Raw genomic sequence first — 72,089 nt, 5'->3', positions numbered from 1 at the left:
ACTTCTTATAAACACCATTATGCAAACAATATCTTAACTTTTTAATGAAATACTCATCCTCTTATCCCAATTGGGGAACAAAAGAGAAAACTCTTTCCTTTTACATGAGCTTTAAACTCTCTCTCCAAGATGCCTAAAGATATTAAACATATGAATATGAGTCTATTGCTATTCAATTGATTGATTTTTAAATTATAATTATTATAAAGCTGTAACAAGACCAGGAATTTCTCAATGTTTAAAACAAGATTTTTTCCATCTCCTATGCTGTTTTCCTATCTCAAACGTGAAAAAAGAAGAGTGGTTGCCTTAGCTTTAATAATCAGAAAACCTTTGATTGTCACTGATTATTAATGAGCCATTAGAATACCTGAAAACCACTGAATTAAGAAAGAAAAAACAGATTTGGGAAACCAAGATGGTGACATAGGTAAACACCTGAACTTACTGCCTCGCACAAACACTTCAAAACTACAACTAAAAGATAAAACAGGTATCATCCAGAACCACAGGAAGGCTGCCTGAGTGGAAATTATACAACTAGAAGGAAAGAGAAAAGCACACTGAGACTTGGAGGAGGTGCGGAGGTGCAGAAATGAAGTCCAGAGGTACGGAGGCACGCAGAAAGGGCTGGCAACAGAGTACACTGTTGTTTTTTTTCAATCGGGAGGGAGATACAAGCTCCCGACTGCTCTGAACTCCAATTCCAGGTGAGACTCTGGGGACCCAGACTCATATGGGGAGAAACTGGACTGTCTGGCATGGGGCGGAACTCGAGGGTGGCTTTCTCTCAGAGTTACTTGCAGGGATCAATTTTCCTGCACCATGCTGCGGGATACAGAGACACGGGACCTCTTCGGGGCAGGGCTGATGGTCAGCCATTGCTGTTTGTTCCACCCTGGTGATTCTCTGAGACCCCGCCCCACCCAGTTTACAACTTCACCCAAGCTGTGCGCAGAGGCTTTTGCATATGAATGGCCTGGCCCTTTGCAATCTGAAACCTAATGTATTGCAGCTGGGTCAAAGAGCCCCAGAGCCTCCAAAAGAAGACCCAAGGCTCGACAGCTTGCATTGCTTCACAGCTGGGCCTCTTCTGGGCACCTCCAAACCCCAAACAAAGAGAAGGAATCTGCATATCTCTCTGTAGCTCCTCCTGGGTGGCCTCTCTCCTTGGAGATCCAAGAGCCAGTGTACCCAGTGGTCAGAGAGAGAACATCCAGACTACAACTCTTCAGATCCATAAGAGACACACTCAGAGGGCAGACTGAGTGAGTGCCAAAGTCCCACTGAAGCAAGTCTTGCCCCATAAGGGTGTCTCCAGCACAGAAGTTCTCCCATCATAGATACAACTGATCCTCACAGCCAATTGGCCTGGAGATCAATTCCTCCCAGTGATACCAACAACAATCAAGGCTTAACTACAACAAGACTGTGCACACAGCCCACAAACAGGTGCACCAAGAGTGTCCACCTCAGGTAATTGGGGAGGCTGAGCCACTGGGCCCTATAGGACACCTAGCACACAAAGCCATGCTATCAACACAGGGAAGCAGCCAAAATGCGGAGACAAAGAAACAGGTCACAAATGAAAGAAATGGAGGAAAGCAAACTACTGGATATAGAGTTCAAAACCACGGTTATAAGGTTTTTCAAGAATTTCATAAAAACTGCCAATAAATTTAGTGAGACCCTCAAGGATATGAAAAAGGACCAACTAGAAATTAAGCATACACTGACTGAAATAAAGAATAATATACAGAGATCCAACATTAGATTAGAGGATCCCAAGAATCAAGTCAAAGATTTGAAATAATAAGAAGCAAAAAAACACTCAACTGGAAAAGCAAAAAGAAAAAAGAATCCAAAAATATGAAGATAGTGTAAGGAGCCTCTGGGACAACTTCAAGCATTCCAACATCCGAATTATGTGGGTGCCAGAAGAAGAGAGAGAGCAAGATATTGAAAACCTATTTGAAGAAATAATGACAGAAAACTTCCCCTACCTGGTGAAAGAAATAGACTTACAAGTCCAGGAAGCACAGAGAACCCCAAACAAGAGGAATCCAAAGAGGACCACACCAAGACACATCATAATTAAAATGTCAAGGGCAAAAGACAAAGAGAGAATATTAAAAGCAGCAAGAGAAAAACAGTTGTTACCTACAAGGGAGTACCCATAGGACTGTCAGCTGATTTCTCAACAGAAACTATGTAGAGCAGAAGGGAGTGGCAAGAAATATTCAAAGTGATGAATAGCAAGAACCTACAACCAAGATTACTCTACCCAGCAAAGCTATAATTTAGAATGGAAGGTCAGATAAAGAGCTTCACAGATAAGAAAAAGCTAAAGGAGTTCATCATCACCAAACCAGGATTATATGAAATGTTGAAGGGTATTCTTTAAGAAGAGGAAGAAGAAAAAAGTAAAGATAAAAATTATGAACAACAATGTGACAACAAATACATATCTATCAACAAGTGAATCTAAAAATCAAGTGAATAAAAAGTCTGATGAACAGAATAAACTGGTGAATATAATAGGATCAGGGGCATAGAAAGGAAGTGGACTGACAATTCTCAGGAGGAAAGGGTTATGGGAAGAGACTGGACAAAAATTGTACACCTATGTATAAGTACTGTGCGGGGGGTGGGGTAAGAGCAGAGGGTGGGGTGGGAACCGGGTACAGGGGAGCTGGGGGGCGGGAAGAGAAACAACTGTAATAATCTGAACAATAAAGATTTATTAGGAAAAAAAGGAAGGAAGGAAGGAAGGAAGGAAGGAAGGAAGGAAGGAAGGAAGGAAGGAAGGAAGGAAAGAAGGAAGGAAGGAAGGAAGAAAGGAAGAAAGGAAAAGAAGAAATAAAGGGAGGGACACAAAGTAGGTTGTTTGGGCAATTGCTTGACAGGAATGTTTTACTGCAGACCTGATGGTTTTTGGTAGGCTATGACTGGTCACTGATGACCAAGAGGCTTTGGTCTGGAAAAATCCTATTAATAAAAGGCTAATATGCAAATTGTCCCTACGGACGGGAGTTCGACTGACTGGGAGTTAGATATGCACTGACCACCAGGGGGTGGCACAGAACATGGTAGGTGTCTGCATCGCAGCTGGCAGCAGGTGGCAGTGGAGGCACTGCCTGGCCCTGATGGGCCCCAATGAGAGCGGGACCACAGCGGGATGGTGGAGCAAATGAGCGGGCGGCACCAGGCCAAGGCATGTGTGAAGGGAGGCCCCGGCCAGTGGCCAGCAGCCACTAGGGACTCTACCCATGCATGAATTTCATGCACTGGGCATCTAGTAATGAAATAAAAAATAATTGAGTTCTGCTCTGTTCTCAAATTCATAAAACTCACCTCATTAAGAAAAAAGTAAAGGTTTCAGGAGAGCACAATGCAAAATAGATAAAAATGTAAAATTTATTTAGGGTTAGGACACACCTGTATCCACTGTTTTATTTTTACTTTGCCAAAACATTTGCCTTTGTGTAACTCCCTCGATGATGTTATTATAATATTGGCTGCTAGGAGCATGAAATCTGCTTTTTTGATATTTTGGTGCTATAACCTCAAATGTCCTTGATCATATACCCCTTTAAATTATTGACCACACAGCTAAAATGTATGTTAATTTATTTAGAAGTTATACACATGTGCCATTTTATAATATGTACATTATAAGACTACATAAAATAATTTAAAAATATAAGTTCTAATATTTTTCCTGCATCCTAGTGAATTATTTTGTACCTCATAAGGTACACAGCACCCATACCCTCCTCTTTGCAAACCATTGCTTCAGCAGACTCTCTTTCCACCAGCCCTTTGCTTTTAGCAAATTTCCCTTAATTTCAATGAAAAAAACAAAACAAAACCGACAATATCTGCAATTCTCTAACACTAACTTTCCTTTTCTAAAAATCCAGGTTGCCTCTATTTCATTCTTCCAACTATTATGTACTAGTAAATCTCTGTCACTATGAATACTCTGAATATACCCTTAGTAAAGACTCCCTTATTTCTACACCAAATGGATGGATATATTTCAAACTCTATATTTAACCTTGCAGCAGCACTAAATACTATTAACCACATCTCCTTAAAATGCTTTTTTTCCCTTTATTTCTACCTCAGTCTGGTATCACTAGCTGCTGGAACCCAAAACACTCTGGACCTCTGAGGGGCTGAAACCAGAAAGTGACAACCGCTCACCTAAGTTTCTTTTTCAAGCACCTTATGCCCACTGAATAGCTCTTCACTCCTCTTCTTTAGCACTGCTGGCTATCCTGACCCTGGTTTAACATGGCCTCTGTTCAAAAGTTCAATGTAATGACTAGCATTCTATTACAGTCACACCCATCAGGGAGGGAAAATCTGCTTGATGCAGCTTGAGTCTTATGTCAAGTCCTGGTCTCCAGTCAGCTATGTACATTAGTTTGAGGTCTTCTGAGGGGACAGACTCAGATTGTGGTGGTAGGGTAGGCATGTTCCCTAACATAGCAAAAGGGAGAGCATGGTTTGCCTCTCCAGAATAACTTCTGTGGCTCTCCTCTATTATTATGCTCCCTCTAATGCCTTTCCTTCTTGGATTATTCCATAGGTTTCTCTTCTACCCAGTCCTTAATGAAGATGTTTCCCCATTCTGTCCTGATTCTTTCTCCATTCTATATACTCATTCCAAATGCCTTGTTTCTGTAACCACCCACTTTGATTAATTTATAACTCAAGGTACACAGCATCCCTACCCTCCACATCTGTGTCTCCAGCTCTGCAATCTGTCCTGAGCTAGAGCCACTCTCAGTGCCTACCTGCTGCCCCTCTACCTGATGCCTTGCAATCAACTCAAGCCAAGCATCTCCAGACTGAGCTCACCACCTTCATCCCCACCACTGATGTTCCCGCATATCCCACCCCTAACACCGCTACCCAAACTGAGCGGCATTCTAATTAGACTCTTGCTTTTGTCTAGATTATATATTGGCTCTCACTTGATATTTCTGTTGAAATGCACATTTCTATTGCTTTAAACTACATGCTAAAGCATCACAGTATTCAAAATTATTCTGCTTTAGTAACAGAGTGAGTTAATATGGACAAACTCATCATAAATGAATTTAGCATATATTTTCCCAAATAAATCTCTATGGGCAGTGCTGCCAGAGAATGCCCTGGAGAGTAGTGGTATATTATCATTTATTATTCACCCCAATATAGAATGTAAGTATTATTAATATCCCCATTTTACAGGTAAAGGAATATATTGCTATATAGAAAGTTTGAGTAACGTACAATATTACACATCTAGTAAAAGGCTGATGCAGAATATTAACCCATATTCCAGAGCCCAAGCTCCAAATGATGACAATATGCTCCCTCCTTCGATGTTATTAAATTTGGCATATGGTTCAGAATACAGGCTTCAAAGTCAAACAGAATTGGTATGAGTTACTACTTGACTGCTTGGACCAGTTACAGAATCTCTCAGTGTTTCCTCATTTGTAAAAGGGGATAATAGAGAACTAATGTGACTTAATAGAGTAAACTAGAGGCCCGGTGCATGAAATTTGTGCACAGGGGTGTGTGTCCCTCAGCCCAGGCTACACCCTCTCTAATCTGGGACCCCTTGAGGGATGTCTGCCTGCTCATTTAGGCCTGATCTCGGTAGGATTGGGCCTAAACAGGCAGTCTGACATCCCTCTCACAATCCAGGACTGCTGGCTCCCAACTGCTCGCCTGCCTGCCTTCCTGATTGACCCTAACGACTTCTGCTTGCCAGCCTGATCACCCCCTAACCACTCCCCTACCAGCCTGATTGCCCCTAATTGCCCTTCTTTGTAGGCCTGGTCACCCTTAACTGCTCTCCCCTGAAGGCCTGGGTCCCCCCCCCAACTACCCTCCCCTGCTTACCTGATCACTCACAACTGCCCTCCCCTGCTGGCCTGATCCTTTCCAACTGCCCTCCCCTGCTGGCCATCTTGTGGTAGCCATCTTGGGTCCACATGGGGGCAGCCATCTTGTATGTTGGAGTGATGTCAATTTGCATACTACTCTTTTATTAGATAGGATAGAGGCCTGGTGCATGGGTGGGGGCCAGCTGGTTTGCCCTGAAAGGTGTCCTGGATCAAAGTGAGTGTTCCCTTGGGGCATAGGACGGCCTGGGCAAGGGGCCTGTGGTGGTTTGCAGGCCAGCCATGCCCTCCGGCAACCCAAGTGGAGGCCATGGTATCTGGGATTTACTTATCTTCTATAATTGAAACTTTGTAGCCTTCAGCAGAGGCCAGGGCAGGCCAGGAACTTGGCTTCCTCCATTGCCAGGGAAACTCAAGCCTCCTGTTCACTCCGTGGCCATGGCCATTTTTGTTGGGATTTATTTATTTTCTATAATTGAAACTTTGTAGCCTTCAGTGGAGGCCTGGGCCAACCAGGGTGTGCAGGAAGCTTGGCTTCCTCCATCGCCAGGGAAACCCAAGCCTCCTATTCTCTCTGTGGCCTCAGCCTTCTTGGTTGGGGTAATTTTCATACTTGCTCCTGATTGGCTGGTGGGCGTGGCTTGTGGGTGTGGTGGAGGTATGGTAAATTTGCATATTACTCTTTTATTAGATAGGATAAGCATGATAGATGTGAACTGGAGAACACGGGGGCTGGCACATGGTTATTGTTCAACAAATGACACCTATTAGCCTAAATGAAGCCATGTGGTTGGAATGGGCTCAGATATTAGTACTTTGGGTTACCTTGGACAAAGTGCTTTAACCCCCCAAGTAGCTACCTTCTAAAGGAAATTTCTTATCAAATGAAATAAGGTCTCTAGTGGTAAAATGCTAGTCAATGTGTTAGACAGAAGGGCCTTAGACCTGACATGAGCCACAACAGACACTGATGAATGGTATTTTCTTTACATTTTCAGGTGGTAGAACAGTAGAACTTGGTCAATAGTGTGATAAGGAGATCCAAAACTTTAACTGGATAAAATGTGGAACTGCATGTATTTCATAACTGCATTATTGCTAAAAATTGATGAAATGACACTGAACCAGCCAGGAATACCAAGGTTCAGGCTTCCCAGTCCAAACTGTCCAGGTCAGGCTACAAAGTGGTGATTGTCCACTGCAATTTAATAGAAAGCTCTCTGGCTCTTTGTGGTTAATTTAGAATTCCAGGATAGTGACAGCTTTCTTGGTACTCAAACCTGGAAAACTACGTCAGAAGAATACTAGAATGCAGCGGTCCATCCTCCATCTCTCCAGTTCTGGAGATTGAGTCCCCTGATATTGCACACCCATCCTGACTGTCCCATATTCTTACTCCTGTGCCTTATCCCAGAAGATGAGAAATTGTAGTCCATCTAACTTTGAGATCAGGGTGGTATAGCACAGCTTAAGTTACCTACGTGGATTCTTTTTTTTTTTTCTTAGCAAGTTTGATGTTGCTAATATTGTATACTGTGCATTAGATCTCCAGGATTTATTTATCTACTGGTTACAGGTTTGTGTCCTTAAACAATCTCTCTTATTCTCTCACCTCCCAAACTCTGGTAACCACTATTCTACTCTCTGTTTTTACAAGTTTGGCTTTTTTTAGATTTCACATATATAAGTGGTATCATACAGTACTTGCCTTTCTCTCTCTGACTTAGCTCATTTAACATAATGTCTTTAAGGTCTGTCCATGTTTCACAGATGGCAGGATTTGCTTATTTCTTGTGGCTGGATAATATTCCAGTGTGTGTGTGTGTGTGTGTGTGTGTGTGTGTGTGTGTGTTTGACATCTTCATTATCCATATATCCACCAACAGACCCTTAGATTCTTTCCTTATCTTGCCCAAAAATAAGAAATGTTGTTGCAATGAACATGGGGGTGTCTATATCTTTTTAAATGAGTGCTTTTGTTTTCTTCAGATAAATACCCAGAACTGCAATGGCTGGATGATATGGTAGTTCTATTTTTAATATTTGAGGAACCTCTGTACTATTTCCTATAGTGGCTGCACCAATTTATATCCTCACCAATAGTGCATAGGGTTTGCTTTTCTTCACATCTTCACCAATACTTGTCTCTTGTCTTCTTGGTGATAGCCATTCTAACTGGTGTGAGGTGATATATCATTGTTTACATTTATTCCTAGGTATTATATTGTTTTTGATGCTGTTGTGAATCACATGATTTTATTTTTTCAGATATTATATTGTAAGTGAATAAAAGTGCAACTGATTTCTGTACATTTATTTTTATATCCTGCAACTTTATTTAATTTATTGATTAGTTTCAACAGGTTTTTATTAAGTGCTTGGGATTTTCTATATATAGGATCATATCATCTGCAAACAATTTTACTTCTTTCCAATTTGAATGCCTTTCATTCTTTATCTTATGTAATTGCTCTGGCTATTACCTCCAGTACTATACCAAGTAAGAGTGCTGAGAAAAAGCACTATTGTCTTGTACCTGATGATAGAGGAAAAACTTGCTTTTTCTCCATTGAGTACAATGTTAGCTGTGGGTTTGTCAGATACAACCTTTATTTTGAGCTATGTTCCTTCTCTACACATTATGTTGAAGGATTTTATTATGAAAAGATGTTATATTTTTTGTCAAATTCTTTTCCTGCATCTATTGAGATAATTATATTATTTTATCTTTCATTCTATTAATGTGGTATATTATAGTTATAAATGTTTGTATGTTGAACCATCCTTGCACCTCAAGGATAAATCCCTCTTGGTCATGGTATATAATGGTTTTAATGACTTATTAAATTTGGTTTGCTCACATTTTATAGAGAACTTCTAAAGCTATATTCATCAGGGATATCAATCTATAGTTTTCTTGAAGTATCATTATCTGACTCTGATATCAGGGTAATGCTTGCCTTGTGGAATAAGTTTAGAAGTGTTTCTTCTTCTTCAGTTCTTTAGAAGATTTGAAAAAGACTGGCATTTATTCTTTAAATGTTTGATAGAATTCACCAATGAAACCATCTGGTTCTGGGGTTTTCTGTTTTGGGAGATTTTTTATTACTGATTTAATTTCTTTAATTGTCATTGATCTGTTCAGAATTTCTATTTCTTTTTTATTCAGTCTTCGTATGTTGTATGTTCCTAGAAATGTATCCATTTCTCTAGGTTATCTCATTTTTAAAATATTTTTATTGGTTTCAGAGAGGAAGGGAGAGGGAGAGATAGAAACATCAATGATGAGAAAGAATCATCGATCGGCTGCTTACTGCGTACCCCCCACTGGGGACCAAGCCTGCAACCCAGTCATGTGCCCCTGACTGGAATCTAACCTGGGACCCCTCAGTCCTCAGGCCAATGCTCTATCCGCTGAGCCAAACCAGCCAGGGCTAGGTTATCTAATTTGTTGGCATATATAATTGTTCATAGTAGTCTCTTTTGACCCTATACATTTCTGTAGTATCAGTTATACTGTCTCTTCTTTTATTTTTTTATTTTATTTCAGTCCTCTCTCTTTTTTTATTTAGGTAAAATTTTGTCAACTTTTTTTTATCTTTTAAAAAACCTTGCTCTTAATTTTGTTGATTTTTCCTGTTGCTTTCCTGGTTTCTATTTCATTTATTTCTACTCAGATCTTTTGTTATTTCCTTGATCTGCTAACTTTGATAAATGGATTCTGGTGAGTACTGAATAATCAACCTTTCTGAAGTGATATGTCCAGGATGAATTCTCATTTTTATGGGAATTTCTAGTTGAGATTCTCCTGGATGGGAGAAAAAGAGAATATACTTGCAAAACTCTTGCCTGGAATATAGTAAAACATTGTGTCACTGAACCCTTTAATCACTACATTTAAAACATTCTGTACTTAAACATTTTTATTGTCTGGTCTTTGTCTATGCTACCCAAATAATAAGTCATTTTACAAATGCAGTGCAGCATGAGTGACCACCCTTTAGCCAGAACACAGACTTTCTATCCAAAAGCCAAAACTGTCGGGATCTATACTTGAAGACATTTGTGGCAGGGACTGCTAAACACCAACCTATTATCCATTTTTCCCATCTTCCTCACAAATATAACCCTGATTTTATTCTAAGTGGCATTGTGCGTGGCTTAAGAAAATGGCATTTCTTGGCCTCCCTTGAAGCCAGGGATGGAAGAGGTATAAAGTGGATCTCTGAAAATCTTCTTAAAGGAGCACTGGCTCAGCTAGAAGAAAGAACTTCTTGCCCTTCTTTATTTCCCCCTTCTTTCTTGTTATTACCTGGAATTCAGATGTAATCATTGGTGCTTCAGCAGCCATCTTATACCAGAAGGAAATCCAGAAAGTTTGTGTCTTAATTAACTCAAGCTGCCATAACAAAACACCACAGACTGGGTGGCTTAAACTACAGACAGTTATTTTCTCACAGTTCTGGAGACTGGGAAGTCTAAGATGGGGTTTTCAGCATGGTCAATTTCTAATTAGACCTCTCTTCTAGGTTTGTAAGAGCCTGCCATCCTGCTGCATTCTCACGTGACCTCTTCTTTGTTTACAGGGAGCACATGGTGGGGGGAGGGTAAAGAAGGAGGAGTATGCTGGTATTTCTTTTTATAAAGACACTAGTCCTATCATATGATGTCTCTTCTCTTATGACCTCAGTTAACCTTAATTATATTCTTACTAGAGGACCAGTGCACGAATTCATGTACAGGTGGGATCCAGCCAGCCCATCCCAGTCAGGGCTGGTCGGGGCCAGACAGTTGGGGGGAGGGGCTGCAGGAGGTTGGCCAGCTGGCTCCACCCCCAATCGGAGTGGGGGTGGCTGATCAGGGGCTGGACCAGTGCAGGGGAAGGGCCAAGAGAGGTTGACTGGCCGGCCCCACCCCCATCGGGCCGGTTGGCCAGCAACAGTGTGCATGATAGTGACCAGTCATTCCAGTCATTCTGGTCTCTTGGCATATATATATATATATATATATATATATATATATATATATATGGTCCCCATGTCTAAATACAGACACATTGGGGTTAGGGCTTCAACATATTATTTGGCAGGAGAGGACACAGCTCAGTTCCCAGCAGATATGTAGCAGATTTAATAGTCTCTTGTGACACTGATGCCAACATGAAGCCATCACACAGCCTTAGACTGCCTGTTCAAAAATTTCCTTCATATGATGCCAAAGAAAGAATTCACTATCTTGTATGAGTCATATATTTCAAATTTTTATTATGTTGAATCAAACCGAATTCCAAATGATATATTTATCTATTCACTCAATAAAAAATTTTTGAGAATACACTATTTACTTGGGATAACAAGACAAATCAGATAGATTCCCTGCCTCTGATGAAATAAAAAATTAATGAAGCAGACAAACATATAATTCAAATTTTTAGTCTTATGAAAATGTCAATAAAATAGGAAAAGCGAAGAATTCAAAAAAAGCTTAGTTTGGAAGGGTGGGCAAAAACTTCTCAGAAATAAGATTTGAACCAGTCCTTAAAGAATGTGTGGCATTTCAGCAATTTAGAGTTTAGAATATTCTAAACATAGAAAAATAGTAAGAGCCAAAGAATGGAAACATGAAAGAGCATGGAACGGTTATTGGACATTGGGCAGTTTTCTATGATTAACGAAAGGGAAAGTGGGGAAAGTAGGAGAAAAAGGTGGAAAAGAAATAGGGGGCAAGTGCCCTGTATACAATACTTAGATATTTTGAATTAACATCATGGTAATGGGACACACTAAAGGATTTTAAAACAGTGATATACTAGTAATTAGATTTACATTTTAGAAAGATTACTGTGGAGATGGACTGGAAGCAGGAAGACTGGGTAAATGACCATTACAATAATACTAATAAAAGATATTGAGGGTATAAATAGGGCTAAGGAACAACATGTTAACTCCCATCCACTTTAGTTTCAATCCAGCTTGTCAAATGAACTGCTAACTATCTGCAGATTAGCCTACATGGACCAACAGACTCTAACCCAGCACTAGAGCAAAGCTTTTTTTTTTTTTTTTTTAATATATTTTATTGATTTTTTACAGAGAGGAAGGGAGAGGGAGAGAGAGTTAGAAACATCGATGAGAGAAAAACATCGATTCAGCTGCCTCCTGCACCCCTCCCCCCCCCAGCCACTGAGGATGTGCCCGCAACCAAGGCACATGTCCTTGACCAGAATCGAACCTGGGACCCTCCAGTCTGCAGGCCGATGCTCTATCCACTGAGCCAGACCATTTAGGGCTAGAGCAAAACGTCTTAATCCATTCAATAGTATTCCTTGAAAAATGATCTTGACTACTGTCATTAGGCATATGTAAAAGACATTTGATGAAGTTTGGTGGCAAGCCTTCAGACCATTGCTGTGGCCAGGGCAGGTCTTCTACTTCATACTTACAAATCTTTGGGTTTTCTTATACTGACATCTCCCTACTTGGATGAGAGACCCCCCAGAAGTTTGCTTTGTACCCTGGCCTGCTAACTTGGATGTACTCTCCTACCTCCTGTCTGCTCATCACGCTCCCTTATTTTCAAATGGATCTCCATAAACTTGATACCACTTGAAAAAATGGTATTGCCATCTGGTTGTCAAATTGCTAAAGCTATGCATGAATTATCCCTTGTTCCCAGAACAAAGCTCTAATTAGATATGGACACCTGTTTGATTCTAAACTGTGAAGAATGTATTATTATGGTTGGCACCTCTCTCGGAGTTCTGTTTCTACTCCTATTTTCCTCTCACCAGCCCTTTCATACTCACATGCCCTCCTCTAGCGTTGGGTGGAAGCATACAAAATCTCCTTTGGGGAAATGAAGCTGATAAATTAGGGCATACCAGATGCAAAAGGAAGATGAGCTGGTGACCAGTCAGTTAGAAAGTCAAAATTGCATGAAAAACACAAAAAAGATTAGCTTTTCTTTGACACCAGCAGTGAAGACATTTTTTATGATATTTCTTTAAAAATCACAAAGAGCGGAGTACAAATATGATGCATTTATAGTTCTTTGCCTTTCCTCACCTACTGATTAAGCAAGCAACATTTTTATTAAACTTAACACTTGTTAGTCATTTTTGGATTACAGATTTATTTTATCTGAACATCTCCAAAATTTCTAAATCCACACGCCAATTACACACACACACACACACACACACACACACACACACACACACAGAACATGTAATTTTATTCAAAATCAGACTATATAAAAAATAAAAGTGGAAAATTCCAAAGAAAATGTGTTTTCTTTCCAAGAAGTCCACTGTGCTTTTATTTCAAATACTGATTTTTTTTTCTGAAAATGTCCTATTGTTTAAATTGTCTACACAACAAGCTAAGTTCTCAGCTGGAACACTCAAAATCAGTACATGTTTCTGCACATATTTTTAAGGTTCATTCACATTTTGATTGAAAGTAACAATAAATCACTTAATGTGAATCATTCTGTAAGTTCATATTCCTCTATAAACCTTCCCTTTGAACATAAAGCATAAGGATATACTTTTGCATTAATTACTTTTACTGTTCCAGTCCTTTTTCTGTTTCAAGATCCAGTGTGTGTTTATTTGCATTGTTGAATTATTTATTTATTTTTATTTTTAAAATACATTTCTTTATTGATTTCAGAGAGGAAGGAAGAGGAGAGAGAGATAGAAATATCAATGATGAGAGAGAATCATTGGTCGGCTGCTTCTTGCACGTCCCTTATTGGGGATCAAGCCTACAACCCGGGCATGTGCCCTTGGCCAGAATCGAACCCAGGACCCTTCAGTCTGCAGGCCAACGCTCTATCCACTGAGCCAAAGAGATTATTTGATTTATTTTTTATTTACTCATTTAACAAACATATATTAGACATCCATGTCGCAGATCCTATGCTTGGAAATGTGGAGACATAAAGATTAATAATTCTCTACAGTTAAATAGCTCTCAGTCTTGAAGAAGAGCTAATAATATCATGCATTTCATAGGAGTTTGTAGTTTACAAAGCATTTTCAAATGCATTCCCACATTCTTCATAACAACCTGATGAACAAGGTAAGGTAGGTGTTCTTAGCCCTGTGTCACAGATGGTGAACTATACCATCTGTCATAAAGACTTACTTCACACTTGACCAGAAAAGTGTGTTGCAACCCAAATGCAATGAAAATCACCTCAGAAGCTAATAAATGACATGTGCCTGCCCACCCTGCTCCAGAGATGAAGATTTTATTGGCCTCAGGTGGGGTCTAGGCATGGACAATTTTTTTAAGTTCATGAGATGATTCTACTGTGCAGCCAAAGGTTGAAAACCATTTCTTTACTCTTTCTAAGCTTCTTGTGGTTCTCCATGGACACCATACTATTTCTCTTCTCTGAGTCTTTCCTCTTTGTTTCTGTACCTTCCACTTTATCTTGAAATCCCCCTCACACACACCCTTAAACTCCATTTTATTAATCTTTTATCTATTTATTTATTTTGTTAATCCTCACTCAAGGATATTTCCATTGGTTTTTTTTTTTGTTTTTTTAGAGAGAGTGGGACAAAGAGAGACATCGATGTGAGAGAGACACATTGATTGGTTGCCTCCTGCATGCCCCTTGACTGGGGCCAGGGATGGAACCTGCAACCCAGGTATGCACCCTTGACTGGAATCAAACCCACAACCCTTTGGTGCACAGGCCAATGCTCTAACCACTTAGCATCACCATCCAGGACACTTTATTCATCTTTTAAGCCCCAGTTTCTAGCATAGGACCTCATGAACAATAGAAACTGAGTGTTTCTTGAACTAACTTCAATTTGACCACAAAATAAGTTCGTTTGTGTTATTGCTTCTACCTCATCATGGTCCCCTCATCAAAGGATGACATCTATTATCTGATTGGGTTAGTTAGTTCATTTTTGTCCCTTTCTTACTAGGGACCTGGGTTAAGTTTCCTGGTAAAGGCAGATGGACAAATTTAGTGGTACTGTGATGTTCTATATTCAAAATTATCCCTCCTCTCTAATTCCTACCTTTTCATGCCCCAACTATTTCTTCCCATGCTACATTTTTCAGAAAAGTAAGGAATATGGCCCTTGACTTCCAGCTGCCCAGTTAATCCAACCAAGTTGCTGTCAGAAACCTCACCAGATCTTCATTAACCCTTTGCACTCGCTTGCTTTTTCTTGATTCCTGCTACCGATGCTAACCGTGTCGAGTCACACTCGACATCCGAGTGCAAAAGGTTAAAGCATGATTTGTCCACTGGCCCTTACAGATATACCCATCTGTGTCAAAAGTCAAGATGCCCCTAGTTTAGGCCATATCTCTGGAATCCACAGCATCCACCTAATACTTAGGACATTTATATCTGATCATTACAATATATTTTTCTAATAGGATCTGTGTTGTTTCTAAGAAATACAAAGCAAATTAAACTATCAGTTTCTTTTTTTTAAATATATTTTATTGATTTTTTACAGAGAGGAAGAGAGAGGGATAGAGAGTTAGAAACATCGATGAGAGAGAAACATCGATCAGCTGCCTCTTGCACACCCCCTACTGGGGATGTGCCCGCAACCAAGGTACATGCCCTTGACCGGAATCGAATCTGGGACCCTGGAGTCCGCAGGCCGATGCTCTATCCACTGAGCCAAACCGGTTTCGGCAAACTATCAGTTTCTTTAAAATAATTTATAAAAGTTAATGCCATTGTGAAAGTAAAATATAAATGCTTTATACTAGTTTCTGGGCTTAAAAGTGACTGCTTATCTGGTAGTAAATATCAACTTTTATAAAATTTCTAATCATTGTGATGGCCAACAACTTTATTTTATTGTTTTTTTATGAAGTTGACAAATCTATCTATAGTAGCACCTCTCTCTCTCTCTCTCTCTCTCTCTCTCTCTCTACCTGAAACCAATACACCTGAAACCAATTGTACAGTTTAGTGGTTAGACAAGTATATACCATACATAGTGTTCCCCTTGATATTTCCAGTACCCAACTGGCACCATACATAGTTATCACAATACTAGAGGCCCGGTGCATGAAATTTGTGCACTGGGAGGGGGGGCATGTCTTTCAGCCCAACCTGCACCCTCTCCAATCTGGGACCCCTTGGGGGATGTCTGACGGCCTGTCTAAACAGGCCGTCAGACATCCCTTTCACAATCCAGGACTGCTGGCTCCCAACTGCTCGCCTGCCTGCCTGATTGCCCCTAACCGCTTCTGCCTGCCAGCCTGATCACCCCCTAACCACTCCCCTGCCAGCCTGATTGATGCCTAACTGCTCTCCTGCCAGCTCAATTGTCCCCAACTGCCCTCCCCTGACAACCCAGTCACCCCCAAATGCCCTCCCCTGCATATTCCCTCTTTATTAGATAGGGTTTTTTTCTTTAACATATCGGACAGCCCTAACTGTTTTGGCTAGGTGGATGGAGTATCAGCCTGCAGACTCAAGGGTCCCAGGTTCAATTCCAGTCAAGGGCATGTACCTTGGTTGGGAGCACATACCCAGTGGGGAGTGTGCAGGAGGCAGCTGATCAATGTTTCTCATAGATGTTTCTAGCTCTCTATTCCTTTCCCTTCCTCTCTGTAAAAAATCAATAAAATATATATTTTTTAAAAGAAACATTTAAGATTCCTCCATATCTGCCTGGCTGGTGTGACTCAGTGGTTGAGACCCCAGGCTGCCACAACTGGGAGGGGATCGCGCCATGGGGGTGCGCACCCCTGCCAGGCTGAGACCCTAGCCTAGGCTGCCGCCATTGGCTGGGGGATAGCGCCCATCCCAGGCTGAGACCCCAGCCCAGGCTGCCGCCACTGGCAGGGGATCGTGCCATGGGGGTGTGCGCCCCTGCCAGGCTGAGACCTCAGCCCAGGCTGCCACCGCTGGCAGGGGATCATGCCGTGGGGAGTGAATTTGTTTTTTATAAAGGGTCAGGAGGGCCTCTGGGCAGCATTCTGCCAGGCCACTTACTCTGCAGGCTCTCAGCAACAGCCCTCCCTGAGACTGGGGGACTTCGGTGGGGCTGAGAGGACTGGGTGCCGCAATCTTGTGGCTATGGGTGCTGCTATTTTTGTTGTGGAGTGATGGTTAATTTGCATATTACTCTTTTATTAGATAGGTTCATTGATTATGTTCCCTATGTTTTACTTTACTTTTGTAAATGGTTCTTTACAGGACATTTATGAAGATTTCTAAGTGCACAGTTTCTGAATAGGAGGTTTGTTCCAGCTTGATATTTTTCAATCTCCCTCCCATAATGATCTTGCTTCTGTGTTTCTCTTGCCTGGAATAGCATTGAATTGCAGGCACTGCATTCATCTTGCTGTGACAAACAGTGGGAGTGAGGCACACTACTGCTTCACAGCTGTCTTCTCCGTCAGCCATTCCCCCATCTCTCCAGTCTGTATCTCTCGATTTCCTGTCCTCTGCTCAATTTGACACAGAAAACATTCAGCAAGTCCTCTGGACATATATCTCACCAGATAATGAGATGCCAGACTCCCATTACAGCTGACTCCCCCGGTCTCTAGAAGTGTTTCTTTTGGATCCCTTGATTTCAGGACCACAGGAAGCACTATTCTACATCCTCCATGGAGAGGAAGGAAAAGTTGCAATTCTATCTTAGACCTCTCAAATTTCTTTAGTCTGCTCACATAGACTGATGGGCAGGGTCCACTGATGTTTGGTGTAAAAGAGCCAGTTTGACCACCTATTAATAAGACATGAAGAGATCTGCCCCCATTAGGATACATTACTTTATTTGAACATTAGGCAGGTAAACCTATTGTTTTCTTCTTGTTCACCTATTTACTCCATTTATTGCACTCTCTAGTTTTATACTTTGATTCTGAGTATACAAATGCTCTCTTGTTAATTAAGTCACCAAGAACTCTACCTTCTGCCATTCAAAATTTTCTCAAAACACCTTGCTTTTCCTAGGCTAAGTAATTAACATTAATGCAAAAATGATTAGCACTAAAGATTTTTCCTGCTGGAAAGAATCATTATAAACTCAGTCAAATTCTTTTCATTGATTGGTAAAAAAAATAGTAGATTTCAAAAGGTGAAATCATTTATCCACAGAATTGAACTAATTAGTGGCAAAGATAAAACCAGAATTTTATTCTCCTGTTTTCTGAGAGAGAAAATTCCCCAATACACCATGACATTTCTCATGTCCAAATCAACCTGACTCAACAACAAAATTCACAATTCTAAAAATGTTCCGATAATTACTAGTACACTTACTGGATGATATAGCCACTGAATACCATGACTTTATTTTTTTATTATTATTTATTTATTTATTTATTTACTAGAGTCCCGTTGCATGAAGAGATTCGTGCAATAGGCCTTCCTACCCTTGGCTTCCAGAACCAGTTTTTCTCTGGCACCTGGGACGCAGGCCTTCGCTCCAGCCAGAGACTTCCATTATCGTCTTTGCTGCAGACTCCGGAGTCTTCAGTCTTGTCTTCGCTGCGGCACTCCCCTCCTGTAGATCCCTTCGCCCCCCCACCCTCCTTCTCATAGCAGGCGTCCTGCCCTGCCTGGCCACTCCGTGCCTGGCGCAGCTGGGCAGCCGCCATCTTTGGCCTTCTAATTTGCATACTCACTCTGATTGGCTGTGGATGTAGCAGAGGTATGGTCAATTTACATGTTTGTCTATTATTAGTTAAGATTTTTCTATGCAAAAGAAGACTATATCACCTTTCAACCTAAACAGTATTTTTATTTTAATATACTGTCTGAATATTCCCACATTCAGGAGTGCAGATAGGGGGAGCAGATAGGTAGCTAGGTAGCAATGGTGAAAGTAATTTTTTTGTTTAGAAACAACTTTGTCAACAACTCAAAATATACTGAAAGGCAAGGCCAAGATTAGCATAGATTCTTTATTTGTGTTTTTTTTTTTTTATCAGTTGGCTAATTATTTTAGAAAGAGTGTTCCAAAAAGTCTCCATAATAATGAACCATACACAATAGACAACTTTAACAAATGTGTCTTTACATTTGATAGGATTCTAAACCAAGATCTATGTGACCCAAGCAAATCAACATTTAGAATGTATCTAAATTCCCAGTTTCAAACTGAATTGGGGAAATGTTTTTCATTATTGTAAATCCTATTAGACCAATATTCTTTGTAAAGTGGAAAATGTCTGACCTTGAGGGCTATGGAGGGTATAATGAATGCAGTTTATTTTATTATTTTTTGAAAATAATTCTTAAGTTTTATTTTTTTATAATATACAAATTAAATCTATTACAAGATTGTAGATACAAAATAGTTAGCCATTTGCATGCTATAAATATTTATATGTCAAGAAAAAATATTTTAAATATAATATTACATGCAATAAATATTAATATTTCAAGAAAAAATATTTTAAATATAATAATATTACCAAAACTGTACTAATATAAGAAATATTAAAAATCTGCAAATAACAGGATTACTTCTATTATATTCTAAAATATTTTTTTTCTTTTCTTTCACTTTTTTTTCTCTTGTTCTACTTTTATTTATCAGTTTATGTTCATTATATTCCATAAATGAGAGGTCATGTGATATGTATCTCTCCTACTGGCTTATTTCACTTAGCATAATGCTCTCCAGGTCCATCTATGCTGTCGCAAATGGTAAGAGTTCCTTCTTTGTTACAGCAGTGTAGTATTCTACTGTGTAGATGTACCACAGCTTTTTAATCCACTCATCAACTGATGGGCACTTAGGCTATTTCCAAATATTAGCTATTGTAAATTGTGCTGCTATGAATATAGGAGGGGTGCATATATCCTTTCAGATTAGTGTTTCTGATTTCTTGGGATATACTAGTATTTCCAGAAGTGGGATTATTGGGTCAAATAAGAGTTCCATTTTTAATTTTTTGAGGAAATTTCATACTGTTTTACACAGTGGCTGCAGCAGTCTGCATTCCCATCAGCAGTGTATGAGGTTCCTTTTTCTCCACATCCTCACCAGCACTTGTCATTTGTTGATTTGTTGATAATAGCCATTCTGACAGGTGTGAGATGGTACCTCACTGTTGTTTTGGTTTGCACCTCTTGATGATTAGTGACTTTGATAATGTTTTCATATGTCTCTTGGCCTTCTGTATGTCCTCTTTTGAAAAATGTCTATTTAGGTTCTTTGCCCATTTTTTGATTGGATTGTTTATCTTCCTTTTGTTAAGTTGTCTGAGTTCCCTGTAAATTTTGGAAATTAAACCCTTATCAGAGATAACATTGGTAAATATGTTCTCTCATACAGGGCTTTCTTGTGTTTTGTTGGTGTTTCTTTTGCTGTGCAGAAGTTTTTGTATTTTGATGTAGTCCCATTTGTTTATTTTCTCCTTAGTTTCCATTGTCCTAGAAGCTGTATCAGTAAAGATATTGCTATGATATATGTCTGCTATTTTGCTGCCTATGGATCCTTCTAAGATTTTTATGTTTTCCCATCTTACTTTTAAGTCCTTTATCCATTTTGAGTATATTTTTGTGTATGATCTAGTTTCATTTTTTTGCATGTATCTGTCCAATTTTTCCAATACCATATATTGAAGAGACTGTCTTGACTCTATTGTATGTTCTTGCCTCCTTTGTCAAATATTAATTGAGCATAATAATGGCTTGTGTCCATTTCTAGGTTCTCTGTTCTGTTCCATTGGTCTGTATGTCTGTTCTTGTGCCAGTAACAGGCAGTTTTGAGAACACTCGTTTTGTAATATAGTATATTTATAACAGTAGTTTTGCAACAGCATAGATGGACCTGGAGAGCATTATGCTAAGTGAAATAAGCCAGTAGGAGAGATACATATCACATGACCTCTCATTTATGGAATATAATGAACATATTACATTGATATCTGGTATTGTGATCCCTTCAACTTTGATTGTCTTTTTTAGTATTGCTGCAGCTATTCGAGGTCTTTTTCTTTCCATATGAATTATTGGAGAGTTTGTTCTAGGTCTGTGAAATATTCTGTTGGCATTTTAATAAGGATTGCATTGAACCTATCAATTGCTTTGGGTAGTGTGATCATTTTAATGATGTTGATTCAACCAATCCATGAACACGGTATATTCTTCCATTTGCTTATGTCTTCCTCTATCTCTTTTTTCAACATCCTGTAATTTTTCAAATACAGGTCATTTACCTCCTTAGTCAAGTTTATTCCTAGGTATCTCGATTTTTTTGTTGCAGTGGTAAATGGAATTTTTGTTTGTTTGTTTGTTTGTTTGTTTGTTTAGTTTCTCTTTCTGTGAGTTCATTATTGGTGTATAAAAAGCCATAGCTTTTTGGGTGTTAATTTTGTATCCTGCTACACTGAGAAATTCATTTTTTAATCCTAGTAGTTTTTTGTTTGAGTCTTTATGGTTTTCTATGTACAATATCATGTCATCTGCGAATAATGACAGTTTTACTTCTTCTTTTCCAATTTGGATGCCTTTTATTTCTTCTTCTTGTCTGATTGCTATGGCTAGCAATCCCAGTACTACATCAAACAGGAGTGGTGAAAGTGGGCATCCCTGTCTTATTTCTGTTCTTAGGGAAAATGATTTTAGTTTTTTCCCATTGAGTATGATGTTGGCTGTAGGTTTGTCATACATGGCCTTTATCATGGTAAATGGGCTCCCTCTATTCCCACTTTGCTGAGTTCTTATCAAAAATGGGTGTTGGATTTTGTTGAATGCTTTCTCTGCATCTATTGTTTTCATCATGTGATTTTTGTCTTTCAATTTGTTTATGTGATGTTTCACACTTATTGATTTGCAAATATTGTACCAGCCTTGCATCTGTGGAGTAAATCTCACTTGATCATGGTGTATTATTTTTTTAATATATTGCTGGATGTGACTTGCTAATATTTTGTTGAGGAATTTAGCATCTATGTTCATCAGGGATATTGGCCTGTAATTTTCTTCTTACTGTCTTTATCTGGTTTTAGAATTAAAATAATGCTGGCCTCATAAAAATAGTTTGTAAGTGTTCCTTCCTCTTAGATTTTCTGAAATAGTTTCATGAGTATAGGTGTCAGCTCTTCTATGAATGTTTGGTAAAACTCCCCTGTGAAGCTATCCAGACCTGGGCTTTTGTTTGGTGGGAGTATTTTGATTACTGCTTCTATTTCATCAGTTGTTATTGGCCTATTCAGGTTGTCTGATTTCTCCTGATTTAGTTTTGGAAGATTATATTTTTTCTAGGAATTTTCTATTTCATCCATATTGTCCAGCTTGTTGGCATATAGTTGTTCATAGTATTTTCTTACAATCCTTTGTATTTCTGTGATGTCAGTGGCTACTTCTCCATCTTCATTTCTAATTTTATTTATTTGTGTCCTCTCTCTTTGTTTCTTGATGAGTCTGGCTAATTGTTTATCATTATCCTTTCAAAGAACCAGCTCTTAGTTTCATTGATTTTTTGTAATGTTTTTGTTTAATCTCTATATTATTTATTTCTACTCTAATCTTTATTATTTCCTTCCTTCTACTTACTCTGGGCTTTTCTTATTGTTCTCTTTCTAGCTCTTTAAGTTATAGTATTAAATAGTTTATTGCTGATTTTTCTTGTTTTTTGAGGTATGCCTGTTGTGCTATGAATTTCCCTCTCAGGACTGCTTTTGCTGTGTCCCAGAGATTTAGGTTGTTATCTGTTCATTTTCATTTGTTTCCAGGAAGTTTTTTATTTCTTTCTTGATCTTATTGGTAACTCATTCATTGTTTAATAACATGCTATTTAGCCTCCATGTGTTTGAATGTTTTGGGGTGTTTTTACTGTAGTTGATTTCTGATTTTATTCCACTGTGATATGAGAAGAGGCTTGATATGATTTCAATCTTCTTGAACTTACAGAGACTTGTTTTATGTCCTAGCATGTGGTCTATTTTGTGAATGATTCATATGCACTTAAGAAGACCATATATTCTGCTGTGTTGGGGTGATATGTTCTACAAATGTCAATTAAATCCATCTGAACCAGTGTGTTCTTTAGAATCTTTGTTTCCTTGTTAAGCTTTTGTCTGGAAGACCTATCCAGTGAAGTAAGAGAGGTATTAAAGTCCCCTACTATGACTGTATTGTTGTCAATCTCTCCTTTAAAGTCCTCTAGAAGATATATATATATATATATATATATATATATATATATATATATATATATATATATATATATACTCCTATATTGGGTGCATATATGTTTACCAGGGTTATATACTCTTATTGGATTGATCCCTTTAGTATTATGTAGTGACCTTGTGATGGCCTTCATTTTAAAGTCTATTAAAGTTTATTCCAGCTTCTTTTTCTTTTCCATTTGCATGGAATTTTTTTTTCCATCCCTTCACTCTCATCCTCTGTGTCTTTTGTTTTTCCATCCCTTCACTCTCATCTTGTGTGTGTCTATTGTTTTTAGATGGGTCTCTTGTAGACAGCATATAGTTGGGTCATGTTTTTATATCCATTCAGCTACCCTATGCCTTCTATTGGAGCATTTAGTCCATTTACATTTAGAGTTATTATTGGTAGATACTTATGTATTGCCATTTTAATTCTGTATGGCTAGGTTTCTCTCTGTGTTTCTTTTTCTCATTACAGCAGTCCCTTTAGCATTTCTTGTATTGCTGGCTTGTTGTTGATGTACTCCTTTAGCTTTTTTTTTATTATTATTTGGTGGCACTGCAGTGGGTGGGCAGGGCCCCCCTCTTCTGGCATCAATCTGGGGGCCTCGCAATCTTTCACTCCACAGAGGGAGGCTCAGGCCACTGGCCAGCAATGCTGTGGCAGGTGTGCAGGGCCGGCCAGCAATCGCCCAGCAGAGGGAGGCCCAGGCCAGCCAAATGATCACACCCCACGCCTGTCACGTGCAGAGGGAGGCAACCGGTGTGTGTGTGGGGGGGGGGGGGCGGGGCAGCACCACACAGATGGAAAAGAGTGGCAGCGGTGGGGGTGGGGCCAGCTGCCAGAAGCCGGAGGAAGGAAAGTCCCAATAGGCCCTGATCGCAGGACAGGCCTAGGAACCCTACTCCTCAGCAGACAGCACCCTGCTGCTTTTCACAGCCAGATGTTATGTGGGTACCCTCCTCAGTTTTGGTGCTCTCTGCTGGGGGTCCAGCTTGGGGATTAGATCTCAGAGTTCTCAGAGGCAACCCCCACAGCTGAGATATCTTCCAGGACTTCAGTTGCTGTCTGTGGGTGCCCGGTCAGCCCTTTCCCACCTCCGCCCTTCCTACCAGTCTCTATGCAGTCTCCACTTTTGGTCTTTGGGTATCAGGGATCTCTCCTGTGAGTTTTCCATTGATTATTCAGGATGTTTTTCTGTATTTTAGTTGTTATTCCAGTTTGTTCCTAGGAGCATGTCTGTACAGCATCCACTTACTCTGCCACTATTTTTAATCCTCTGAGTACCATGACTTTAAAGGGCCTCCCTCTTTGGACCTCCCTCTTTGGGGTGATCAATTGCCAGGCACTGTAATCGATTGCCCGGCAGAGGGAGGCCCCACCCAACTGGTGGGGGCTCCGTGATCGATCGCTCCTCAGAGGGTGGCCTGGGGCTCCCTCTTTGGGATGATTGCAGAGCCCCCCCCCCCCCCCCCCCACCAATCGATTGCCCCACTGGCTGGTGACCTGGGCCTCCCTCTTTGGGGCAATCAATTGTGGGGCAATGGCGGCGCCCCCTGACCAATTGCATCGCACACACCTTGGCTGGTCTGGCAACAGTGTATGTCAGAGTGTGGTCGTTCAGAAGGTCATCTGGATGGTCATTCTGCTGTTCAGTTGTTCAGTCTATTTGCATATTATGCTTTTATTATTATAGATACTATAATGTATAAAAATTCACAAAAGTAATGGCTTTGCATTATTCTTGCTGTATCATCAGATACTAAAATATATAGCAGACACTAAATAAACTTTTGGATAAATGAATAGATAGATGAATGCATGGACGAATTGTGAGTAAATGAATGAATACATGAAGAAAATGGCACAGTGGGGGTACAATGACAAGGAATGACTAATTACACTTAAAAGGAAAACTAAAGATAGGTGGCTTTAAAAAAGAGTAGAAGTTAACAAGACATTAGGTTGGGAGGAGCAATGCTGGCTGAGGAAACTGAGATAGGTGAGAATATGTGTGAATGTTTTAATGAGTGGTTAGAATATAAGGAGAGGATCAGAAGGAACAAAAACTCAGTTTGTTGTACTTAGGCCGTGTATTAAAAGGCTCTTGATGCTTGCTAAATAGTTTGTATTATTTCTGAATCTTTTTTTTAACACACTGTAACTAACATACAGTCCTTATTCTTCACAAATATATGGGAGGGAGAGAGTCTAGGGTCTTAAAGAACCAATAACCTGCCTGGCTAGCATGGATTAGTTGTTTGAGCATCAACCTATGAACCAGGAGGTCAGGTTCCATTCCTGGTCAAGGCATATGCCCGGGTTGCAGGCTCCATCCCCAGTGGGTGGCATGCAGGAGCCAACCTATCAATGATTCTCTCTCATTGATGTTTCTATCTCTCTCTTCCTCTCCCTTTCTCTCTGAAATCTATAAAAATATATTAAAATAATAATAATAAATAAAGAACCAATGACCTAGTCTGATTCTTTAGGAGGGAATAACCAACCATAAACACAGGGTAATATATCAGTTTTACATGAATTATTATCTTGAAATTGTATATGCAGGCTTCATGGCCATGGAAACTCCTTGAATCATTTTTAGGATTTTTTTTTCTCAGCTCATTTGCTACAGGAGTAAAACAATATGGGCTGAGCAATGTTTTGATGCAAAGACCACTAAGTTCAAGCACTGCTGCCATACTATCTTTATCTATGTCCCTTAACCAGGGGATAGGGGGCATGTGCAGAGGAAAAGGAGAAGGACCATGAGAGAAAGGCAGAAAGCTAAACATACAAATTTTGCAAGCTCTTGTCTATAAGAAAGGGACAAAAGCAATATTAGAAAATATTGTCCCCAGTTCCTACAGAATATACCTAAGTTGTCAATTTCTTGGAGGTAAAATACAAGAATCCCAGATCAAGCAAGTGAAATGAGACCTGCTTAAAAACAATAACTGCTCAGTTTAACTACTTGAATCATGTTATTTAACTTCCTGAATCATATAGCATTTGTTCTTGGCATCCTAAGCACTTCTCTTGCATCTCTTAGAAATTCAAGGTATTCAGAATTTCATTTCTTAAGATTTATGACTTTTAATTCTACTTTCATACTCGTGCCCCAGTAAAAATTACCTTTCTTTCAATATAATTGCCATAGATTGGTTGTTAAGAAGAGGTATGGCCCAAACTGGTTAGAAATCCCATTTTGGCACTCCCTAGCTATGTTAATGGCATTGGACAAGATATGTAAACTCTGTAAGACTCATTTTCTTCATCTATATACTGAGAATAATTTATCCATATAGTAAGTTTGTTTTAAGGATTAGATGAGTTACTACAAGAAAGGTCCTTAGTGCCATAGCTGGCACATAAAAGTGTTTTAAAATTTTAATACATTATTTAAAATAATTCAGCTGAATCCTAAGTAATCAGCTTAAAAGTTTAGGGTGTATTGGAGCTGGAGAACTGGAGAGCATTATGCTAAGTGAAATAAGGCAGTCAGAGAAAGATAAATATCACATGATCTCACTGATTGGTGGAATATAATGAACAACATAAACTGATGAACAAAAACAGATCCAGAAACAGAGAAGCATCTATCAGACCGTCAAACCTCAGAGGGAAGGTAGGAGAGGGTGAGGGTAAGGGGGAGAGATCAACCAAAGGACTTGTATGCATGCATATAAGCCTAACCAATAGACACAGACAACAGGGTGGTGAGGGCATGAGTGGGAGTAATGGGGGGGGTGGTAATGGGGGGATAAGGACACATATGTAATACCTTAATCAATAAAGAAATTTAAAAAAATTTAGGGTGTACTATAACTTTGAAATAGAAGTCTACCAGGTATAACCCAATTAGTTTCTTCCTGATGTAGTAAATAATAACAACAAACATATTATATGATTATTATGATTTACCTATAATGTCTTATTTCTTTCATGGCTCTTTGTCCAGATGGATTTGAAGAATGAAGCCATGGACAAAAGGTGGTAGATGAAAAGGGTAGAAATTTACTAGTATTGGAAGCAAATACAGATTCCCATGTAGGGAGGTAACCCATTAAACTTTTTTTGCTAAGGTTTATAAAGGCTGTAGTTCTTCATTTCTTCATACTGCCTTCTAATTGGTCACTCTTTTGCAGAATATCAGCTTCAACCCCATGTGGTGCCCTCCTCTTCCTCGCCCCCTTCAGTGGTAGAATTCTGTCTCCTGTTAAAATCTGTTTTCCTCTTTCTCCCATTTGTCAGCATTTCTCTGTCCTCTGTGAAAGTTTGTTTCCTTTCTCCCCACACCCTGTGGCTTTTTCCTATCTCCTGTGAATGGCTGTCTTCCTCTCTCCTTATACTGTGGCACCTTTTTTTTTTTTTCTTCTTCTGTGAATGTAAGCCTTCTGGCAGCTCCAAGCTCTCTTCTATGCCTTCCTCCCCCATGGACCCTCTTTAGTCCTAAAACTCCCTAAACCTAACTATTTTATCTTTAAAACTTATTTCAGAAACATGCTCTTAACATTTGTTCATAGCACCCCAGAACTCATGTATTTCACTTATAAAGTCAGTGGGCTAGATGAAATCATTTCTGAGGTTCTCTAAAGTTCTATTGCTCTATGATAATTTGAAGAATAGTAACATTCTGGGATCTCTCATAAGGGAAAAAAGAGAAATTTGTAGAAAATGTATTTATGCTACAAATATGTTTTTGTAATTTGTAACAGTGGGGATTTTAAAATAACTGAAGTATCAATAAATAAATGTTTAATAATCTATAATATATGTGTACTACACACTATTAGGTAGCCATTTTTAAAAATATCAGTGGTTATGAAGAGGTTATATAACATAGACGAATACTTGAATTAAAATGTTAAATGATGCAATATATATATATCAAATCATTACATTGTACCTTAAACTTACAAATGTTATATGTCAATTATAACACAATAAAGCTGGAAAAATATATAAAATATTAAACCAGAAAAGAAAAATATAATATTGTACATATAATGTAATCAGTCATAATTTAAAATGCATAGGGAAAATATAGCTGAAAATACACAAACTGTTGCTATTGGTTGACCAACTTAATTGCTATAGAAAATCCAGAGATCACCTCTAATACTCTTCTCTTATCCTGTTGACAATATCATTTTTCAGTGATAAGATTCCTACTTCTGGAATCTGAAATTACTTTTCTGGGTATCACACATCCTTTATGACAGTAAAGACTTCTAAGGTAATTTTTCCCTTCACTATAATTTAGGCTATGTCTTGATTTTTAGCCAATAACACAATCAAAATTCATTAGTGCCACATCTTACTTCTATTAAGCAAACATAAAAAGTAAAGCTTATATACCTTCCCAAAACTTTTTTTCATTCTTAAGAAGTCACTTCTGGCCTCGTGAGAGAAAATCACAAAGATAGAAGAAGCTAAACTTTGTCATCATTCAGACGTTTGAGGAACTTTCAAACAATCGACTTGCAGATCTTGAGAAACACTAATGAATTTCAAAAAAAAAAAAAAAGGTAAAATACCATCCATCATTAATTGGCTCACTTTTGTCAGTCAACTCATTTCACCTTCAACAGAGCAGAAAAAGTGACTCCAAGAGGAATAGAGAGATGTGAATATATAACCTCCGGTCTCAAAACCGCATTCCCTGGCAGCACTGTAGGGTTTGCTTTAAACCCTATGCACCAGCAATCTGTATCTTGGAAAGTCCTGCATAGGCATCAATCAAGCAGCGGGAGATGGTCTCTGTTTGCCTAAGCAGAGCCTTGAGAGAGAAATGAAGGACTTTCACAGCAGACTGCTTCTACCCACATTCGGGGCCTTCTCAGACTTAGTGAAAGCTGTAATCATTTGCCAGGAAAAGCCTTCAGGGTTCAATTAGGAGCAATGAGATGTTGGAAAATACTTTACAAAACCAATCTCCCAAACCAGCATAGAATGTGAAAATTCTGGACACTCTGGGCAATATATTCTGCCAAATTCTTCTGATTATGTTTAGTGTATAATTAGGATTTCTTCACCAGGAAAGTTTGACCCTCTTGTGAAAGAAGAAGGTGTACAAGACTCCTAAGGTCTACCTTAAATAACCCAGGTTATAAAAACAGAATTTTTTTTTTAATACCTACTAAACAATTGTTCTCAAACCCAATTTCTAGAATATCTGCCTTTGGGGTGATTATCTGTTTTTTATTTTCTTTTTTAGAACAAACTTGAGTTAACCAAAGAGTAAACATCTTGAAATCATAGCATATTTGACCCAGAAGCAGTCTTAAATATCATTTAATCCAACCTCCTCGTTTTCTTATAAAGCCACCAAGACCCAGTGAGGTTTAATGGCTGGCCTACAATGATACAGCTCATCAGGGTCAGAGCTATTGAAATAATCCTCACATTCCAATACAATCTGGAGATTATCAAGCATTTTTTTTTTTAATCTAACAGCTCATTTGACTCTCAACTCTCTAAGAGGCATGGTAAAAGAGTGGGTTGGTTCTTTATTTCTGATACCATTTTAAGAAAAATAACATATAACTCGGGAGGAAAAAGACTGAAAAATGTTTCTCTCAATTCAATTTTGTTGGTACACTAACAGTAATGTCGAGAGGTTCTATGTTCTTATTTGTGTTGTGTCTCAGAATCACAATAGGATGGATGACCACCTCTCTGTGAAGTTGGTTAAATAGGAGCGATTCAGGTTTTGAAAGGGAAAATCCTTATAATTTTTATTCATTGAAGAACAGAATAGAATTCTTCCCTCCAGAAAGAGGAGTGTTTAGAGTTGGGCAGACACTCCCCTCTGGGTAAGAGTTGTGTCATCTGTTTTCTGGAGTTGGGGACAAGGCCCATCTTGAGCTTAGATGTCCCTTTCATTCCTGGAAGTTAGACCTCATTGACTTTATTTCCTCCAGTTCATTAGGATAGTCTTTATTTTCAGCCTTAATGCCTCTCAGAAATCTTTTGATTCTGAAATTCAGTAAAGTCTGAATTCACCTAAAGGTTGACTAGTTTAGCTATGATATTATCTATCAAGTGCAAAAATTAAATTGGGCCTAGCCAGAGACTCACTCTAAGCATGATTAATGCGACTTTCCCTCCTTTCCTACTTCCTCTGGGAGGACTGAAGTGGAAAGCAAGACTATATGAATGCCTAAATAAACAGAAACTTTCTTCCTCCATTTCAATTTTTAAACATCATACATTTCATGATGTATTGATTAAAAACATATTTTAATCATACTTAAAGTGATATCTTCAACTTTTCCCCAAATGAAACAATAACATTCTCCAGTACCCGCTTAAGCTCTTTTCTTTCAAAAGGTACTAACTAATAGCCAGACTAGAGTAAACCAACAACTCTGTGCTTTGCATGGACGTACAACCAGAATGTACACTGAGTTAGATTTGAATAACCAGAAAGTATAAGAAAATTAGGTGTTAATGTGGGATTATAAACACTCATGTTTCTCCAATCTGAGATGATGGTATATCTTTCATCTTCTCTAATTTAAGAGGTTTTTCTAGTACCATTCCTTGTTAAATTATGTGAGCTATTATTGGTCCAAGGCACACACCCATATCAGTTGTCTTTTTTGGCCTATGTGTCTTCAAATATACCTCATAATAAAGAGGTAATGATTAAAGGTATATAGGCTGGGGACACTTCATAGAAACTTCACATTTTACATTAGATCACCATTCATGAAAAGCTTTTCAACCTGATTTTATTGTCCAGCAGAAAAACTGAAAATTTTATTTTTTGAGAAAAAATAGACCTTTATTACATATATAAATGATAACATCTGTGCTTTTGTGTAGGCTAAACACCCCACCCCCCTCCCAACCAAAAAACAAAAAAAGACATTAATCCGTAGAAAATACCAAAATTAATTTTCCTCCTCTCAAAATACCCAAACCAAACTGTAAATATTGTACCCAGCAGCAATTTTATCTGGAAAAGAGGCTTTAAAGTATATTAACTGCATTCCCATTTTATCCAGTTGAACTTTACCCAGGCATTTTGAACAATCTAATTGGAAAATATGTTGTAGCAATATCTTTACCAATACAACTTTTAGAACAATGGAAACTAAGGAGAAAATAAACAAATGGGACTCCATCAAAATAAAAAGCTTCTGCACAGCAAAAGAAACCATCAACAAAACAACAAGAAAGCCTAGTGCATGGAAGAACGTATTTGCCAATGTTATCTCTGATAAATGTTTAATCTCCAACATTTACAGGGAACTCATACAGCTTAACAAAAGGAAGATAAACAATCCAATCAAAAAATGGGCAACAGACCTAAATAGATACTTTTCAAAAGAGGACATAAGGAAAGCCAAGAGTCATATGAAAACATGCTCAAAGTCACTAATCATCTGAGAGATGCAAATCAAAATGACAATGAGGTACCATCTCACACCTGTCAGAATGGCTATCATCAGCAAATCAACAAATGACAAGAGCTGGTGAAGATGTGGAGAAAAAGGAACCCACTTGCACTGCTGGTGCGAATGCAGACTGGTGCAGCCACTGTGGAGGACAGTATGGAGTTTCCTCAAAAAACTAAAAATGGAACTCCCATTTCACTCAGTGATCCCATTTCTAGAAATATATCCCAAGAACCTAGAAACACGAATCAGAAAGTATATATGCACCCCTATGTTCATAGCAGGACAATTTACAATAGCTAAGGTTTGGAAACAGCCTAAGTGCCCATCAGCAGATGAGTGGATTAAAAAACTGTGGTAAATCTACACAATGGAATACTATGCTGCTGTAAAAAGGAAGGAACTCCTCCCATTTGCAACAGCATGGATGGACCTGGAGAGCATTATGCTAAGTGAAATAAGACAATCGGAGAAAGATAAATATCACATGATCTCACTCATTTGTGGAATATAATGAACAACATAAACTGATGAACAAAAACAGATCCAGAGAAAGAGAAGCATCTATCAGACCATCAAACCTCAGAGGGAAGGCAGTAGAGGGTGGGGGAAAGGGGGAGAGATCAACCAAAGGACTTATATACATGCATATGAACATAACCAATAGACACAGACACTAGGAGGGTGAGGGCATGAGTGGGGGAGTTGGGGGAGGGAATGGGGGAATAAGGACACATATGTAATACCTTAATCAATAAAGAAAAAAAAGTTGACTACTACTAATAATACATATTGAAGAGAGTGGAAAGATTCTATTTAGATGACTGGGATAAGTAAGAACTCTTATTGTCAACAACTTGAGTAACCGCTTGCTGTTGCTATCATATCTGAACAGAGTGAAAAAAAATTTGTGAGTCTTTAAACTGGCAGGAAGTTGCCCCAAGAAATTATGAATCCATTTTGGATTAAAGACTTAAATGTGCCCTGCCCACTGTAGTTAAGTGGTTAGAGCACGAGCCTGTGCACCAAAGGGTCTCAGGTTCGATCCCTGGTCAAGGGCATGTACCTGTGTTGCAGGTTCGATCCCCAGCTCCTATCAGGGCTCCTGTGGGAGGTAGCCAATTGATGTGCTCTTTCCCATGATGCTTCTCTCTCTCTTCCCCTTCATCCTTCCCTGCCACTCTCTCTCTAAAAAGCAATGGAAAAAATATCCTCTGGTGAGGATTAAAACAAAAAGATTTAAATGTAAGACTTGAAACCACAAAAATTCTAGAAGAAAACACAGGCAATAAAATCTCAGACATTCCTTGTAGCAATGTTTTTTTTCCAATATAACTTCTCAGGCAAAGGAAACAAAAGAAAAAATAAATGGGACTACATCAAACTAAAAAAACTTTGCACAGCAAAGGAACACCATCAGTAGAATGAAAAGACAACCCACTGAATGGGAGAACATATTCGCCAATGATACATCTGATAATATGTTAATATTCAAAATTTATAAAGAACTTATACAACTCTACCCCCACACACACAAACCCCCAAACAATCCAAAATGGGCAAAAGAGCTGAATAGACACTTCTCCAAAGAGGACATACAGATGGACAATAGACTTATGAAAAGATGCTTAATGTCACTAATCATCTGAGAAATGCAAATTAAAATCACAATGAGATAGCACCTCACACCTGTTAAAATGGCTATCATCAATAAATCAAACAACAAGTGTTGATGAGGATTCAGAGAAAAGGAAAACCTTGGGCACTGTTGGTGGGAATGCAGCTACTGTGGAAAACACTACGGAGTTTCCTCAAAACCTTAAAAATGGAACTTCCTTTTGACCCAGTGATCCCACATGTGGGAATGTATCCGAAGAAACCCGAAACACTAATTCAAAAGAATATATGCACCCCTATGTTCATAGCAGTGTTATTTATAATATCTAAGATTTGGAAGCAACCAAAGTGTCCATCAGTAAATGAGTGGATAAAAAAGCTGTTAGTACATTTACACAACAGAATACTATTAGGCTGTAAAACAAAAGAAACTCTTACCCTTTGAGACAGCATGGATGGATTTGGAGGGTATTATGCAAAGTGAAATAAGCCAGTCAGAGAAAGACAAGTATCTTAAGATTTCACTTATACATGGAATCTAATTAACAAAATAAAATAGAAACCGATTCATAGATACAGAGAACAGACTAACAGCCATTGGATTGGTGGGGTGGGGTGCGGGGTGGGGTTCTGGGGCTGGGTGAAAAAGGTGAAGGGATTAAGAAAAAAATAAACTCATAGACACAGACAACAGAATGGTGATTACAAGAAGGAAAGCGGGAGGGGGGAGGAGGTACAAGAGAATAAAGATGATAAATGGTGATGGAAAATGACTTGACTTGGGGTTGTGAACACACAATACAATATACAGATAATGCATTATAGAATTGTACAATCAACCAAAGGACTTGTATGCATGCATATAAGCCTAACCAATGGACACAGACACCAGGGGGGTGAGGGCATGAGTGGAGGGTGGGGGGACAATGGGAGGATAAGGACACATATGTAATACCTTAATCAATAAAGAAAAAAAGAATTTTACACCTGAAACCTATATAATTTTATTATCCAATGTTACCCCAATCAATTCAATAAAAATTGTAAAAATTACGAATCCATTTCAAATAATGAAGCAAAATTTGCCAGATTTCATATTTAAATGCTTGTAAAAATGTTTTTAGGGACACAGAACTAAGAAATTTATAATGGCAACAAGATGGCATTGCTAATAAAAGAAATCATTCACATTTCAATTTTTAAATAGTTAATAATTTTAATTATATAATTGACTTTGATGATAAAAAGAAAATGGCTCTGATGATTAAAACTAAAAGAAAAACTATGCCTTGGCTTTACATAATTGAAAGTGTTGGGTTTGGGAGTTGAGGAAGAGCATTTTGCCAGGGAAGTAACTGCCAAATGCTTGGGATTTGTTTTTATGAAGGAATATGGAGGGAGGTGCTATACTCTTATTCCTAAGGAACCTTCATGGGATTCGGGCCATTATTGTTCCATGTTAAATCTGTTTCTTTTAACCTTCTGTATTAGGCATTTGCTAAACACTGCCTGAAAGAGGAGATTCAGCTATCCCACCTCTGTATTTTCTCCATCCTGGAGAAGATAAAGGCAGACTCTAAAAATGGCTTGGAAATAATTGCATCCTTCATGCTTTGCAATTCAAGAGTAAGGCACTTTCAGCAGCTTAACAGTAAAATCAGGGCACATAGTGGTCGATTTAGAAAATTGCTCAGGAGCAGGGTTACTCCACACATGTGCAGGGAGAGCAATGCTCCTCAGCCATGTTGGAATCAGCCTTCCTTTACTTCTTCCACTAACTCAGCTTAGGTCACTATCCTCTCTGTGTGTATTAAGAATCTTGTATGCATGATACATATATACACAGATGCTGCGTGGAGTAAAACAGAGAAGTAGCCTCCACTCCATCCTGGATTCACTTATTCATTCAGCAAATATTTATTTATTTACTAGAGGCCCGGTGCACGAAATTCGTGCACGGAGGGGGGTTGTCCCTCAGCCCAGCCTGTACCCTCTCCAATATGGGACCCCTCAAGGGATGTCCAACTGCCCGTTTAGGCCCGATCCCACCAAGATCTGGCCTAAACGGGCAGTCGGACATCCCTCTCACAATCCAGGACTGCTGGCTCCCAACTGCTTGCCTGCCTGCCTTCCTGATTGCCCCTAACCGCTTCTGCCTGCCAGCCTGATCACCCCCTAACCACTCTGTTGCCAGCCTGTTTGCCCCCAACTTCCCTCCTCTGCCAGCCTGGTCACCCCTAACTGCCCTCTCCTGCAGGGTTGATCACCTCCAACTGCCCTCCCTTGCAGGCTTGGTCCCTCTCAACTGCCCTCCCTTGCAGGCTTGGTACTTCTCAACTGCCCTCTCCTGCTGGCCATCTTGTGGTGGCCATCCTGTGTCCACATGGGGGAAAGATCTTTGACCACATGGGGGCAGCTATATTGTGTGTTGCAGTGATGATCAATCTGTATATTACTCTTTTATTAGATAGGATAGAGGCCTGGTACACGGGTGGGGGCCAGCTGGTTTTCCCTGAAGGGTGTCCTGGATCAGGTGGGGGTTCCCTTGGGGTGTGGGGCGGCCTGAGTGAGGGGCCTGTGGTGGTTTTCAGGCCGGCCACGCCCCCTGGCAATCCAAGCAGAGGCCCTGGTATCTGGAATTTATTTTCCTTCTACAATTGAAACTTTGTAGCCTGGAGCTAAGCCAAGCCTGGGGCTCCCTCCAAGGCCGGCAGCCATTTGTGTTGGGGTTATAATTGAAACTTTGTTGCCTTAAGCGGGTGGGCCCGGCTAGGGTGTGCAGAAAGCTTTGCTTCCCCTGTTGCCGGTGGCAACCCTGGCCTGCTCTCTCAAGCTCCATTCTGCCACCATTTGTTTGAATTTGTTTACCTTCTATAATTGAAACTTTGTACTTGAGTGGAGGCTTAGGCCTGGCAAGGGCAAGCGGAAAGCTTGGCTTCCTCTGTTACCTAGGAAACCTTGCTCTCTGTGGTTGTAGCCATCTTGGTTTGGGTTAATGTGCATGCTCGCTCTGATTGGATGGTGGGCATGACTTGTGGGTGTGGCTTGTGGGTGTGTTGGAGGTATGGTCAATTTGCATATTTGTCTATTATTATATAGGATTTTATTTTATTGATTTTTTACAGAGAGGAAGGGAAAGAGATAGTTAGAAACATTGATGAGAGAGAAACATCTATCAGCTGCCTCCTGCACACCTCCTACTGGGGATGTGCCCGCAACCAAGGTACATGCCCTTGACTGGAATTGAACCTGGGACCTTTCAGTCTACAGGCAGACACTCTATCCACTGAGCCAAACCGGTTAGGGCAGCAAATATTTATTGAATGTCTACATGTACTAGACACCATTCAAGGCACTGGGGGAGTCATCCTGACCAGGACAAATATGCACAGAAAGACAATATAGAGGGAAAGGCCAAACCAAAATCCAATAAGTAGATAAATTAAGTCATTTAAAATTTTGATAAAATTGATGAAGGAAATAAGTTTCTGAGATAGAAAACAATAGGAGAGAGGAGCAATGTTTTTGGTAGAGATATCAATGAAGGCTTGTCTGTGGAGGTTACACTTTGTGATAATATTTTAGCTGAAACCCTATGGATGAGAAGGAGTGTGTCAGGCAAAGGGAAGGGCGTATGTAAAAGTTCAGAAGTAGGAAGAACTAGGTCAAACTGAAAAGAGACCAATGTAACTAGAGCACTGTGAGGAGAGAGAATGGCAGGGAGAGGTGAGACTGAGTGGTGGGCTGGGGCTGTCATGAGGAATTGCAGGTTGTTTTGTAGGGCATTTTATTCTAAATGCAATGGGAAGCCATTGAGGGCTTTTAAGCTGGAGCTTAACATAATTCAACTTCTGTTTTAAGAACACTTGCTTCTGTGTAGGAATGGAGTGGAAGGGGACAAAAATGGAGGGCTATAAAACTGTTAGAAAGCTGTTGTGTCATGCAGATTAGACATGATGTTGGCCTGGAGTAGGAGGGATGAAGTGAAGATAGACAGAAGTGAATAGATTTTTTTTTATGTAAAAGACTATACTATGCATATAAAAAGAGATATGAAGATTACACCAGGAAGTATAAATGCAATTCTTGCATAATAAACAATAACAGATCATGTAGTCCAATATTTTTATTTTATAGGTAAGTTTGACACCCTGAGAGGAAAAGAATAGTTAGTGGGAGACTTATTTTCAAAACACCTCTTTTGATATCCTTTTTGGTACATTTCCACTTAAAGAACATTTGAATTATAAGAATAAAAATATGGGTTATTAACCCATTTTAACAGATTATATTTTACAATTGTGAAAATAAAGATGATTGTGCCATCAGCTAAAACCTGATGTGATCTATTTGTCCTGAATACTGTTTCATACAGAAAACTGGTTGAAGATAAACATTGGGTGTTTTTTTTTTTTTTTTGAGAACAAGGACCAAACTTAGAAGTATTTAGATGGTTTAGAACAGTACATTATACCTTAAGCTTAATTTCTGAGTACCAAGAAAAGAACATTTATTGGGTTACACATGCAGATCTTTAGCATTTTTTGCAATGTACCATCCAACTTAGCAGAATATATGAATAGGTAGAAAGGTGAGGCAAGTAGAGAAAACTGCTTCCTTGGTCCCAAGCTGCCCTTGGTTGCTCCCTCCTCCTGGTTACTCAAGTTTGACTAAAGTAATCAACCATCAGTAAGTTGGGGAAGTAGCTCAATATGGGTCATAGATGTAGTGAGTACATCATGAAATCACAGAGATAAGGCTAGCTTCTCTCTGGGCTAACTAGCTAAATGGATGGGGGTTTGGTATTTTCCCTCACTCTCCAAATGACCAGGAACATCATTTGAAAATTTCATATCAGTGGTCATATTGTGTTCTTAATCTACCAATGTATGCTTGCCCTACTCAAAAGCAAACACTTTGCTTTTCTGTAAGTGCCTGATTTAATTAAACTAATATCTTCCTTTAACTCGGGATGTAAGTAGACTCATGTACAGTTTGTCTCTCTTGTAAAATACAATGAATTAGACAAACAGCAGCCTGGCAAAGTGAAAAGGAGAGAGAAAAATAAAACAAGCTCTGAATCATTTTTTATTCTGTGATTTGGCTATGATCTTTGTTGTCCAAAGAGTTTTTGGTCAATCACCTGCTCATCATTTTCAGAGATTATAGGTCCACATTGAGCTGCTTTCTACTCAACTTTGAGTAACTTAAATAAATGAAAATTCTTAGGTAACTTGCATCTTAAGATATATTCCCATTTTCCTCTTTTCTTAACTCATCTCCCTCCTTATTTCTTTTCTTTCTTTCTAGTATACCTAGTGCTTTATTTATTTTTAAGTGTTTTTTTCTTTATTGATTAAGGTATTACATATGTGTCCTTATCTTTGCCCCCACCCCCCCACTCATGCCCTCACCCCCCTGGTGTCTGTGTCCATTGGTTAGGCTTATATGCATGCATATAAGTCCTTTGATTGATCTCTCTCCCTCACCCCCACCTTTCCCTACCTTCCCTCTGAGGTTTGACAGTCTGATCAATGCTCCTCTTTCTCTGGATCTGTTTTTGTTCATCAGTTTATGTTGTTCATTATATTCCACAAATGAGTGAGATCATGTGATATTTATCTTTCTATGACTGGCTTATTTCACTTAGCATAATGCTCTCCAATTCCATCCATGCTGTTGCAAATGGTAAGAATTCCTTTTTTACTGCAGCGTAGTATTCCATTGTGTAGATGTACCACAGTTTTTTTAATCCACTCATCTGCTGATGGGCACTTGGGCTGTTTCCAAATCTTAGCTATGGTGAATTGTGCTGCTATGAACATGGGGGTGCATATATCCTTTCTGATTGATGTTTCTAGTTTCTTGGGATATATTCCTAGAAGTGGGATCACTGAGTCAAATGGGAGTTCCATTTTTAGTTTTTTGAGGAAACACCATTCTGTCTTCCATTGTGGCTGCACCAGTCTGCATTCCCACCAGCAGTGCATGAGGGTTCCTTTTTCTCCTCATCCTTGCCAGCACTTGTCATTCGTTGATTCATTGATGAGAAAGTTCCAGACAAGACCAATTAAATGCATCTAAATTTTTATGAAAAAAAAAAAAAGACATGGTGGTAGTCTGCAGAGTAAATAATTTAACCCCTGTTTTTATGTCGATCAGACAGATAGATATAAAAACATGGGATAAACCATAAAACTTAACCTAAAACATTCAGGAAATGTGTGATAATTTTTAAAAGCCTAATGGGACAGTCTAGTTCTTCTAGAAGTGACCCAATGACAAAGATTATTGCTAGATTGAGGTTTTTGCAGGTTTATTTGAAGTAAAACAATTGCAGAAGGTATAGTAAAAATTTGGTGTGGCTTGGTTTATAAAGCATTTTACTATCTTGGTTAAGAGGCAGGCTACACCTGGAAAACTAGTGAAAAAGGAGGAACTTGACTGTGTTTGCAATGATTTATTTCTTCAAAAAAAGGGAAAAAACCTAACTAAAGCAAGTAAAGCCAAATATTGACATCTTTTTTATCTCGCTGGTGGCTACATAGGAGTCAATTCTTATTTTTCTATTTGTTTAAGATTGTTATTAAAGTTTGTAAGGGTGGGATTGTTGTCATCCTCATATTTTTTTCTTTTTAGAGATGCATATTGAAATTTATTGGGATGAAATGACATATCTGGGATTCTTTAAGATATTGTAGCATTAATAAGAAAATAAAAAGAGTTTTAAAATTGTCAAATGGGTACTAGACTTATCAGGGTAATCACTTTGTAAGTTATATAAATGTCTAATCACTATGCTGTACACCTGAAACTAATATAATGCATGTCAACTGTAATTGAAAAATTAAAAATTAAAAAAAATAGAACCAGTATGCCACAATTTTGACATACATTGAATCCAGGTGAATACACATGCATAAATGTTTTCAAATTCAGAACAACACATCATCTTAAAATTGTTTTAATAAGGATGCTTAGATGAACAACAAGAACAAAAGGAATTAATGATTAATTAAGGAGGTTAATTAACGTGCATTCTTTTCACCAAATATGGGTTTCTACACATTTCAATTCTTTTGCTTATATCAAATGTTCAAAAAGTTTGGCTGGCTTATTTTTTTATGAGAGCAGAGTAACAGTAGTGACAAGTTAGATTCCTGGGAAATTCTCTTTGCTGTGTAATCCCTATTGGTTCATTGTGTAATCCTGTAACCATTGTTTACGTCATCCCCGCAACTCTGTATTATCCATCTGCTTCCTCCAAATAAAAACTTTGACCATGAAGGTCACCTTAAAGCTCTGTTCTACGGGAAAAAATGAGTAAGAGCAGGAATTAATGGGAGTTAATTGAGGAACATTGTGAAAAGTTCCTTTGAAATTGAAAGAACATGGGGACATTCTCAGCAGGACAGAGTCCTGGAACTGGTGGACATTTACCACATCAACAACTATGACTAAACACTAGTTGTAATTTACTTATCAGAGCTCATCTAAATAACTTTTTTTATATTTTTTAGATTATGTGCTATTTCCTTGTTTCCTCATGAAAAACACATTTCACATAAAAAGTCACTGTAATGCAAAGTCAGTTTAGTTCTTGGAATTTTTGTTAGGAAATTTTTGCACATAAAATGAAAAGACAGTGTTATTTGGAAATTAGCACACATCTTTTATCCTGCCCCAAAGGCAGGATAAATCCTTTATTGTGTTTCCTTAATTTTTCCTATGTCCTGTATATTTTGGACTTGTTGGCATAGCGTTGTATCCTGTGTTGGTGTTTCTGTTTTGGTTAACCAGACTAAGCTCAGGATTCAGGTCTTTTTGCGCCCATCCCAATGCATGTTAAATCAATTATGGAGGCACTGGTTTGAAGTGAAAACATTTCTACCCAAAAGGCCCTGCTAAAGCTGTTAGATTCGATTAGGTACAAATTCTGTCTTCAGAATTTGAGTGTCATATTCCAAGCCAAAGCTCAGTTCCCTAGCTCTTCCCTGTAGCCATGCATAGGTTCTGCCACGGAGGCTATGCGTCCCCGCCATGCTGTCCAGCCCTGAAAAGACACGGAGATTCACAGCCCTATTCTGAGAAGCTGATCACATTCACCAGTTGGGTTTGGAAGAATTCTGAAGGCTTTTTTGTGGGGGGAGGAAGTGAGAGAGGGCATTTTTTTGTTGGTTACTACAGAAGAGATTTGGGTTTGAGGTTTTATTTTCATACCAGGGTTGGGTAGCTGAGATGGAAATCGAATTAAAACTGGCACGTCTCTGTGGCTTCATTTGCTTTTCTTCTCGCCATGGGACAAGTTGGCATCAAAGTCTTGTTTTGAAACCCTGAAGTTCAAACCTTAGACAGTCAGTGCCAGTAGTGTGAGCTGAAAATGCCTGGTTTGAATTTCCATAGGATTGTGGGGACCCAAATAAAAAAGTTGAATGGGAGTTTGTCTTAGCAGCCAGTACGTTCTCTTCTTCTTATGGGATTCAGGCATTGTCTTACAGAATATCATAACGTTAAATTTGCACCAGCCCTTCCTCAATTGTGCATAGTATCCTGTTTATGGGAGAAAAGAATCCCTGTGTGAAGGTCAAAAAGAGAAAACATGGGTTGTTGAGTTTTGAAGAAGAGCTTGTGGGTATTTTGTAGAAGGATTAGAGGAGATTGGGGCAGCTGAATTTGTTCAATGTGGAACATTGGGAGAAAAATGGATGAGGATTTTTAGAGACTATTTTATTTTTCTCTATAAGTGAAATTCTCTTTGGAAAAACTTTGACAAATTTAAGTAAAGGTTTAAATTACTTTTAAGTACCCCTTCCACCCCCCACCCCCATTTTTCTTAAAGGTCAGACTCTTTCAAAAACAAAGTGCACAAGCACTGACATTGATTAAAAAGTGACATTAGTTTGGACTTGTTCTTATGGTAAGTTGCACAGTTTATTTAACATTTTAACTTTATATTCAGGAAAAGTTTTAAATCTCTCTTTTTATTAGTTTTTCTTCAATATTACATTTTAAAATTGGAAATATCTCCAATTCAAGTCAATGTAACAGGAGATTTAATTATCTCTCTTTATTGGTTTTTATACAATATTAGATTTTGTAACTGGAAATATTTCCAACTTCAGGCAGTATAATATATTACTGATTAATAAAAGGGTCAGGATATTTAATGTTCATTATAATTGCAGTGGAGTAGACTACTTATGTAAAAAAAAAAAATGAAGAACAGGTAAGAGACAGTGTAAAGACACTTGCAACCTCCCTCTTGACCACCTCTTTCTGAGGGTTCATTACTGGTGTATAAAATGGTCATAGATTTCTGGGTTTCAAGTTTTTTACTCTTGCCATTTTTACGATTTCCTCCCTTTTATTTCACTTTTAACAATTTTTAATGTTATTTGTTTCATTATGGGTCTCTTTGCATTCATGCTATTTGCAACTCTCTAGGCTTCCTGTATCTGGATATTGATTTTCTTTTCCTCTAGCTTTAGAAAATTTTTAGATATTATTTCTTTGCTTAACTTTTTTGCTCTGTTCTTCCTTTCTCCGCTTTTTGGAATTTGCATAATATGAATATTGGTCTACTTGATGGTGCCCTATAAGTCCCCTGAGTTATCTTTACTTATTTTTTTGTTGTTGCTGCTCTGCTTGTGTGTGTTCCTCAGCCATGTCTTTTAATTTACTGATATTTCTTCTTCCTGATCTAGTCTCTTATGAAAACCCTCTATTGAATTTTTGTTTTTTAAAAATTTATCTTTATTGTTGAAAGTATTACAGATGTCTTCTCTTCCCTCCCAGTGACTTCCTTCCACCCTTCACCTATCCCCCCTATAGGCCTTCATTCCACTATTGTCTGTGCCCATGGATTATGCATTTATGCATATACTAGAGGCCCGGTGCATGAAATTTAATGCACTGGAGGGGGGGTCCATCAGCCCAGCCTGCCCCCTCTTACAGTCTGGGAGCCCTCAGGAGCAGGAGGTGACCGGTGATCAGGGGAAGGCGACGCCCCCATCATACCTCTGCTGCTGCCACTGCTGGCAGCGCAAGCCTCAGCCGGCCCTGGTTACCTGAGCCTTGGGCAGCCCTGGTGGCTGGGCAGCTGCCATCCGAGTCTTTCCTGTGTCTCTGGCCAGTCCTGGGCATCTGGGCAGCCTTCATCCGAGTCTTGCCTGCACCTTGGACTGACCCTGGGCAGCTGGGCAGCTGCCATCTGAGAGTTTCCTGCATCTCGGGCTGGCTCTGGGCAGATGGGGAGATGAGGAGACTGGGTGCCACTATCTTGTGGCTGTGGGTACTGCCATCTTTGAGGACATGGCAGTCAATTAGCACATTCCCTCCTTATTGGCTGTGGGTGCCACCATCTTTGCAATGACATGAAGGTCAATTAGCATATTCCCTCTTTATTAGATAGGATATTCTTTGGTTAATCTCTTCCTGACATCTTCCCTTCCCTCTGAGGTTCATTAGTCTGTTCCATGCTCCTGTGTCTTTGGATATATTTTGATCATCAGTTTGTTTGTTTGTTTGTTTGTTTGTTCATTAGATTCCACATATGAGTGAGACCCTCTATTGAATTTTTCAGTTCAGTTATTGTATTCTTTATTTCTGTCATATATCTATGGTACTTTTTAATGTTTTATCTCTTTGTTGAAATTCACAATATCTTTAGGTTTGTTCTATTTTATGTAATTCTCTTTACATTTCCATCCTTCATTAGAACATTTTTTTTTTTTTTGGATTAAAAGTATCTAGCATGAGTCATTGGTGTTAAGGGTCCAAACAATTGAAGGTGGCTTAGGCACCTGGATTCCAATTCTAGTTAGTAAAAGTACAATCAGTCAAATTCTTTAATATTTCTGGGTCTTGTTTTTTATCTGGAAGAATAGTGAATTTGAAATACGTGATCTTTATGACCCTAGAATTTTTAATAAATTATATTTTACTATTTCAATTCCATATCCTCTATAGAAATGGCCTTATAATAAATGTGAGAGTTTAATTTTTATGTATTAATTTATTCATACATCAAATATTTAATGAGCAATTACCATTGAGTGAATGACTTCTATCACTCTACAAGGCTCTAGAGATGAAGTGAATAAATTATATAGATCTACAACATAAATAAAATCATACTGTAGATTGAAGCTTCATAAGATTTTGCTAGTTAAATGAATTCTAGTAGATTAGAACACAGTTTATCAAAAACCTGTTTTCTGTTAAGATATAATAAAAGTTGACTACTGCGCTTGCTTCAGCAGCACATATACTAAAATTGGGATGATACAGAGAAGATTAGCATGGCCCCTGCACAAGGATGACACACAAATTCATGAAGTGTTCTATATTTTTAAGAGGAACAAGGATCAGAAAACCTATTTGAGGAAATAATGTCAGAAAACTTCCCTGATTTGAGAAAGAAACAGTCACATAAGCACAGAGAGTCCCAAACAAGATAAACCTGAAGAGACACATAACAAGACACATTGTAATTATGATGGCAAACGTTCTGGACAAAGAGAGAATCATAAAGGCTTCCAGAGAGAGGCAGAAAGTTACATACAAGGGATCTCCCATTAGATTACCAAATGATTTCTCAACAGAAACACATCTGTTGGGAAATCAGGCTAGAAAGGAATGGAAGGAAGTTTACAAAGTGATGCAAAGCAAAGGACTGAATCCAAGAATACTCTGTCCAGCAAGGCTATCATTCAAAATCGAAGGGGAAGTAAGGAGCTTCACAGACCAAAAAGGCTAAGGGAGTTTATCACTACTAAGTTAGCAATGCAAGAAATGCTAAAGGGACTGGTGTAAAAAGAAGAAATAAAAAGGTAAGAAAGAACACAGACACAAAAATTAAAGATGGCTACAAACAAATACCTATCAATAATAACTTTAAACATAAACAGACTAAAGGCTCAAATCAAAAGACATTAAGTGGCTGAATGGATAAGAAAATATGACCCATATACTGGTATATGCTGTCTACAAGAGACCCACCTCAGAACAAAAGACTCACACAGACTGAAAGTGAAGGGATCAAAAATATCTTCCAGGCAAATGGAAATGAAAAGAAAGGCTGGGGTAGCAGTACTTATATCTGAAAAAATAGACTTCAAAGTGAAGGCCATAACAAGAGATAAGGATGGGCACTTTATAGTACTAAAGGGATTGATACAAGAGGATATAACCCTGATAAACATATATGCACCCAATGCAGGAGCACCCAAATACATAAAAAACTCCTGGAAGATAAAAGGTCAGATCAACAGTAATACAATCATAGTAGGGGACTTTAATACCCCATTGACATCACTGAATAAATCCTTTAGTCAAAAAATCAGCAAAAAAACAGCAAATCTAAATGACTCACTAGATCAGATGGACATAATTGGCATCTACAGAACATTTCACCTCAAAGCCACAGAATATACATTATTCTCAAGTGCACATGGGGCACTTTCAAAAATAGACCACATATTGGGTCACAGGCAAAGTCTCTCCAAACACAAGAAGATTGAAGTCATATCAAGCATCTTCTCAGATCACAATGGCATAATATTAGAAATAAACTACAATAAGAACAATCAAAAAAAATCAAACACTTGGAAGCTGAATAACATGCCACTAAACAATGATTGGGTTATCAAAGAGATCAAAGAAGAAATTGAAAACATCCAGGAAATGAATGACAATGAAAACACAACAACCTAAAATCTATGGGACACAGTGAAAGAAGTCCTGAAAGGGAAGTTTATAGCTCTACAGGCCTACCTGAAAAATAAGAAAAACTGGTAATAAATTATCTAAGTATACAACTGAAAAAAATTAGAAAGAGAGCAACAACAAAAGCCCAGAGTGAGCAGAAGGAGGGAGACAATAAAGATCAGAAATAAATGACATAGAGACATAAAAAACAAAACAAAAAACAATAATACAAAAGATCAATGAATCCAAGAGCTGGTTCTTTGAAAGGATAAACAAGATTAATGTACCTCTAGCCAGGCTCACAAAGAATCAAAGAGAGAGGACCCAAATAAACAAAATCAGAAACGAAGAGGCAAAATAAGAACAGACCCCACAGAAATACAAAGGATTGCAAAAAAATACTGTGTACAACTCTATTCCAACAACCAGACAAACTAGAGGAAATGGACATATTCCTAGAAAAATACGACCTACCAAAACTCAATCAGAAAGAATCTAAAAATCTCAAAAGGCCAATAACTGTGGAGGAAATTGAAGCAGTCATCAAAAAGCTTCCAGCAAACTAAAGCCTGGGGCCAGATGGCTTCACAGGGGAGTTTTGCTAAACATTCAAAGAAGAACTAAACCTATCCTCCTCAGACTGTTCTAAAAAAATTCAAGAGGAAGGAACACTTCCAAGCTCATTCTATGAAGCCAGCATCACCCTAATACCAAAACCAGATAAAGGCAACACAATGAAAGAGAATTACAGGCCAATATCCCTCATGAACATAGATGTCAAAATCCTCAACAAAATTCTAGCAAATTGGATGCAGCATTATATCAGAAAGATCATACACCATGACCAAGTAGGACTTATTCCGGGGATACAAGGATAGTACAATATCCACAAGTCAATAAACATGATACATCATATGAACAAATTGAGAGATAAAAATCACATAGTCTTATCAATTGATGCAGAAAAAGCATTTGACAAAATCCAACACCCTTTCTTGATAAAAACCCTCAGCACAGTGAGAATAGAGGGATCATACCTCAACATAATAAAAGCCTATATGATAAACCTACATCCAACATCATTCTCAATGGGCAAAAACTAAAACCATTTCCCCTAAAAACAGGAAGACAGGGATGCCCACTTTCACCACTTCTGTTCCACATAGTACAGGAAGTGCTAGGCATAGCAATTAGACAAGAAGAAGAAATAAAAAGCATCCAAATTGGAAAAGAAGAGGTAAAACTGTCATGACATGATACTGTACATAGAAACCCTAAAGACTCCATAAAAATTATTAGACTTTATAAAGGAATTTGGCAATGTAGCAGGATACAAAATTAATGCCAAGAAATCTATGGTATTTTTATATACCATTAGTAAACTTACAGAAAGAGAGATTAAAAAAATAATCCCATTTACCATTGCACCAAAAAAATTTAAGATACCTAGGAATAAACTTAACTAAGGAAGTAAACGACCTGTACTTGGAAAACTACAGGACACTGAAAAAAGAGATAGAGGAAGACATGAACAGATCGAAGAACGTACCGTGGTCATGGATTGGTACAATCAACATAATTAAAATATTCATACTACCCAAAGCAATCTATAGATTCAATGCATTCCCCAGTTAAAATACCAACGGCATATTTCACAGACCTAGAAAGAACTCTCCAAAAATTCATCTGGAATAAAAAAAGATCCCCAAGAGCTGCAACAATCCTGAGAAAGATGAACAAAGTAGGAGGGATCTCAATACCAGATATCAAGCTGTATTACAAAGCCACTTTTCTCAAAACTGCCTGGTACTGGCACAAGAACAGACATATAGACCAATGGAACAGATCAGAGAACCCAGAAGTCGACCCAAGCCATTATGCTCAATTAATATTTGACAAAGGAGGCAAGAGCATACAATGGAGTCAAGATAATCTCTTCAATAAATGGTGTTGAGAAATTTGAACATATACATGCAAAAAAATGAAATTAGAACACCAACTGACACCATACACAAAAACAAACTCAAAATGGCTAAAGGACTTGAATGTAAGATGGGAAACCATAAAAATCCTGCAAGACTCCATAGGTAACAAAATAGCAAACATGTGTCTTAGCAATATCTTTACAGACACAGCCCCTAGGGCAATGGAGACTAAGGAAAAAATAAACAAATGGGACTCCATTAAAATAAAAAGCTTCTGCACAGCAAAAGAAACCATCAACAAAACAACAAGAAAGCCCACTGGATGGGAGAACATATTTGCCAATGATATTTCCGATAAGGGTTTAATCTCCAAAATTTACAGAGAACTCATACAGCTTAACAAAAGGAAGATAAACAATCCAATAAAAAAAATGGGCAAAGGATCTAAATAGACACTTTTCAAAAGAGGACATACAGAAGGCCCAGAGACATATGAAAACATGCTCAAAGTCACTAATCATCTGAGAGATGCAAATCAAAATGACAATGCGGTACCATCTCACACCTGTCAGAATGGCTATCATCAACAAATCAACAAATGACAAGTGCTGGCAAGGATGTGGAGAAAAAGGAACCCTCCTGCACTGCTGGTGGGAATGCAGACTGGTGCAGCCACTGTGGAGAACAGTATGGAGTTTCCTGAAAAAGTTAAAAATGGAACTCCCATTTGACCCAGTAGTCCCACTTCTAGGACTATATTCCAAGAAAACAGGAACACCAATCAGAAAGGATATATACACCCCTATGTTCATAGCAGCACAATTCACCATAGCTAAGATTTGGAAACAGCCTAAGTGCCCATCAGCAGATGAGTGGATTAAAAAACTGTGGTACATATACACAATTGAATACTGTACTGCTATTAAAAAGAAGGAACCTTTACCATTTGCAACAGCATAGATGGAACTGGAGAGCATTATGCTAAGTGAAATATGCCAGTCGGAGAAAGATAAATGTCACATGATCTCACTCATATGTGGGATATAATGGTCATCATAATTTGATGAACAAGAATAGATTGATCTAGAGACAAATGGTGGTGGGGGAGGTTAGAGAGCAACCAAAGGACTTACATGCATGCATATTAGCATAAACAATGGACACAGACACTTGGGCTGTGGGGGCTTGCCTGGGCTGGGAAGGGATGAGGGCGGGGGTCAATTGGGTAAAAGGAGACATATATAAAACTTTAGACAATAAAAAAAATTGTTTTAAGAGTAAAACAACTTGTTACATACAGGGGAACCCCCATACCACTATAAGCAGATTTTTCAACAGAAATTTGTAGACAAGAAGGGAGTAGTATGATATATTCAAAGTACTGAAGAATGAAAAACTGCCAATCAAATATATTCTACCCAGCAAAGTTGTCTTTCAGAATTGAAAGAGAGAGAGAATTTTCCAGAGAAGCAAAAGCTGAAGAAATGGATCACCACTAGAGCAGCCTCACAAGAAATGTTAAAGGAACTTCTTCAGTCTGAAAGAAAAGGACACTAACTAGTAACTGAAAGATATATGAAAGTATTAAATCATACTGGTAAAGGTAAATATATATAGTTAAATTCAGGATGTTCTAATGTTGTAATGATAGTGGGAATCATTGATGTCTCTAGCACATAGGTTAAAATACAAAAGTATTAAAAATAATCTTGCCGAGACCGGTTTGGCTCAGTGGATAGAGCATCGGTCTGCAGACTGAAAGGTCCCAGGTTCGATTCCGGTCAAGGGCATGTACATTGGTTGCGGGCACATTCCCAGTAGGGGGTGTGCAGGAGGCACCTGGTCGATGTTTCTCTCTCATCGATGTTTCTATCTCTCTATCCCTCTCCCTTCCTCTCTGTAAAAAAATCAATAAAATATATTTAAAATAAATAATAATCTTAACAACCATAATTTGTTGACGGATACACTATGTAAAAAGATGTAAATTGTGAGATCAAAAACATAAAATGAGGTGGGGGGGCAGCTGTAAAAATATAGAACTTTTCTATGTTTTTCAAGTTAAGTTGTTGTGAGCTTAAAATAGCCTGTAGACATTTTTGTAAGCCTCCCAGGGTCAAGCAAGCAGCGATGACTGCGAGTCAGCCTTCTCTGTATCTCCATGTCTCCATGTCTCCATGTCCCTGTGTCCCATGCCCCCAAGCAGTAACAATGATCCCTGCGAGCACCTCTGAGAGAAAGCCACCCTCGCTTTCCGACTAGATGCCAGACAGTCCAGTTTCTCCCTGTAGGAGTCTGGGTCCCCAGAGTCTCTCTGGAACCTGGAGTTCAGAGCAGTCGGGAGCTTGTATCTCTCTTCTGATTGAAAAAAACAGCACACCCAGTTGCCAGCCCGATCTGTGCACCTCCGTACCTCTGCTCTTTCGCGCCTCTATACCTCCTACCCAGTCTCAATGTGCTTTTTTCTTTCCTTCAAGTTGTAGAACTTCTACTCAGCCAGCTTTCCCATGGTTCTGGATGATAGTCATTTTGTCTTTTAGTTGTAGTTTTGGTGTGGTTGTGAGAGGCAGCACGTACAGGTGTATACCTTATGCCGCCATCTTGGTTTCCTGCTGGAAGTTTTTTTATGACTGCTTCAATTTCCTCCATAGTTATCAGCCTATTCAGATTATTTTATTCTTCCTGATTGAGTTTTGGAAGGTCGTATTTTTCAAGGAATATGTCCATTTCTTCTAGGTTGACCAGTTTGTTGGAATAGAGTTGTTCATAGTATTTTTTTTTTACAATCTTTTGTATTCTTTTGTGGTGTGTACTTATTTCGCCTCTTTCATTTCTGATTTTGTTTATTTTGGTCCTCTCTCTTTGTTTCTTGGTGAGTCTATCTAGAGGTTCATCAATCTTATTTATCCCTTCAAAGAACCAACTCTTGGTTTTATTGTTCTTTTGTATAGTATTTTGTTCTCTATGTCATTCATTTCCACTTTGATCTTTATTTTCTTCCTTCTGCTCACTCTAGGCTTTTCTTGTTGCTCTCTTTCTAATTCTTTAAGTTATAGGGTTAGATAATTTGTTACCAGTTTTTCTTGTTTTTTTGAGGTAGGCTTGTAGAGCTATGAACTTCCCTCTCAGGACTGCTTTCACTGTGTCCCATAGATTTTTGATTGTTGTGTTTTCATTGTCATTTGTTTCCAATATGCTTTTTATTACTTCTTTGATCTTTTTGGTACCCCAATCATTGTTTAATAGCATGCTATTTAGCCTCCTAGTGTTTGAATTTTTTTATAGTTTTGATTGTAGTTTATTTCTAATATTATGCCATTTTGATCTGAGAAGATGCTTGATATGATTTCAATCTTCTTTAATTTGAATAGACTTTGCCTGTGTCCCAATATGTGGTCTATCTTGAAAATGTCCCATGTGCACTTGAGAAGAATGTATATTTCATAACTTTGGGGTGCAATGTTCTGAAGATGTTGATTATGTCCAACTGATCTAGTGTGTCATTTAGGATTGCTGTTTCTTTACTGATTTTTTGTCTAGAGGATTTATCCAGTTATGTCAATTGGGTATTAAAATCACCTACTATGATTGTATTGCTGTCAATCTCTCCTTTGATATCTTCTAGAATTTTTTTATGTATTTAGGTGCTCCTGCATTGGGTGCATATATGTTTATCAGAGTTATATCCTCTTGTTGTATCGATCCCTTTAGTACTATAAAGTGTCCATCCTTATCTCTTGTTATGGCCTTCACTTTGAGGTCTATTTTGTCAGATATGAGTATTGCAACCCCAGCTTTTTTTATTATTATTTCTATTTGCCTGAAAAATATTTTTTCATCCCTTCACTTTCAGTCTGTGTGTGTCCCTTGTTCTGAGGTGGGTCTCTTGTAGACAGCAAATATATGGGTCATGTTTTCTTGTCCATTTAGCCACTCTACGTCTTTTGATTTGAGCATTTAGTCCATTTATGTTTAAGGTTATTATGGATAGGTACTTGTTTGTAGCCATTCCGATTCTTTATGCCTATGTTCCTTCTTCCATTTCTATTTCTTCTTTTTACAACAGTCCCTTTAGCATTTCTTGCACTGCTGGCTTGGTAATGATAAACTCCCTTAGCCTTTTTTTTTTTTTTTCTGTGAAGCTTCTGATTTCCCTTCAATTTTGAAAGATAGCTTTTCTGAATAGAGTATTCTTGGATTCAGTTCTTTGCTTTGCATCACTTTGTATACTTCATTCCATTCCCTTCTGGCCTGATTTGTTTCTGTTGAGAAATCATTTGATAATCTATTGGGAAATACTTTGTAGGTAACTGTCTCTCTCTTGCAGTCTTTAAGATTCTCTCTTTGTTATTAATGTTTGCCATTGTAATTAGGATGTGTCTTGGTGTGGGGTTTTTTTGGGTTCCTCTTGTTTGGGACTCTCTGTGCTTGTGTGACTGTTTTCTTCCCCAAATCAAGGAAGTTTCCTATCATTATTTCTTCAAATAGGTTTTCTAATCCTTTTTCCTCTTCTTGTCCTCCTGGCACCCCTATGATATGTTTTTTACTTCATTTCATGTTGTCCCAAAGCTCCCTTAGGCTCTCTTCCTGCTTTCTAATATTTTTCTCCAATTGCTGTCCAGCTTGAGTGTGTTTTACTGCCCTGTCTTCTAACTCATGAATTCAGTTCTTCACTTCTAGTCTACCTTTGAAACCTTCCATTTTTTTGTAGCTGTATCATTTTTATTTCCTCTTGATACTTACATAAGTTGTTGATTTTCTCATCCATCCCTTTTATGAATTGTATGACCCTTACTCTGTATTCTTTTTCTGACATATTTCATGTCTCTCTTTCATTCGGTTCATTTCCTGGCAATTCCTCCTTTTCTTTCCATGGGGGGGAGGGGGGTGTTTATCTCCCCATTTTTGCTGTCTCTTTCTGGCCTTAGGCATCCTGCTAGGGGTTTGAGAGTTTGAAACCGTATCAGGTCAATGGTTTGGAAATCATTAGCCCAGAGCCTGTGTCTGCCTTGAGTCTCCCTCTTTCATTGTCTCTGCTCTGAGTTGTACCCCCTTTCCCATGGATCTGGTTCCTCAGTTGTCTGCTTTAGATGCTCAGGGTTGTGGCAGCACATGCACAGTTCCTCTGATGTGCAACTCCTTGTGAGGACCCAGAACCCTCTGGCATGCAATTTACTGTGTGGGCCCAGCACCATGGCAGGGTGGCACCCTAAGTTCCTGTGGCAATGTACTTGTGGTGTGGTCCTGTGACCCCTGGCTGGGCATACCAGCTTGATCCAGGTCACCCTGACAGCACTTTCCCATGTCCTGGAGTGAAGCACATGCTGGGTTGCTCCAGGTAGCCCCTGCAGTACTGTCCCAGGGGCTGTGGAGAAGTGGATGCAGGTTGCTCTGGGTTTCACTGTCCCTGCTTTCTTGTACCCCAAAGTAAGACATGCACTGGGATGCTCCAGTTCACCCCTCAGTGTGGAATGGGGGCAGGTTGCCCTGGGTCATTCAGTCCATGCCCCCCTGTCACCTGGAGTGAAATGTGCATTGGGTTGCTCTGGATGGCTCCAGCAAGACTGTCCTGGGAGCTGGGGTGGAGCTGGCACAGGTTGCTCTGGGTCACACAGTCAGAGCTCCCTTGTGTGCTCTGAGTTGATCCAGGTTACCCCGACAACAGGTCCCGAGGCTGAGGGTGCAGTGGGCACTGGGTGGCTCCAGATCAGGCTAGCAGCATCATTCTGGGGTCTGCGGTGGGGATGGGCACAGGGTTCCACCCGGCTTGCACTCACTGCAGGGTCTTGGAGCTGGATCCTGGGACACTGGGTCCCAGTGGGCTGGTGGGTAGGCCTGGTATGGGAGTTCATTTTGGCAGCACTTGCTCCCTGCAGACGTCTGGGAGCCTGCTGGGAGGTACTGTGGCACTCACTGCCAGGGCACGGTGGTGGTTCCACATGGGTTATGGCTGGCAAATGGCATTCTCTAGGCATCCTCTGCCCTTCCTTATTGAAAATTGTATCCTCAGCTGTGTCTAATTTGTTAACTCAAGTTGGATGTTCTCTGATTTAGTTGCTTTTTCTGGTCTGGCCCTAGGAGGAGGTGCACAACACTGCTGCCTATTTGGCCACCATTTTCTCTCAGATTTGAAAATGAAATGTATTGAAATAAACACTGTCTTTATAATTATTTGAAGTGTTAGATATATTTTAGGGACACCCTACATTTTAACACCCCCCACCACCACCACTTCCACCATCTCTACCAGGTGATTCTAATGTGCAGCCAAGATTGCAAACTGTTGTGTTAGTACCGTGGTCAGCAAACTGTGGCTTGCGAGCCACATGTGGCTCTTTGGCCCCTTGAGTGTGGCTCTTCCACAAAATACCACTGCCTGGGCGAGTCTATTTTGAAGAAGTGGCATTAGAAGAAGTTTAAGTTTAAAAAATTTGGCTCTCAAAGGAAATTTCAATCGTTGTACTTGTTGATATTTGGCTCTGTTGACTAATGAGTTTGCCGACCACTGTTAGTAGAAGATTCCTTATTGCAAATACAATTGAAGAGAATTTCTTGGCCTTGAGTTTTAAATTAGCCCTATGATCTCAGAAAATTTGATGGATAGAGTAGAAGAAATAAAGGCAAATATCACATTATCCCACTCGTGTGGAATCTAATGAACAAAATAAACTGATTAATAAAATAAATTCAGAAACATAGAAGCATGGAACATACTGTCAAATCTCAGAGGGAAGGCCTGGGGAAGGAGGGGAATATGTGGGTGAGTGGGAAAAGATCAACCAAAGAACTTGTATGCATATATGCATATCCCATGGACACAGACAATAGAGTAGTGAAGGCCTGGTGCAGGGGGCTGGGGTGGGCTAGAAGAGGTCAATCGGTGGGCAAAGGGGACATATGTAATACTTTCAACAATAAAGATTTTTTTTAAAAACTACATTTTCAAAACATTGAGTTGGTCACTCAATGATTAGTGATGAAGCCCAAAACTTAATACATAAGAAATTCTGTGAAATGCTGAGCAGCACTATGGAAATGTAGTAATGAAGTAGGGTAGAGGTGACTTGCCCTGCTTCTCACTGGAACCTAGCTCTGCACACCAGCGCCAGCTGCCAGGTTGGGAATAGCACCATTGGCATCCCCATGAGGATGCTGATCATGGGCACTATTTGCCAAGCCAGCCATGAGTCTTCTCTCAGGATATTTGTAGACAGCATACATGGGCTAGAGGGGGACAACAGAAGAAAAGCCATATGATACTGTTAACTGTAGCTGATACATTGATTTGTTGAGAGATAACCCTTGGGGACTCCTAGAAGTAATTGGGGTATATGTTTTAAGGTCCTATTATAGAAACAGGGATTAAAATTTAATGTGATTTCTATTTTAGAACATACAAGTTCTACACATAAAACACAAGGGAAGAAATTCAACAAGTAACTTATCTTCATGACTTACAAGGTTTCTTACCACTATGGCTAACATTTGAAAAAAACAATGATCTAAGTGACAATAAGAATGAACTGGTTTCTCTCATTGACTAAATATGTGTTTGTTTGTTTTTCCTTTCTTACCACCTTACCTGTATTCCTCCCAAAACTGCCCACTCAATTGAGAAGAAATTTTTCAGGTAAGGGTGAGTACTATTTGGCCAAAAGTATGCACTCATTTTATTTCACTTCCCTTCTGCCATAAATGCCAAAGAAGTTATCATCTTTCTCTGGCACACACGTGCGCACGCGCGCGCGCACACACACACACACACACACACACACACACACACACACACAATATGTCCATTGCCTCCTCCCTCAAGGACTTCATAATATATTAATCTATAAATATATATAAAAGCCTAAGTGACTGTTATGACCGAATGACTGGAACAACCGAAATGACCTGTCGCTATGACACACACTGACAACCAGGGGGCAGATGTTCAATTCAGAAGCTTCCCCCTGGTGTTCAGTGTGCTCCCACAGCCAACCTCCCCTGGCTGGCCAACCTCCTGAGGTCCTTCTCCCCGGCGGACAGGCCCCAGTCGCCTGATCGGGGCCTGGCTCAGGCTGGGACAGGGAACCGGGGGTGGGTGGTGGCAGACACAGTCCCTTTCCCAGAGGGCCGAGGGTTGGCTCCCTCCTCAGGGACAGCAGCCAACCTCCCATGCCCTGTCTCTACCCCGGGCCCACAGGCCCTGATCAGCCCGCCACCCACCCATTGTGGTGACAGAACAGCGGCAAGGGAAGGAGGAAGGGGGGAGGTGGGGAGTCATGTGGTAGGGGGATGCCAACCATGGTGGCATCAGCATCCGGCATCTGTTCCTTCCGTGCCAGGCCCAGTGACCATTGCCTCCTCTCCTGACTCCACTGGGGCCTTTGGGCCCCAATCAGCCTGGCCCCAATCGGCCCTGATCTCTGGCCAGGCCTAGGGAACCCACCCGTACATAAATTTTGTGCACCGGGCCTCTAGTAGAGAACATAATGTTAATGGTCTATGTAGTGAGATAAACTTGGCATAGATTATAACAAAAAATTCATCCTGATTCTCTGTGACTGGCTTATGCAGTGCAAGTTTACCAATATTAATATTTATAGTTCAGGAAAGATGAATACAATCAATAAAAATGTGGTCAACTAATATCGATGGCCACACTGTTTATAAGATTATGCCAAATTGGATTTGATATCATTACTGCATGTTAAAATATAGGTTTTATTATTATTAAGGTGTGGTGATGAAGACAGAGTAGGACATAATTGCCACTGAAAAGATAATTTGTTACTCACAGGTCTCAAGAAGAGGGACGTGTCACCATGTGGGGTCACACAGAAAAGCACTAGCATCAGTCAGGAGGCAGAGGGACCAGGGAAAATGTGGGCAAGAGCCTAACTTGTGGTTTCTGTGGAAAGAAATAGGCAATACAAGGTAAACAAGCTTAGGGTTGGCTAATGTGAATAATTTCAGCAAACTATGGGGCATAAAGGCTGTCCCTTCTTGGCCAGTGCCTGGTCCTGGGGTGATTGGGACAGATGGATAGTGTCCCAGATTATGAGAGCCCTATAAAGGAGGTGGTTAGGGGTGGTAAGAGCTCCAGATTGGTTGATTTGCATATGAAAAATACACTGGAAATTTGGTATCTCTAGAAATTAGCTAATCTTATGAGAAACAGTCCCTTCAAAGACATCAAGGCCCTAAGATGTCAAAGCATCCTATATAATAAAAGCCTAATATGCTAAGTATCTGATTGACTGGTTGGCTGTTCAACCAATCAAAGCATAATATGCTAATGATATGCTAAGGCCACTCAACTGCTCGCTATGATGTGCACTGACCACCAGGGGGCAGATGCTCCAACTGGTAGGTTAGCTTGCTGCTGGGGTCCAGCCAATCGGGACTGAGTGAGATGGGTTGGACACGCCCTGGAACCCTCCTGTGGTCCCTCCCTGGCTGGCCAGCCTCCCGTGCCCCTCCCTGGCCTTGATGGTGCACCAGTGGGGTCCCTCGGCCTGACCTGTGCCCTGGGATGTCGGAGAGCCAGTTTTGGCCCTATCCCGCAGACCAGGCCGAGGTACCCACTGGTGCATGAATTCATGCACTGGGCCTCTAGTCTGAAAATAAAAGAGATGGTTAATGCACTATAGGAATTGGTAGGACTTTTGGAACTGCCTGTAAGCTTAGATTTGTAACTAAACTTACCCAAATGAAGCAGTGTGACCTGGAAAACTAACTCCAAGTCTAAACTTGAGAGTTCTCAGTTTCATTGTGCTGAAGCAGACTCATCACTCATCAATAGTATTTTTAAAGGTGAAAATGAACCTGAGCTACAACAAAAGAAAGGTAATAGGGAAAAGTGCTGCAATAACCCTCCCATCAGGCTGACATTAGTCAGACCCTTGTTCGAGAGTTCCAGTTTAGAGCTCTACTGGCCCATCCCTAACCCAGGGAAAGGTGGAAAATCTGTCAATTGCCAAAGAGTAACCAATGAAAGATGGGGTAGGAGATGGATTTACCATTGTCTGTACTAATGGGGAGGATAGTTGACAAAGATCTCATTATTTTACAAAACATAGCTAAAGCCACATTTTTGTTTGAGAATGCTGGAAGTGCTCAGATAATCAGTCACACACCACCACTCTTCCTTTCTTTGCTTAGAACAAACTCTTTTCCTCACACCCATGGTTTTCAGCTCATGGTCTGGAAATGTAAATTTGGGGAAACGGGTGTACTCCCACTGTGACTATTGAGGTAAAAGTCTTTTCATTCATAACTGAAAATTTGCACATTCTCTCTGAAGTATTCCTTGCAGTAGTTCACAAATTAAACTTTAGAACACAAACTTAAGGCACCTAGTTGACTATTCCTCATCTCTTTCCACGTCCTTACCCCCCCCCCCCCGACTTTCCCCCAGGCCTCAATGTACGTAGAGACTCCCTTGAATATCTGGCTTGATCAGTTCCTTTCCTGTATTCCTGACTACTTCAACCATGCTCAGAGCTGCTCTTGCCTCCTCTTTGCTAAAGTGGAAGACTTCAATTTGCCAATCTGTGTCTATCCCAGAGTCGTTTGATAAAGGACAATGTGTTTTCTGTAAGATGAGCTAAATAGTGAGTTAGATTCTTCCCAGAGCCTTTGTGCAGAAGGGGAAAAAAAATTAATGCATAGGCAGATTCACACCTTGAGTCTACATGCAACATGATGCTAACTCCAATACCCTTCTGCACCTGTCCCAGAAAGTGATGGGTACCTTAACCAACGTGTTTATTAAACCAATAGTGAAATGGCTTTTGTGTGTCAAGTCCTGTATCAGACCTTCTGGACGCACAGAGCCTGATCCGTACTTGCAAGAAATTTGCAATTTAATTTTAGAAACAACAAATTCATACTCAGGAAAAGTTAACAATATATAAGGTGCCAGTACAGAAAAAGCCCAACGCAGTTTTTAATTAAGTGCCAATTAAGAAGAGCAGGAAACATTTGTGGGCACAGTGGTCTGGAAAGGTGCCATAGAAGAGGCATGATATGAACTAGGCATTTAAAAATGGATAGGATTTGAAGAGAGAAAGAGAAAATAACAGATTTGGGGCATGGAGGTGGCAAAGAGAACAGGGCATGCTATGAGAACGATAACACTAGGCCAGGCAGAACAAGGCCCATGTGGAGCAAAAGTATAACTCAAAGTTGGAGAGGCAAGCTGTGAAAAGTCTTACTTGTTTGTTAGGTTTCTGGATTGGTCAAGGAAAAAGAAATTAGAATGTAACATTATAAAAGTAGGCATTTAGACTGGTGAGCATGACTCATTGGTTGAGCATCAACCTATGAACCAGGAGGTCACATTTTTATTCCTGGTCAGAGCACATACTGGGTTGTGGGCTCAATACCCAGTATGGGGCATGCATGAGGCAGCAGATCGATGATTCTCTCTTATCATTGGTGTTTCTATCTCTTTCTCCCTCTCCCTTCCTCTCTGAAAAAAAAAATAAAAATATATATATATATATATATATATATATATATATATATATATATTTAATGGGCATTTAGGAAGAGTTATTTTATGGTATGATACCAAAACCTCTAGGTCTCTATGCTCATTATCCTTCTGAGATACTCAGAACTAACCTACTATAAGCCACATTCCTTTTCATTGCCCACCATAACAGGGTCCTCAGACATCTAAACTGTGCCAGATTGTCATCCCTAGAAAAATCCTCTAACCCCAGACTCCATCCTCTCTCTTCCCTGCCTCAAACAGTAGCCTCAAGAGATTCATAAGGAGAAAACTGCCTATATTGTCAGCTTCTTCATCAGATGTTCTCTCTCTTCTTTGTCTCCTTTAAGACTGCTTCCTCTGTGCCCCTTTCCAGTGCTAGCTGCACCTTCTGCACCATGCCTACCACCCCCGCCCCCAAGGATTGCACAAAGTTGGGAGGGGTAGCTGGTATCATCCTACAAAGCTCTTTCAAGACTCTCAAAATTGACCTCTTGTTAAATAGAAATCTAGGTCATACATATGTACAAACATGCTAGCTCCCTTAGGCTTATACCATAACCGATGATCCATATTCCTGCTACACTCCTCTTTGGTGTCATCAAGACATTTGCCTAGTCCCAACCACATTCACTGAATATACTGTTGTAGGCACAATCTTCCCCTTCATCCCAATTGCTGCCATTACCCTAGTTGAATTCAATCAATATCATTTTCCTGCTAATAATCATTCAGTGTTTCTCACTGCTTACAGTTCTGAGCATGGTCTACACATAGACTAGCCAAATTGTTGCATCTATCAACATATGCAGTAGCCACTCTCTCAGGCCATTCTGTATTAGTCCATACTGGCCTTTTTTCAGTTCCTGGAATATTCCAGGTTCATTCTCACCTCAGGGGTTTTGTATATACTGGGCTTCTCTCCTAGAACACTAAGATCTGCACCTCTCTCAAAACTTCATACCCTTTCCTTCCACAACCCTAATTTCTACTAATTCCTGTGCATCCTTCAGCTCTTAATCCAAATGTCCTTTTAAAGGCAACATTTCCACAATAAACATGTCCCCAACCCACACAGTGACTAGAGTTGATTTTCAACTAGAGGGGCAATTTTGCTCCAGATAATATTTGTCAATGTCTGGAAACACTTTTGCTTGTCACAACTGGGGACTGGCATGTGTGAATAGAGGCCAGGGATGCTGCTAAACATCCTATAATGCAAACAATACAGCCTGTACAACAAAGGATTATCCAGCACAAAATATCAAAAATGCCAAGTTTGAGAGACCCTTTAATAGATCATAGTAACCCCTGTGCATTTCTGTTGCAGTATTCATCACATTTTCATTATTATTTACTGAATGTCTATCTTTAATGTCTATCTTGCTCATTATTAAATCAAAAGGACACAGCAACTGGAACACAATGGTGACTAATGCCCATTTATAGGCAGGATGAAGAAATGATAAATTGACAAGAAAAGAGGTTGAGGGGAGGAAAATCAGTTGGGGAAGATTCAGTAATTCAATAATGAGGAAAGTTTGAATTAGACTTCTGCAGGTGGAAATGGTCAGAGTAAGAGGAAGGAAAGAATCTTCTTTTAAGAAAGAATAAAAAGGACATGCGAATGATTAGATATAAGTGGTTAATAACAATGTAAAGTGAGAAAAAACTTAGAAACTTGAGCAATCTTCAGTGGAACTGCTTTATTGTTTTTTATATAAAAGGTTATTTGAGACAGCTTAAAATCAAAGACATAAAACAGAACATTAAATTAAGAACAAAAGATTAAGTATCAAATATTGAGAGCAATCAAAAGATAAATCATTTTCCACCAATCTAAGATAAAGATAAGTGCTGTCATTTAATACAAAATATAAATCTGAGTTTTCTGAGAGCCAAGACACAAAGCAAAACATAAATATGATTGGGTTTCATCTTGATGAGAACATCACCACACTTCATGCTATTTTCTTCTGAATTATTTTGTTGTTATATTCTTATTTATTTCATTGGGACTTTTTTTTTCTGGCATTGAACTCTAAGAATACATCCAAATGATTCTTAAGGAACACTAAATTACAATGCATCATGTTTTCAGTGGTAATTTTATGGAGGTACATAAATGTCTTTCAGGAAGGAGTCACTTTTTATATAGGTGCATAATTAATTAGAGAATCATTATGTTATAAAGATGTCTATATAGCAGTGATACTCAGTTACACACAGGGCTGCTGGTTTGTTGGGGGCATCTTTCAAATGATGTATATGCCCTCTCACAGAGCCAATTAGACAGTTGTCTTTCATTGAATAAGTGCATTCTTTTTTTTTTTTTCCTTCTTTTTTTAGAGAAAGAGGAAGGGAGAGGGATAGAGAGACAGAAACATCAGTGAGAGAGAAACATCATCCATCTATCAGCTGCCTCCTGAATGCCCCCTTCTGGAGATTGAGCCCGCAACCCAGTCATATGCCCTGGCTGGGGACTGATTCCTGATCCCCAGGTTCCTGGGTCGAAGCTCAATCACTGAGCACACCAGCAAGGCAGATAAGCACATTCTTACTAGATGTCTATCGCGCCATGTGGTGGTGGTACAGAAAATTCTCTTTCCAGCAGTCTGTACAGTTCTAAACAGAAATTTTCTTATTAAACTCAGATGTTAATTTTCTAATTTGCTTCTGGATTTTTAAATGACATTTACTGTAATGTAATGGGGGATGTTACTGGTGGAAGAGTGTTGCACAGGTGAACAGAAAACCAAGTGAAGTCATCATTTCTTGCACGGGAGATACCAATTTGATCTAATTAAAGAAGGGCCTTGTATTCACTGAATATAAACTTAAAATCTATCTTTGCCATTATTTGAGGTACTTCTAAAAAAGCTGTTAAGAGGTTTAGAGACAATACATGGAGTATTCTCAGCAGAGAATATGTCAAATATTAGGTGCTTAATAAATTATATTAATAACAATGATGAAATAAATACATTAAGATATGTTATTTTTTAAGTCTCTGGAAAAGACAAAGTATTAAATGAATATTTATCACTTTTCCCCACTACTCTAAAGGTTATGACAATCCTTGATCTGAAGGAGGAATTAAAACAATTAGGTAGAATCATTATTAAAATAAATTTGTAGACAAGCTATAATAACAGAAGAGAAGTATCATAGACATTTCTAAACCGATGATGATGTGCAACACAATTAGATCAGTATTCCCAAAGAGCCATCATGTGGTGGTGACCTAATTGTTATCATTAAGCAGGCCATCTGAACATTGAAATAATCTCTTGAAAACAACTGAAAATCATTTCTCAGCATAGGTTAATGTGGGTTTGGAACAAAAATTTTCCACTGAAAAAGCCTCTAAAGTGAGAGTACTCAAATTCTATAATCTGAGTATTGGCTGGCACATTGCTGACATTTAAAAAGAATGCACTGCTCACTATCATGTGCAATTTCTCAAACCACCATTTTGAGGGATGGTTTGCATCATGTCCTAAGCAGAACATTTTTGGGAAAATAAACTATTACTTCTTCATAACTAGAGGAGTTAATAAAATTCTAAGGCAGTGAGACAGTTTCTTTCATTGGTTACATGCATTGTTACTAGATGTTTTTTTGGATAAAAAGGATTAGGGATGGATGGGGGTTGAGTTGGAAACATGTGAAGGTGGTGGTGGTACAGAGAAGTCTCTTTCTACCAGCTTGTGTAGTTCTAGGCAGATATTTTCTTATTAGTGTCAGATGTTATTTTTCTAATTTGCCTCTGGAACTTTAATGACATTTACTCCAAACATGACATTTAATAGCTCTATAAAAATGATAATAAAGTTGTACAGAAGAGAAGCGTTTGGTAAGGAAAAGTTGGACTTAAATTCATTTTCCCAGTCCCCATCTTCTCTTTCCCCTTTTGTGTTTTGCCATTGACAATAATTCCAGTGTCCTAACAATGAGAGTCATGAGGATAAGTCAAAATATAAATTATCCATATTTATTTGGGTAACTGCTACAGGAAAGACAACATCCCAGTGAAGTTCATTATTAATTGAGATTAGATCTAAGTCTTCCCAGTTAAAATTGATTTATGTGAGCTATTCTGGCTTCCAAAATCAGCTTGGCAAATTTACGACACTATTGTTTGAGAGTAGAGACATAATTTAATAAAACATTCTATCCTAACCCTGGGTTGGATTCACATACCGTCATGTGCTAATTGCTCATTGATAGACAACAAAAACACTGAAGCTCAAGAATGAAACATCATGAATTATGATCTGTCTACCCATACCTGTGTTCAGGATAGACCCAGACATAGTCTGTGGCTTTAATGTTTTTCTACCTCATGATGCTATTTTCTTACTGCCAAGTTTACCTGCTAGGATTCTCCTCTCAAGCCTCCTTTCTTTTGATATTGTTGTATGTTCCAAAGGACATAACCCTTCTTTCTTACCCACCAGTAAAACTCCTGAGCTTTAGTGCATTGATCTCAGCACACCTAGTATTTACTTCACATGCTATCATTGCGTTGATATCCACGTGCCTCCTTAGACTCTGAGGTACTTGAGGACTCATATTCATCTTTGCATCTCCAGCCTCACACAGTACTTTATAAGGACTCATTATTTATAGAAGGAAGGAAGAAGGGAAGGAAGAATGAGAGAAAAGAAACTAGGGAGAAAGAAACAAAGGGAAAAAAAGATTCTAAGAGAAATGCAACCCTAAGCAAATGTTTATTAAAATAAAAACAACTTGTGGGCATTCTTAAACAGTGAAAACCCCAAGGAATTTTTAAAAAACACTTGGTAACACAAAAATAAATTCATAAAGGCGAAATGCCATGTTCTCTACTTCACTGGCAGAGTAATTGTTCATGGTCAGGAAGCTCCAGCAATGACCCGTAACTCACCTTATATTTAGGACCCTAAAGTAAATGAGCCCAAGAAAATGGGACCCTGCCTCTGCTCCCCATTCATACCTCTCTGCAATGGGGTTTTCAGAAGACTTGAAGAAGGGAGATTAAGGAAATTAATCATCAGACAGAGGATAAACTAGCAAAATCTTAAATCAAGGTACCAAGGAGATGAGCAAGTGAATACTGAAAGTCAAACTACAAATTAGCAGAACTACTCTTGATAAGTTCTGAAAGTGAGGAATCCAAGTTCTCTGGCATTCGCTGAATGAGTAGCCCTTTTTATATTTATCCTTCTCACCCAGTCTCAGAGAAAGAAGCCACCCACAGTCCTAAAGATAAGATTTCCTCTTGTCCTTTGACAATTCTCCTGTTTCTGTCTCCACAAATACCTTTCCTGCAATTAACACTACAAGAAAACACTTTAGTATTTCTAGTCTCCCTCTCTAAATTACCCTCTTTCCTCCTGCCTTAAAACACACTCACATCTCTCCCATCTAAAAACATAAGCAGTTTGATGCAGATGTTCCTCCTGTCAACCCACATAGCTTCAGAATCCATTTCTTTTTTTAACCAGCCATTCCCTGGAATCTGTTATTTATCCTATCAAATCTTTTATAATTAGCCTATAAAGTTACCAATATCATTCTAAACAAATCCAAATATCTCATTTGGGTAACATTTATATATTTGACCATTCTCTCCTACCAGAAACTGACATATTGGCTTTCTTCTATTTTATTTTGTTTATCCTATCACCCCTATCAATTACTCCTTGTTTCAGCCCTCTTCTTTTATTCCCTTTACTGAAAGGATGATCTTCATACCTCTGTCTCTCTTCCTATATGATTTCCAACATTCTCTCCATCTCTAATCTTAACCCCTTGCCCAGTTTTCAGTTACCATACATTGAGTTGTGGACTCACTTGATTTAAACATCTTGAAGAGCTTCAGATAAGGGAAGTGGGTGGACACTAAGTGGAATGGTGTGAAATGACATTACATGAATGAAAGAATAGACTATCTTTATATTTGTTATTTCAGATTAAATTGACATTGATAATTAATGTCTCCTGTTCTATACCAAATGCTACATAAGATATGATGTTATTAAAAAAAAAACAGAATAAAAAGCACTCAAATATTTCTGTACACAACCTGTGCATATTAGAATACTATACCCCCCTCCAAATTTCCTCATTTTGGGTGCCCAGAGTCATCCTTGAATTCCCTACAAAGTCAAGAAACCCTATTGATCTTTCCTTCCAATATGCATTGGATTTCTTCCATCCTTCCCATCTTTACTTCACACACCTTAGCTGGGGCTTTCATTAACTATTACAGTGGTCGGCAAACTCATTAGTCAACAGAGCCAAATATCAACAGTACAATAATTGAAATTTCTTTTGAGAGCCAAATTTTTTAAACTTAAACTTCTTGTAACACCACTTCTTCAAAATAGACTCGCCCAAGCCATGGTATTTTGTGGAAGAGCCACACTCAAGGGGCCAAAGAGCCGCATGTGGCTTGCGAGCCACAGTTTGCCGACCACGGATATTGCATTGATTGTGTTAAGGCTTCCTCTGCTGTGTTCCTTTTTCCTGTCTTTCCAGCTCCAATCCAGTGTCAGATGCATTAACAAATTTATCTTTCTTAGAGAGATGCTTTCCACATTTTGCCTCATCTTAGAACTGAAAATGGCCTATCCACAGGTCTAAATTGAAGGTATTATAGAGTAAGTTCATTTACAAGTTGGAGGAACAAAGTTTGTAGATAAGAGAGAATGTCTTAAAACATTTGACAAATTCTCTCAAAATAAGTTTCTACTAGTAGATAAGCTGAAGAAATGTAAGCTAGGTTTTGGCAGAGTAAGAAGGATTTGTGCCTGACTGAAAAGATACTGTGCTTTAAGGCTTATTTTTGGCCTTGTCCTAGTCCAGTGGTCGGCAAACTACGGCTCGCGAGCCACATGCGGCTCTTTGGCCCCTTGAGTCTTTAGCAGAGGCCAGCTTAGGAGTACCCCAATTAAGTTAATAACAATGTACCTACCTATATAGTTTAAGTTTAAACATTCTGGCTCTCAAAAGAAATTTCAATCATTGTACTGTTGATATTTGGCTCTGTTGACTAATGAGTTTGCCGACCACTGTCCTAGTCCATGTGTTTATCAGTTATTCATATGAAGGCAAACACATGCTTATATAATCTTTAGAAAACCAATATTTTGAAGATCTATATCAACAGGACATAAGTTCAAAATACTCTCTCTGGGCTTAAAAATCTGACTAATATTGACATAAAGTTTTATAAGAATAAAGTAACTTGTTCTTAGAATAAGAATAAAATCAATTGTACAAGGTCGGGAAAGAAAGAATGTGGCTTAACAGCAACATTTATGAGAATGGAAAAAAATTTAGTAAACAAAGAGTCTAAATTAATATAGACACCAATGACATGACCTAGGTAATAGAATCTAAAGCTACCCTAATATAATATTAATTGTCTTGTGTATAGAAGATGCGAAAGTAATTTGATGTTTCCTAAGTTAAGAGATGAGGACTAGCCTGTTGTTATTCTAACAAAAGATAGATGACATCGGTTCTGCATCTACCAGCAAAGGCAAAATGCCAAAACCTCCCAGTATCAACTTTCCTGTTACTCCTATCAACGTTCCTGGCTCTCAGTAGAGATTCAATACTTTTTGCTTGAAAAAAAAAAAATGAACAGGTGGTGAGATAGTAGCCAAACCTATTGAGAGCACAATTACCTCCCAGAAGTTGTAAATATTTAAGTATTGCAAATATGTGTACATATAATAAATATGTGTAAAAGTAAAGAAGGTTTTAACCTTCTTTTAAAAGGGTTACAAAATGGGCAAGTGCAGTTGATTTGTTTAAGAAAAATTTTCAAAGGCAGTTGAGGGAACAGAATATAAGAATGAGCAAGACATAAATATATCTATTCTGGCCAAAGTTACAAATTTTATTTCAGAGAGAGATTTCAATGTAATTGAAGCTGATAAAGGCTATTTTTCCAAGTTCCAAGAAAAAACTTGGCCTTTGTAGAGTCAAACATAATGAGGCAATGTAGCGTGGTGGAACTACTCCAAACCTGCATAGGAACAATTATGTGGCATTCAACTCTACATCTGTCCACTGAGTAGAATCTCTAATTAAAATGGGGAGTGAGGGGGCTCGCTGGAGCATGCCCACACCTTCCTTTCCTCTCTGGCATGCATCTTTACTTTCCAACTCCTAAACTATGAGAGTCCCCATGAGATCTGCAACCAGGGGAGCAGTGGGCAGCAAAAGCTTGTCCCAGGATAACCCCCTGAACCTTTCTCCAAGGTCCCTTTTACTCTGACCTTTCAGTGAGCTAACAGCAGCTCCACCATGGTTCACTTCTTTTCTATAACATTTCTATGGAGCCAAAGCAGTACCACCTAGTCTCTCTCCTGTTGATTCTTCTACCTTAAGCCCTTCCATTGTTTCACCGTCCCCAGATTTAATGAACTTTCAAAATAAAATAAAATAAAATAGGGATTGAGTTATACAGAACTGTACTTTCAGAATACCACTTATTATTGGTGATGATGTGAGAATTGGAAAAAGTCAAAATAACAACTATTTATTGAGTGCTTAAAGTTCTCTGCCTTCAAATAAAAGACTTGATATTTCCTAAGTACTATGAAAGAATGACACAATGTGCTATATCAGGGGAAATATTTCAGGTTATTTAATCTCCAGCCAAGTGTACTCCAAAGTATATGCCAAAAAGTGGCACTAACAAGACAAAGATCTAGATTTCACCAACAATCTGTGAGTACTATAATATGAAGATATCCTAGAGATAACTTAGTAATAGTGGGTATACAAGTCAACCTGCAAACATCAGAGATAAAAGTGAGCTTTTACTCATGTGTCAACTCTAATTATTTGGTAGTGACTGCTAAAAGTAATATGATGAGAAGGATTCTGAAGCTTTGTCTAAGCTAATAAGACAGAAGTACCATATCAATCATGTCCATTAGGGATAGAAATCAATAGCATATTTCCTACGGCAGTTCTAAGCATGTAACATACTAATGAGTTATAAAATTAATAAACATTCAAACACCAAAAAGCATCTTTTCTAAGTTTTACCAACCAAGCTAACCTTAGTTTAAAAGATAAATATCACAAGAAATGATTTGATCTGAACCTATTTATAATACTTTCTCTTGAAATGTTCTCTCTCTGCCTTCAGCACCCATGTCTATTGGCTGAATCTTTAACTTTTAGTAACCCAATTAGATATTTTTTAAACTAGGGTTTATGATCCTAGGGTTCTCCACAACATATAGGGCATATCGTGTATGCCCTATAACCCCTCTGAAAGTGTTCTTTAAAGTGAAAGCTATGTAAACTGATAACATTCAGCCTCACTTAAATTTAAAGGATGCTTAAATCTAATGGCATCCCCTGAATCCTTCCACCTTCTAAGTAATGTTGCCACCTTTTCAGAGACCATGCTTTTCCATTTCTGCTCTTTCTACTTAATCCAAAGGAATAAATCTAATAGGGATTCTTCAGGGCAAAAAGAGTCTTAGGATATTTATTTTTCTCCCCTTCATTTTTTCAACTATACTTCTCCTGTCCCCATAAACTTCTCAAATCAAACCTCCACACATTAAGTGGAATATAATAGGTGTGCCATAGCATCATTTCTCTTACCCACCTGTAACCAGATGCTGCTCTTATAACTAGTATTGGAAAATTATAAAAATTATGTCAATTAAAGAGGTCAAACAAAGGAGAGCTCTATCTGGGTAGGTACTATATGTTACCTTAGCTTAAAGGCCAAGTTACTATTTTTATGTAGGCAGAGGAACCATGATATTAACTCAAAAATGCTTATTTTGTGAACCCAAGATGATATACCTTTGGTTTTCTTTGCTACAAAGAGAAATGACACCAACATACTTGTTTTATTCTTCTCAAGAGATACACATTTTAAATGTGTCTAATGCGTTACCTTCATGGTCACTAAGGTCAATTCCAAGGACAGATACCACTCTGACAACATGAAGACAGATATAATAAAACTTGAAGTCTGTTTCTTAACATTACTTCTCTGAAAACAAATTCACTGAAAAATAATTTGCTATGCTTAACTGCTTTGTTGATTTTCCAAAAGCATGTTTAAGAATAATATTTTTGCCTGGCCAGCGTTGCTCAGTGGTTGAACCAATTCACTGATTCGATTCCTGGTCAGGGCACATGCCCAGGTTTCAGGCTCAATCCCCAGGGGGGTGGCATTCAGGAGGCAACGATCAATGTTTCTCTCTCATAGATGTTTCTATTTCTCCCTCTTCCTTCCTCCCTCTCTAAAAATCAATAAAAAATGTATGTTTTAAAAAAAGAATAATATTTTTAAATATATTCAAAGAATTTGAGTATAGATTCCTTAGGAACATATTTTTTCTTGAAAATTCATTTACTATTCCTTAAAACAACTTTTTATGAATTGAGTAAATATGGTACATTTTCTGAATTACTCATTTGGTATTTGATCCTTTGGCAAATGACATTTTGTGAAATTGGCCTTTGTCAGCTTTTGTAAATTGGTTTTGAGTGAAACAACTAGCTTCCATATAGCAGAGAACATTGTGTCACATGATAGAATAGTGTAAAATAAAGAATTATTTAGTATAGGGCAGTTGTCTCAACCAAAGAAGATTATGTTTCCTAGTGGACATTTGGCAATATCTGGAGATGTTGTTTGTTGTCCTAACTTAGGGAATGGGGATGCTATTGTGTCTAGCAGGTAAAAACCAAGAATACTGCTAAACATCCTACAATGTACAGGGCACTCCCACCTCTCCCCCAAAATGTCAATAATGCCAAGGTTGAGAAACCCTGAGACACAAAAGATATCTCCTTCTAAATCTCTTCTACATCTCTCTACATCATTTGGGGTAGGTGTCCCCTTCACACAACCTTATAATTAAGAGTGATTTTTATTTCAATTGACTATGTTTTGTTTTGTTGTTTTTTTTTTTTGTTTGTTTGTTTTTTTGAGCCTAGTAAATACTTAGAACGAGTCAATGGATAGGAAACAGGTGCTGAACAACTGTGTTGGGCTCTTGGGATATACAGTCTCATACAGCCTTTGGATATCTGGCCCCAAGGGAAGCATGCCTACAAGCAGAGTCAAGGCTGTAAACTCCAAATTTCTCTGAGTTATACTCTCAGCCTCTTCTAACTACATATGTGTTTTATAGGACCTAAGAGAAAAAATAGGTGCTCTTTCCATGTCCCCCTCCCTATGTCATTCATAGTATAAATTTCCAGAATAAGAAGAGAAACTAGAAAGGGAGTGAAAGTGGCTCATTTTCTCCCCTCTCCTCTCCCATATTCTCCCTTCCCTCCCCTTCTGTACAGACTCCAGAATTTCTTTCATAGAAAGAAGAAATATTTGGCTCTAAAGGAACTTACAGATTGTTCTAGCAACAGTACAGAACCAAAGAAATGAGCGGGGTACAAATGGCACATGTAATTAATGTGAACAGTTTTGAACTATTTAAACAAGCCCTGAAGTCCAGGAAAGAAAGAGTGCTCACTCAGAAAAGAATGTCCCCACTTCCAAAGATAAGAATGGCCCTAGCACCTGATCCCAGAGGAGAGCCTTCACCAAGGTCTGTCCAGTAGAGTCTAGGTGCTGCAGGTAGAAGAAGTCATAAAGTTGAGGTTCCTCCAGAGTCCAGCTTGTCATATCCTCCCAGGACCACCAGTTGAAAATAGCCAGAGAAAAGAAATGTGGCTGGTATCATTGGAGCAATTTTCTTTTCACTGCCCTGGAGTCAAAGCAAAAAGAATGGAAACACAAAGATGAATACTATGGTGTTAGTGGAGGGAACAAATGGCTTGAGTGATTAGGAGAAAGTCCAGTACCTCCCTTTACAGGGCCGGCCACTTTTGAACAGCTGGGATTTCCTAAGCTTGGACTTCAAGATTAGAAAGAAAATAACCAAAGTGTAGGATAAATCAGTTGAACAAGGGAGGAGACAGTGATGTCATCCTGACTTGTCTCTAGCCTGTTTGAATGAAGGAACAGAAAATGGAGCAAAATGTCAGAGTTGGAAAATACTTCAAAAGTTGTCTAAATTTACACTCCTCATTTTGGAGGTGAGGAAATAGATATGCAGAGGCTAAGACACTCACGGATTGTCACACACTAGTAAAAACCAAAACCAAGCCATCCCACTTCCAAACTGGTGTTCTTTTGACCCCATCACCATTTTTGGATAAATAGCCTATACCCCATGCGCACTTGACTAAAACACCTCTGTTTTCACCATGGTTGTTCTGTAGATAATATTTGAGACCTAACACATGACAGTGTAAAGATTAAACATAAGGTAAGAAATACTAGCAAATTATGTATGCAATTTATACAACAAGACTCTATAAAAACAAATCCAAGTTATTGGCCTCATAGAAAACTGCTAGGAATTGAACATACAAATATTTCTGATTATTTTTCTATGAGTTGGTCTTCCAATTAATGCAGTAGTAGCCTTTAGTACATGGTATTGGTGCCTTAAACCAATTAAAATAAATTTCTAATGAAAAATTGTGATGTGAACTCCAAAAGGCAAATGTGTCCATATGGAATCTATTGTTGAGTTGGGCAACTGATAGTGGTTGCAACATCTAGAATATTGTGAGGACATAACTATGACCGGGTTAAGTGTAGATGATCAGAATTGAGCCAAAGCTTTCAATGCACAGTCATATAATCTTACTTTAATAAGACTCATGAGATTATCCCTAGAGTAACACCACATGTTCTCTTGAGCACGATAAAAAGTCAACTGCTCTCTTTTTCCAATTTCAGTCAGCTCTGTAAACAATATAATAATTAAAACATTGGATTCCAAATTTTTCAGCTGCCTTATTATTACTTTCTAATACCATTTCCATCCTCTTCACGACATCCAAA

General features: G+C 38.8%; 1 non-coding gene across 1 annotated transcript; it reads left to right on the top strand.

Moving 5' to 3' along the window:
- Positions 1-44,318: 44,318 nt before the first annotated feature.
- Positions 44,319-44,425, top strand: LOC114228514 (U6 spliceosomal RNA). Its single transcript, XR_003614658.2, has one exon. It is a non-coding gene; the product is annotated as a U6 spliceosomal RNA (small nuclear RNA).
- Positions 44,426-72,089: the final 27,664 nt, after the last annotated feature.

Source organism: Eptesicus fuscus, chromosome 3 (assembly GCF_027574615.1).
Source record: "Eptesicus fuscus isolate TK198812 chromosome 3, DD_ASM_mEF_20220401, whole genome shotgun sequence".
Classification (NCBI taxonomy): Eukaryota; Metazoa; Chordata; class Mammalia; order Chiroptera; family Vespertilionidae; genus Eptesicus; species Eptesicus fuscus.
This window is presented reverse-complemented; position numbering and strand designations above follow the sequence as displayed.